Source organism: Mytilus edulis, chromosome 6 (assembly GCF_963676685.1).
Source record: "Mytilus edulis chromosome 6, xbMytEdul2.2, whole genome shotgun sequence".
Taxonomy (NCBI): Eukaryota; Metazoa; Mollusca; class Bivalvia; order Mytilida; family Mytilidae; genus Mytilus; species Mytilus edulis.
In genome coordinates this window covers 76,941,341-77,011,146 of record NC_092349.1, presented here as the reverse complement: position 1 = coordinate 77,011,146, position 69,806 = coordinate 76,941,341, and the positions used below count along the sequence as shown (strand labels likewise).

Here is a 69,806-nt window from a genome sequence, read left to right as displayed (position 1 = left end):
AAAAAATAAAAAACTGTCAATAATAACGAATCCGCAGTATTCACTTTTTGCTTGCAACATACTTGAAATCAAGTTTCATTATTAAGCCTCAAATGTTGTATATAAGCCTTTGACTTTTTATTACTTATATATGGACTTAGTTTTTCTCCTGTGAAACATTACATTCACTCTTGTTAAAGTTTTAAAATTTTTAATAACTTACTTAAATTCTCCTGGATTTGTACCAGGTTTGGACAAAAGCTTGTTTATGATCATAAGATAGTATCCAGAAGTAAATTTTGTAAAAATAAAATTCCATTTTTTCTGTTTTTCACTTATATATGGACTTAGTTTTTCTTCAAGTTAACATTACATACAGTCTGTGGTTTTTTAAACATTTATTAGATTCATAAACTATTCTGGATTTTTACCAAACTTGAACAGATGCTTCTTTCAATCAAATGATAAGAAAAAGACTAGGGATTTCTACAGTGAATCAATAAGATATATTTTGGTTCCTATGGGTCCTATATCAGGATTGAAACTAAAGGAGAGTACAGAATTCTGTAATGATAATTTGCATTTCACAATGACACCATCAGAATAAATTACAAATAGGGAGTGAAGGTAGATGTGAACTTTAACTGGATCAAGAATGTTAAATAAAATGTTTTTGTAAATTTGGACGACATTTGACTTGCAATTATGTACCATTTACGATGCTGGATGTAGTACAGACTTGCTTATCGTACTATTTCAACACTGGAAGAAGTATGTTTGTCTGAGCGAAGCCAATTGGAAGCACGTACCTCATGGTGAAGCTATTTGGGAGCACCTACCCTCTGTCTTGTTGCGAAGCTGATTGGAAGCAGTACATATATACCTCTGTCTGCTAAAGCTAATTAGAAGCAGTACCCCCGGCAGAGTGGTCCCAATTAGAGGCAGTAACTCTGAGCGAAGCCAATTGGAAGCATGTACCTCTGCAAAATTTGATTAAACACTATTCAACAAATTTTATTTGACATACTTTTTAAACTTGACTCCCATTATTACCTTCTTTTATTTTTTATCAATTATTTTTCCTCCTGTTCACATTGTGTTTTTGTGAAGTGCAAATTATCACTTTATTAAGTTACTCCAGCAATCCCTGAAGTATTGTTATAAGAATTATCATAAGTGAATCATTTATAGACAATTAATTCAAATAAAAAAAATACTATACATTTTGCTGATTATATATTTTACTGGGAATTTCACTTAATGTAACTGTAAATGTAAAATACCATTAATACTTTTTGTCCAAAAGTGAGACCTAGCCATCCTATATTCTGTCAGCGGCGGCGTCGTTGGCGATCACAAATATTCACTCTTTGCTTAAAGTTTTTGAAATTTTAATAACTTTCTACAACTATTCTGGATTTCTACCAAACTTCGACAGATAAAACAAATTAATTTTTCCATATTTTACTTATAAATGCCAGAATACAATACATTCACTCTGTGGTTAAAGTTTTAAAAATTTTAATAACTTCTTAAAATATTCTGAATTTGTAACAAACTTGGACAGAAGCTTGTTTACGATCAAAAGCTAGTATTAGAAAGAAAATTGTTTAATACTTTGTTCCTGTTTTTCTGTATTTTACTTATAAATGGACTTAGTTAACCTTAAATACAATCTGAAGTTAAAGCTTTTAAAACATTTATTAGATTCATAAACTATCCTGGATTTTTACCAAACTTGGACAGAAGCTTCTTACAATCAAAAGATAAGAAAAAGACTAGGGATTGCTACAGTGAATCTGAGACCCTGGGTTCTGGGGAACCCTTACAATTTTTTTGATGATCAATGCATTTGAATCGGAACATAAACTAGTTTGAACCCTGCCTTTTATCCTGGGTGGGAGCCCCTCTCTTTAGAAATGGCTTAAACCACCCCTGGGGGTTTAAATAATTGCTTTTTTATCATTTGAAGATGGAAAAAAACTATTTAGTTATTACATGGGATTTATTTCCTCTACAAATGGCCAAAAAGAGCTGTTTCCTGTCTGTGTATTGACTGGAGCTAGTTCTGACTGTTATCCTCCATTTAAGGAACCAGTCATTCCAAGAGTTACCTTGTGCTAGTCCATCTCTATTAATGTCAAGATATCAGTGATTTCCCTTTTTTATCAAACAGAGGTTTTTGGAGCAGTCTTATGAAAAACAAAATTTTGACATCACCTGCAATTAATATGATACATGTATCAAACTTGATTTGGGAACAAAAATGTTTCTTTTGAATTGTAAATTTTGGAACTTTTTTCTTCAGTTATTAAAGTTTAAAATTTAATGATTATTATCACATGCAATTTGAATTTGGACAATTGTTTTTTTATTCTGAAGAATCAGCATTTTTTTACCATTTCTTTAGTTCACGATTTTTCTTTCTAAATTTGGTCCTAACAAAAAGATTTTCTACTTCATACCACTATTTTGCATTTAATAAATTTGTATTTTATATTTTCAGTGTTTCTTGTACCATCAAAACTTCAATGAAAGATTGCACTCATGTTGAAGTTGTGTAATAAATTGTTTGAGGAATTTTCCCCACTTTTATTAAAATTTACAGACAGTACCAGTTTTGTGTAATTATAACTTAACTGCAGTTTGAAATGTTTATAATTTTTATAATTTTTCTTGAAGTGGGAGCTATTTATCTAAAATCTTTTTAAGAAGGGAACAATTTTTGTTTCGAACTCATATCTTTAGAACTCTCATGCAAAAGATTGATTGTCATCACCAATTTTTGACCTTTTAAAATTCCATATACCTTATTTAAATTTCAGTATTTAAAAGACCATTCTCCATTGTTAAAGGAAAATATGAATTTGCACAACTGAGCTACTTCAGGCTATGATCAATTTTTGGAGTATAATTTTCATGCTTATGATGTGCATGAAGATAAACTTAAAAGAAGGGATATTTTTATTAAACTATGCTCCAAAACATTAGAAAATGTTTGTGATTTATAGGTGTTAGCCAATTACTATTCTGTTCTTTTTTATTACCTCTTTGTTTAGGTCTTTACATATCAGATGTCTCCAAACTAATATTAAATAGCTATTATTTAGAGCTCTCTAAATAAAAGAAAATACAGGTTACCAATTTAAAAGCCCACCTGGTATTTTTACTGTATTTTATGTATGAATTAAAAATATTATTTGTATATTACATTGAGAATTACTTCAACTGCCATGAATGGAAAAAGAAAATATTGTGAGATGCTTTGGAACATTCTTGTGACAATTGTACACTTGATTAAATACAATGGAAAGGACATTTCGTTAAGTGCATAAATTGGATTCAGTGAACTGACCAGCACAAAGAATTATGTTGAAAAGCATGAAAAAGTAACCATGGTAGCAGCTCCAAGGAAGATGGTTAAATAAATCTTCAACCAAGTCTGAGGCTTTACCAAGAAAATAAGAAGGCAAGTTTAATTAAGTCAAACAAGTTCTATACATTCTATACATTATTTGATAAAAAGTGTTTATTTAGAGCATACAATGCAGTTACTGTGGAGAAAGTGATTTTAGTAACGTAAAATGTTATTTTTTGCCTTTCAATGGGAGATAACTCATTGTAAAATGTGCAGATGATTTACCTTTATGAACAATAAAGTATGTTTAAACCATTATTTTTGTGGAGTTGAAATTCAATAAGTTATAAGACTTTTTTTTTATTTTTCATCTTTTACATTGATTTTACAGTTATTGATGTTATACGTCTGTGTACACGTAGTCAGAAATCCAAACAATATTGGTAAATGTATGGGAGATGGAAATAGTAAAGTATATAAATTGTCAATTTTTATATTTTAGGTTCTTTCTGTGATATGTTTTCATGGTGTGGGAATAAGACTTGGTGGTCTAATACAGCTAATATAGAGGTAGGTACCAGTATACAGTTTCAAAAAGAAGAAAGAAAAAAAAGATAAATGTAGTACATGTAAAAAAATAATTAGATCCATTTTTAACTTTCCTTGCCTTGAAATAATCAAACACTAAATTTCTGTTATTTAATTCTACCCTCTCTTTTCCTTGCCTTGAAATGATCAAACACTAAATTTCTATTTTATATTTCTACCCTCTCTTTTGATATCAGTACAAATACAATGTATAGTGTAAATTGAAGGATCTAACATGATTATTTGGTTTGTTATGTTGTTGGATTGCTGTCTAGTCAATATGTTCTCAACATCTAGTACATGAATATAACCCATTTCTTTTTAATTTCAATACAGTAACAAGTGATCCTTTTAAACCATTTTATTAATAATATGACAACATTTTATATTTCAGATTAGCTTCACAGCTTGTCTGTAAGGATTGAAGTTGGGAATGGGCATTGGAGCTGGCTTTTATGGTAAGAACCAGTACATAAATTAATGAATTATTCAGCAAAGAGCATGTACAAACCTAGTTCTTCATTATGCTAAGAAGTATTATACTTTAATTATGCAGAGAAGTAGTATACTTTAATTTTTCTTAAAACTATAATCGTATATATAATCTGGAAGGAGGACATTAGGAGGTATGAAGATAAATAAAGGAAATAAAAAAATATACTGTTACTTAGAAAATCTAAAATTGTCCCCATATATAAAGTAAAGAAGATCATTGTCAATGAAATAACTCTCCCAGAGAGACCAAATGACATGGATGTAAGCAACTATTGGTCACTGTATGGCCTACAACAATGAGCAAAACATATACTTTACAATTAACTATGAAACAGAAAGTAGGCGACATGAAAAAATGTAAAACAATTCAAACAAGAAAACCAACAGCTAGATTTATGATGAAACAATGAAATAATAAATATGTTGGACAACAACCAACTACTTGTCATCCCTTGTTTGCTAAAGAAGACTGGTTGTTTGTAAATTCATGTCAACACATCACTTTAAAACAAAGTAAATCAATTTTCTATGCATCATCAATGCAATAACCAGTTACTGATTCCTTTGCATTGAATATAGTTCTGACAGATATTAGAATGCATATTTCTTTTTCAGGTGACTTCAACTGTGGCTGCAGGAAATTATTGTGCAATACAACTGAAACAAAAAAGAATGTAATTCAGACTATTTTTGTGTATGTTTGAAAAAATGTTTATAATTTTTATCACAAAAAAAATAATAAAATGTAAAGATTCTCTATTTTCAGCAAGACTGGAAGTTGTATGATAAATTGATACTTCAGAATTTTACAATATAACTTGTAGACCTACTTGAGACTATCTTAATAATGGTCCATGTGTATTCAAAACATTTCCAGTAGGTCAAGAATGGAGAATCTAAAAAAAAAAAAAAATAAAAATAAAAATAAAAATGTATTTTTTTATTTTTCTTATTTGTATGATATAAATATTTTTCCAATGTTTTGTTATTTTTAGCATTGTTTTTTAGCTCAAACAAATTATTTCAAAATAATCATAGTAAAGAAACATCCTTGTGAAAAAAGATTGATTGATTTTGAGTGTTACTCACCACTTCAGCAATATTGATTAAATCTGTTTTTAATGGTTGAGAAAGTCAGAGTAATGGGAGAGTACCACCAAGGTGCTAAATATTTTTTGTAAATGTTTGAATATTTTATATCAAATTATTTATTTTTAATTATAGCTCTACCATTTTGTATTTTTGTTAGATATAGCAATGGGTGATTTTTTTTGGCAATGGGAGGTAATAAATTCCTGTTTAACTCCTCATTTTTGAAATTTCCTCATGGTAGGGAATATATAACTATTTACTTGATTTTCACATTTGTTTTTGCTTTAATATCAGATGCATACTAGCTAATACAAAAAAATGTCTTGACTGTTATTCAGAGTTCTGTAAATAAAAAAAATGTAAACAGAGGTCTAGATAATAGTTTTTGAGTTTGGGAGAAATCATGGGTCATTACGGGTAGAATTTTGATGAAATTTTCAAGATATGTGATTGAGAGTGCATCTGATATTTTTTATTTATTTCTATAAATAATGGACCAACAACTGAAAGATTGCAATTAAGATAATGATGACAGGCAGCCAGGAGAGCAGCTTAAAGGAAGATGGTCAATAAAATCTTCAACCAAGTCTGAGGCTTAACCATGAAATTGAGAAGGCAAGTTTATTGAAGTCAAACAATTTCTATACATTTTCTAGAAATACATGTGTATAATTGTTAAAAAGTACATATATATTCATCTTTATTTTCTGCATGAAAAACATCTTTGAGGAATTTATTTACAAGTTTAATATTTTGAGATAGCAGGTACATTAACAAGAACTTCTATTACAATTACAAGAATAAATCCTGAGATAGGAATTAACAATCCTGAGATAGGAATTAACTTTCAAGGGGAGACTAGTTTAATTAACAGCAAGATTTGTTTATTTAATGGGAGACAACTCATTTTCATTATTCAAGTAGTTGAGTGCAGAATTCAAATCATAAACCTTTGACTATTTTTGTTTGTTTTTCAATCTTTTATATAAATATTACAAAATATGTGAATGTTAAACTATTGGTACATCAGAACAATTTGTAAAGTAATCTTCAGGTTGACATATAAATTAGTTTGTAAAATTAATAAATGTATTAATTTCTTTTTAGATACTTTCTGTAGCATGTTTTCATGGTGTGGGAATAAGACTTGGTGGTCAAATACAGCTAATATGAAGGTAGGTACCAGTAATATTAATCCTGTTTAAAAGAAAATAATTCTATAAATAATATTATTTGGAAATAAATACTGACTTTATGGTTAAAGGTTTATAAGAGTTTGGTCAACAGTATACTCTTTATTTTATCAGTACCATATATGACAATGTTCACTTGGCAAAATATGGCCTTCGTATAGATTTTAAATTTCAGCCTTTATCATAGAATATAAAAAAAAATGCCCCATCTGGTCCTTCAGTGGATATATTTCAAAAGACTTGAGGTGGTACCCAACACTACAGGGAGACAACTCTGTAAAATCAGCTAAATGTTTTAATTACGTTGCGTTGTTAAGGGAATTTTAAGCTAATCAATGATCAAAATTAGTGTTTGTCAAACTGCTATATAACCTGTGTGTAATTTTTCTGATAAATTGGTTGGTTCAAATTTTTTGAAATTTTTATATTTTTGTCAAAGGGTCAAAGTAAATACTGGCCAAATTTTTTAATAAAAATTAAACGAGCCAAAATTAATTTTAGTGAAGGTGTTGGGTACCACCTTAATGCAACATAAAATAAATCGCTTCTTTATAATGCATTGTAGACTATAATTAACTATATTGGGAGATATCATCAAAATGCGATGATTTTATGGATTTTCTGACCTAAAAGCTTTAAGAATACCTTTGGTCCAAAATGTTTAATAAACTAAAGGTGCTAAGGGTAATATTTAAATTACAAGACATAAACTATTTCTGGATGAGAAAAAGTGAATTATGCTAAAAAAAAGTTCTGAATTGTGAAAAATTGGGCCTTCATTGGCGCTTTTGCCAAAACAGCAGAATTGCATAATCAACAGGTCATAACTTAGTAGTTTATATTGTGAGGTGCCAAAAAGATGATGTGGTTATTTTGTATCAATAATGATACCACAACACTGTATATGTCAAATTTGTAGTTTTTGGGCCTGAATCAAAAAAGATTAAAATCTTACGGCCAACTTAAGCTTTTTTAAACCTACCCCTTTTAGGATTGAATTGGGTTGTTAGTTTGATGTCTATTATTATATATATTACCCATTATATACCTGTAACGTAGATAGAGTATTCCAGAAGTGATCCTTTAAAACAGTTTAGATTGACTAAGCGTTTTATATTTCAGGTTAGCACTACAGCTTGTCTGTAAGGATTGAAGCTGGGAAAGGGCCATTGGAGCTAAATTTTATGGTAAGAACTAAAAAATAGATTGAACTATTTATTCATCCAAGAGTATGTAAATGCACCATGGATTTTATTATGTACACATGTAGATCTAACATTTTTAAAATGTTTTCCAAATTAAAAGTTTTAATTATACCGGTACCGGTAATCTATAACCAAGGCCAGTACTATGTTCGTTCCTGACCTGGTTATTCATCTTGCTAGGTTGGGGGAACTAGCTGGTAGCTTTTGTATGAATACATGTCAACGTAACACAGATTCAAAGTTCAATATATAATGTTTATTAATCAGCATTCAATATAGTTATCAATCACAATAATCACAATAGTTCATGAGACATAATAAAACAGCATGTCTAACATAAATCCAAGTCTATAACACCGTGTCCAATACGTGACTATCAAGCAAGTCTCAGAATACAAGTCTAATACATGACTGTCCCTTACTACATGGTCAACTAATATATATTGTATATTTTATAATTCAATTTACATAACATTAATACTCATTTATCTAATTTACATAATAATGCTATTTTATCTATTTTCCCAAATATCAGGTCTTTGTGACATAACCTAAAATCTTAAAAAGTAAGAAATCCCTTTTGTATATATAGCACTTCTCTAATCCTTAATTCTCTATTGTTATTTAGGCCTCAGGGGATTACATAATAATTTGCTTTACACTTATCTAAAATTGTGAAGATTTATGTTAACTATTTATCAAGTAAATTATTTCTTAAGCTAGTGCTAAATATCTTAACTAATACTGAATTATAACAATTATTCAAATTCCACATTTTAACATTCTTGCATCTAAAATATACTGGTTATACCCTTCCCTTCGTCGCCAAGATTGCTCCTGCAATCTTCAATTAAAATACAAAATGCATAATAAAAAAAATACAATATTTTACACATATATTATATAGCAAGAATTGAATTACTGATTCCTGTCCATAAAGTAATTATCATATATAAAAAAACAAATATTGTTAAACAATTACACGACTGATTCCTGTAAATAAAATATAACTATATATACATGTTCTTGGTTTGGGGAATGGTCAAGTTTAGATTGTCCATATCAGGGAAGTTCTCTGAAGTTCACTAATATTGACAAGTCCAACTCTCACATAATTAACTACAATGAGCTCATTGCATACTTCATGAAGTATTTCTGGGTGCATAAGGGGGCATAAAAATAGCAATATATACAATACAGCTGAAATATAAGATTATCAATGTTTTATCCATATCGGTCATGAGTTAAAAATTACAAATATTAGTAATCATATCATAAATATTATTCTTAAAAATAAAATTACTCTATATGTTTTACCCATAAGTATGAAATATATCAAACAATTATCTAATTAATATAACTAAAACACAAAACATTAATTAATAACATCTCATAAGCAAACCATATCAATAATAACTGTTTTTGTATTAAATACATATTCAATACATATATATAAGCAATATTTTGTTCTCGGGTTCAATCGTCATTTTTCATGCAAACACAATTTGTTTTTTTTATATTGGGAAAACATATAATTGATAGTTTTTTTTTCGGCTTAATGTTCATATATTTCTGGTTCAAGTTTTAACTTTAACATCTTATTGTCTCTTCATCTTCATCACTATTCATGTACAGTTATAAAAATGTCACTATATATATATCACAAATCTCTGCTAATTTGTTCCTATAATATTAAATAAATTTTCACTAGATAAATATTATATGTCCATCATTGTTTGACTTCATTAACTTTTAAAAGCACAATATGGTCACTTCTATGGGTCCACCATTTCATCATATTGTGGGTCCACCATTTCATCATTTTGTGGGTCCACCAATTCATCATTTTGTGGGTCCACTATTTCATCATTTTGTGGGTCCACCATTTCATCATTTTGTGGGTCCACCATTTCATCATTTTGTGGGTCCACCATTTCATCATTGTGTGGGTCCACCATTTCATCATTGTGTGGGTCCACCATTTCTTTATCTGTGGGTCCACCATTGGTAGGTTACTTCATGAATGTAAGTGCAACCAATATCATAATCATACACGACACCAATTAACCCTTATCTCTTATTATAATTAATTCATTTGAATCGAGGGATTTTTTTTTTTTTAAATTTATTTATCTCTTATATTCACTAGAATACCACAATTTTAGGCCAGTAACTGAACTACCTATTTGTAAATATTACAATAAATAACAATCTACATGTAAGAATTTCTAATTCTCTTCCTTTTATATTTTATCTTAATTTCCTATATTTTCTCTTCTTATTTCTAATTTATATATTTAGCAACTGTATGCCAGTTTATTTTGTACTTCCTTATTAAGTACTCCTTAATTATTTTATCTCTTTAGCTAAAAATCTTTTAAGTCATAATAAAAAAAAACACAGCTCAAAAATAGTGATGCCTATATATACAATGTATGTATAGGGAACACTTGATAGTTCTATTTGTATCATTGATAAAGTACATTTTGTATTATCTGAAGTAAAATTGGTTTAAAAGTACATCAGTAGATGTGCCGTCTACCTGCAATATTTAAGGATCTAATAGTAAGAACTACTAATGTAAGGAATACATTTGTCCAGCAGGATTAAATTAACAGACACTATAACTAATCTGAATATTGTGTACTTTAACCAGAAATTCAGAACAAAAATAACATTTTTCAACGATACAAAAGAATAATGTCACAATGCATTTATGTATGCTCATAACATGTATAATACTACTTGAATATCTAGTTATAACATCTCAACCACTCATTTTCATATTTATTTTGGAAAAGTTTAAGAAGTCCTGGGGGACAAGTTTCAAACGGTACCCACTCTGGATCATAAATATGTTTTTCCTCATAGTGTATGAAACATTTTGGAACATTATTTTCTATTTTAAAATGTGTAATGTGAGAGCCTGTAACAAAACATCCTGGTCCCATATCTTTTGTTTGTGAATTGCATGTAAGGGTCAGCATAATGTTATAAAACTGGTCACCATAAAAATAATCAAGCAAGTTTGTAAAAGCATGCTGATCTTCTCCATTTACTCTGTGTAAGGGTTGATAATGTGATATCCTATTATTTCTCAATATGGTTTTGACGAAAAATCTGTTATTTTCCAGTTTTACAGCTTGCACTGGAAATTTATCCCAATTTATTTTTGGTCTTTGTTTATATTTAACATCATTGTTTTGGTCTATTGCAGTTACATTTTGTGGTTCATTTGAAGGTTCAAAAAATTTATGTTTGTTTCCTAGTAATGGTCTTTTTCTCTTTTTACCAGTATGTGTTCTGTTTTCATGAAATTCTCTTCTCATATTCTCTGGGATTTTATCTTGGTGTACCCATTCTGTTTTTGACATGTTTTTAATTTTTATTTTGTAGCATAGTTTCTTGTTTACCCATGCCGATGATATAATTTTTTCAACATCATCAGGTGTAATTTGTATTTCTGTTGTAGCTTGTTGAGCAGTTTTATTTGTATTTTGTTGGGTTTCTATAGAATTGTCAGGAGGCACTCCTTTATTTTGCTTTGAAAGTTTTGATTTACAATGATTGTTTTGATTATTCCTGGGTGTATTTTGGGGTTGAGAATTAGATATTGTGTCTTGATTTTCAGAGTCCTCATTCTGGACTTGCTGATTTTCACCTTCATCATCCTCATCTTCTTCAAATGGATCATCAGTGTCATCTAGGAGGTAGTCAGGGCGGTCTGTTTTACTGTTAAATGCTTTCAGACGACTTGCATTAACTAATTTCTTTGAGATTTTGTTATCGCTGTCCCTTCTTAGCTTAAAAGTATTACAGTCTGGGGGTCCAAGGTTTGTAATTGTAAATGGGCCGGTCCACTTAACTGTTAATTTTGGACTTTGACCTTTTTTAACCTTCTTACAAAATAACATTACTTTATGACAGAGTTAAAATGACTTTCAAATGTGTTTAGGTTTTTAATGTTAATGTTGAGACTCAAAGAATTTATCATTAATTATGTTTTATATTATATATTCTACTTGGACAATAAGTTAATATATATCTAATTGATAATGGACATTTTACAATCAAAGTGACAATAATGCCTCAGGGCTTAATCCTTTATCCTTCTTAAATTAGAGCCATTGCTAAAAGAGTTGTATTAATTATTTATCTTTCTTTATCTGGATAATAACTTGTTTATATTTGTCAACACATTATGTAATAATTGATCTTAGCTTATTGTTTAATTCTCATATATATATATTGTACTATATTGTAAAAGATATAAGTTTGGAAGTCACAGGCTTGGTGACAAGTTCCAGTCTTGGAAATAAATTATATACTAAGTGGAATTAATCTTCTGTGTATTACTGCTAGTTTATGGTGCATGGTTATTTAGGTTTAACATTTAGTTGTGACCGAATCCTCATATCAGTCTCCTAGTTATAGACTGTGGATTTCTTGGTTACACATGGTCGAGGACCGCCTTTTCCGGCAACCTCAGCAGCACAGCGAGTTACCCCCCAAGAAGAGAAACTTTGTTTAATGACAATATGAACTACTCATTCCAACCACAGTGGAGACAATGGAACTATTTTCCTTGCCAGCTACCAACAATGCCAACATGTGGAAGATGTGGAAATAAACATTTATATATATTATGTTATTCATTAGCTAGGAGTTGCTATAAGTGTAAGAAAATAGGACATTATGCAAGGATGTGCAAAACTAGTGATAAACCAAAATTGGAACTTAATGCATTGAATTCAAAGCAAAAAAGCAATAGGCAAATTCAAAGAGACAAGAAGAGAATGGACACATACATTCAGAACAAGAAAACATGTCGTGAACTACCATTTTCGAACTTAAAGGATGCAAATTTTGGAAAATATTTGGATGTAACATGTGTGATTAAAACAGAACTGAAAAATGTTAAGCAGAAATACAAGGATAATCAAATTGACCAGCAAAATCATGTGAATAAATTACAGTCTCAATTAGAAAAACTAGTAAATGAAATAATTCAAGCTCGGCAAATAATTACCAAATTCATTGACCAAACATCAGATTTAAAGCAGGAAAATGAAAAACTCTCAATAACTGTAAACCAAAACAAAGAGTCAGAAGCTGAAACAAATCAAATACTGGAAGAACTTATAAAAAAGAACAGTGAACTATCAGAGGAACTAGAGGAATATAAAGAGTTCGAAGAAGAAAATACAATGTTTGATTCTGACGGTGAGGAAACATATTTTATTACGAACAAAGATGTGGACAAAATGCTGGAAGAACAAAGTGACACTCATCTAAAATTAGTTTCAAAACTTGAGGATGAAAATAGGACTCTAAAAAGTAAAATGGAACATCTGACATCAGTTCAATGTGCAAATTCAACCATCGAGAAACAAGAAACTAGACTTAATACAGAGACACGTATGTCTCCAATGGATATTGTTGACAAATTGATTCAAAACCAAAATAAAAAACATTCAACCAAAAGAAGTTCAAAGAATTCAAAACGCAAATCTCGTGTTTCCAAAAATACATCTTAAGATTTAAGGTGTTATTCAAAAACATGTGGAAATGTTTTAGTCGGACAGGGAGAAATGTATGACAGAGTTAAAATGACTTTCAAATGTGTTTAGGTTTTTAATGTTAATGTTGAGACTCAAAGAATTTATCATTAATTATGTTTTATATTATATATTCTACTTGGACAATAAGTTAATATATATCTAATTGATAATGGACATTTTACAATCAAAGTGACAATAATGCCTCAGGGCTTAATCCTTTATCCTTCTTAAATTAGAGCCATTGCTAAAAGAGTTGTATTAATTATTTATCTTTCTTTATCTGGATAATAACTTGTTTATATTTGTCAACACATTATGTAATAATTGATCTTAGCTTATTGTTTAATTCTCATATATATATATTGTACTATATTGTAAAAGATATAAGTTTGGAAGTCACAGGCTTGGTGACAAGTTCCAGTCTTGGAAATAAATTATATACTAAGTGGAATTAATCTTCTGTGTATTACTGCTAGTTTATGGTGCATGGTTATTTAGGTTTAACATTTAGTTGTGACCGAATCCTCATATCAGTCTCCTAGTTATAGACTGTGGATTTCTTGGTTACAAATCATAAAGGTATATAAGAATAAAGAAAGGTTATAAGATTGCCAACTACACAACTTTCAATAAGTGAAGCAAATTACAGTCATCGTTAGACATTCAGCGACGAGCAAAATCGTTATGAATTTTAATAAAACAACTGGTTGAATATCACAATAGGTACTCATATTCATCATTCTAATCTCTGATGCATAACTTTGAAGGTAGATTTTTCTGAAATCGGTATAATTAATATTACATTTTTGTCCATTTATTAAAAAATCACAAGAATAGATGCTTGCATAATTTGTGAATTTACAGAACCAGTTTTAAAGTAAATGAATAAGAGGCCCTGAATATGACAAAATGTGAAACAATTTTAAACACGAAAACCAACGCAATGATTCATAAAAAAGAATAAAAGAAAATTAATCAAGACACACATTGATTACTTTTTCGTCCTTATTTACTAATAATTGTATCAGATGTTTAAATTTTTATATAAGTTTGATCATTTGTTTAAGGATGTTTATTTCTTTTACAGGAAACTCTGGCTGACGCATACATTGATTATGTGATATAACAGTGAAGAATATTATTCAGAAATTTTTTGTATATGTTTCAAAAAATGTAATTTTTTACACAAAAAAAAAATGTGTAAAGATTCTCCATTTTCAACTAGATTGGAAGCTTGTATTTAAAATTTCAAAATTACTCTTACTTTTCTTATCGTGCTTATGGAGACTGTTTCATAATTTAGATCTTCTTCGTTATTCCCCACCCCCTGTAACTGTATTTCATTTTTACCTTGAAAATGAAATGAAACGGACCAATTTTACTTGTAAACTTAATAATGGTCTGTCTAGTCCAAAGGCTTCCAGTCAGTTCAGAATGGAGAATCTAAAAAAAAAAAAAAAAAGAAAAACAAAATGTATTGTGTTTTTTGAGTTTCCTGAATTGTTAGATATTTTTACAACTTTTTGTTATTTTTTTGCAGTGCTTTTAGTTAAACAAATTACAATTATTTCACAAGAAGCAGAGTAAAGGAACATATTGGTGAAACAAGATTGATTGATTGAATTTTGGTGTATAATGCCACTTTCAGCCCAATTTGTAATATCTTGATGGCCATTTTTTATGGATTGAAAAAGTTAAAAGTAATAGTAGATACCCACCAACTTTTCTCCCAGGGAACTGTCAATTCTAGTCAATTAAGCTTTGAGTCAATACACCTACCACAGGTTGGGTTTGAATTCTCAACCTCATTTTGACATGCTAGAGATACAATAATACTTCTTAGACCACTGCCACTACGGCCCTTAGGTAAAAGTTAAAAGTACTGAATTAGTTTTTGAAATGTGTTGTAGTTTTTACATACTGTATTATTTTTTCATTTTAATTATACTATATTTTGTATTATTGTTAAACATGTTAAATATAGGAAGAATGTGGCGTCTTAACTGGGTCATATTTTCAAGGTAAGGGGAGGTAATTCCCTTGTTATATTCCTCATACTTTAAGTTCCCTAAGTGTTTATAGGGAATATAATTTTTTTTATTTAAATATTCACTTTTGTACACATTTTCTTTAATTATCAGATGTATACTAGCTAAAATGACTATTATTTAGAGCTCTGTAAATAAAAAAAAATATGTAAGCAGAGCTCTATAGATAATAGATTTGGAGGGTTTGAGAAACAGCGGGTAACTACAATTGATGAGGGGAAATTTTCAAAAAAACTGATTTTGTTAAGTGCATCTGATATATTTTTTTTTTATACATGTGTAATGTTATTTTTGAAAGCAAATGGACAATAAGATAATGAGGACATGGACCTCCTTGGCAGATTATGATAGAAGCTCTAAGGAAGATGGTCAACTATATCTTCAACCAAGTCTGAGGCTTTACCAGGAAAAATCTGTGGTGAGTTGAAATGTTCCACAAAATTTATAATAATATTATTATAGACTTTTAAAACTTTTTATTTATTAAGGGTTTTTGTGTGATATTGAAGATATCTGCATCATTTCATAACATTTTTTTATAACTTGTATTTAATGAAAATGTTTCCTACCTTATGTATCAGGTCAATATTTTGAAGATATTATATAACAAATTCATAAGAAATGATACAAGGCATAATTATGTTTCTCTTCTTAATTTTATCTTTTAAATATTTTTTTTTATTTCAGGTTGTTGAAATTACAATGTTTTCCTGGTGTTGGGAGTAAGACATGGATATCTGATATTGTTAACATGTTGGTAGGTATTAAAGCTTTTATTTTTAATAATTTTAATAGTATTTGATATCAATAAATTTTTTGAAGGCTTGAAATACTATACAATATAATGAAATACAAGTTTATTTTTTGCTAACTTAATAAAATTGAAAATGTAAATCGGGAACGTGTTGGAGAGATAAAAAAAAAACTTACAAAGGGCAAAAAACATAACCATTAGTTTGATTTTGAATACCAATTATTTTCTTGCAGAATTTTGTTTGTTATCTGAGAACTTTTAAAAAATTATTATGATGTACATGTTTTTTGAAAGTTGAGAATAACTGACCTTGAACTTTGTTTTACAGGTTAGCATTACAAGTTTCCTTGGGGTTACTTGCTTGGGGAGTTATTAGAGCTGTTTTAAGGTGAGAATTTATTAATCAACAAACAATTTAAATTTATTTATTATACATGTATCTAATTTTAAATGCCCCTAGATATCTATATATCTATCCTAAATATATGTCAATGTAAAATGTTGTACCTTTACTTTAGAAGTGTATCTAATGTTTACTGATTTGTCTCCCAGTGCCCTGAACAAGATTAGGCTGAGACTACAATTCCTCTATCAGTTCTTTATAACGTTTTGTAGCATTTAAAAAAAAATGGCCTATTCTTTTTGTCTAATTTTTGGTGTGTGCAAATTATGTACAGTTCAAGTCCAAAAATAGTTTACATCATACAAATTTGGCCAATACACATCCATACCCCTATAGGCAAGTCAAGAGATGTTCCGAAAAGTGTAAATACTACCTTTTTGTACCTGGCGGAATCACTCTTTCCTCATCAAAATCAGTGAAAATAAAACATCCAAAAGTTTATTTCAGCTCTCTTCTTTCATTTCCACCCCAGAAAATGTATGAGAAAGGGAAAGAAAAAAAATAAAGAAAAAATACACTATATTCATGGACAACGAAAAGTGGGGTCATTAATTGTGGTCTTGGGACAGATGTGAAGGGGAGATAATCTGATATCAAGTAAAACCTAGCTATCATAAAAAAAGATGATCATGTATGATAACTGCTTTACATTCAGTCATTCATATTTTCATTACAAATTTCAAAAGAATTTATTCCTACTTTTTTATCATGGAGAAAATTTTGTTTGGATCTTGATCAGTAAGGGTCAATAAAACAACAAATAACAAAATATTCATTAAATTTTACTTTTTATTAAGTGAACTTACCAGCAGCTTCTGCATTCACTGTGTTAAATATTTCCAATAATTGCTCAGGTATTTGATGTCAAGTCTCATAATTGTAAAGTTTGGAAAAATTATTTTTGTGTATAGACAAATTTCAGTAAAATGAAGTAGCAACAATAAGAAGAGTTTTCACATTCATTGATATGTTTTTTTTTTAAATTGAATTTTATTATATACCCTTAAGATTATTTTGATAAAATAATTGAAACTTAACTTTATTGCTTTTCAGTTGAAAGTGTAACAGTTGCTGCCTTGTATGGTAAAATCCTCAGACAATAATCCTGCAAACAATCGGATGAACTGTTAATATATCTATTGGAACAATCTGTAGACAGTATAGTCTTGTAAGCAGAATGAGGTTTTTTAACAAATTGTATTTTAATTGCTGTATTGAAATTCAAATTATAGAATTTTTTTTAATTTATATTACTTGCATTCAATTATTGTTTTGTGATTGATGAAAAATTAAACTGAAATTATTGTTATTTGGGGGGTCCCAAAGGTATGCCATATGGTTTCTCAAAGTACCCACAAGACGTACATAGGTTTACATATATATTTTAAGTTATGTAGCCTTACAAGTGCTTTGTGAAATGAATTTTGTCGGTTACAATTCAAAATAGTAGGATTTTGATGGCCAAACACTATGAAAAGAGAATATGAAACTAGTACCCTGTTAAATATTTTAACTACTAAGTTTTTGACCCCAAATAAAAATGTTTGGGTTTTGGGTTTGGTTTTACTCCACTGACTGCCTAAGAGGGGACCAGGCCAGCCCAAGTGATTCCCTTTATAATCAACAATTTTTTTCCCACAAAGGGGGGGGGGGATCCCTCTTAACCGCCTCTGCAATGGGAAGAGTTGAGTAATTCTCAAAAAATAATTTGTACATGCATGTTTTAATATTTTTATATTATAGCTTTTACCACAGTTTTACTTTGTATAAGAATTATATTGTTTTTGAATGTCATTTTTAAAAGTTGAGACAAACTGAGGATTCTTTTTTTATATGGAATTTTATTATTTATTTATAAGTTGAGGACTAGAAAGCCTTAAGTTTATATATTAAACAAAGAATAGTCACTAAATAATTACAAAATTTATTACATGTATCAAAAAATTTACATGATTTTTTTTTAATTCATAAACTTTTATACGTAATTATATAGACTAAAAAATTACATTAGGATTATTTCCCCCAATAATAAAAACAACCAGGAAAATAGATAGCATCCTCAGTACTGTCATTAATATTTTGCATTATTGTAATATTTTGCTACTGATACCAAACCCATGATGCAGATCCTTTTCCTCCTTTTTATTTAAAGATAATTTACAACCGTGATCAAAAGCATATCACAAGTAACTGTTTGTTTGATATTTACACACATCTTAAAATAAGCAGATTGTGTTTGGTTTCATTTGGTTATTTTGTATCATGCAGGATCATAATAATTGGTAATTAAAATTTATTTGGAAAATCATCTTATCTTAATTGTATCTGGATGACAAGTAAAGGGGGAAGAGGTTTCTGTGGTCGAGGGTATGACACATGCAGATGCTTTAATTATATTTATTTATATTTAATTATATTTATTTATATTTAATTATATTTATTAGGGTCCCACCTTTAGGCGGGTACCCTATAGTGATCAGTCTGTCCGTCCGTCCGTAACACTTTGAAATTCGTGTCCACTCCATATCTAGAGAACCATTATGATTTCATACTTTATACTTTACATGTTTATTAACCACCACCAGAATGCATGTCATGATGTATGTGCAACTTCCTATGTCAAAGGTCAAGGTAAAAAACTTTGGTTTCAGTTGACAACCCTGTGTCCTGTGGTGAAGATCGTGTCGGCTCTATATCTTGAGAACCGTTATGATTTCAAAGTTTATACTTGACATGTTTATGAACCAACACCAGAGGGTGTGTTATAATTTATGAACGACTGCCTAGGGCAAAGTTCAAGGTCAAAAACTTTGGTTTCAGTTGACAACCCCATGTCCTATGGTAAAGATTGTGTCCGCTCTATATCTTGAGAACCGTTATCATTTTGAAGTTTATACCCGAAATGTATATAAACCAATATCAGAGGGTATGTCATAATTTATGTACAACTTCCTAGGTCAAAGGTCAAGGTAAAAAACTTTGGTTTCAGTTGACAACCCCATGTCCTATGGGAAAGATCGTGTCCGCTCTATATCTTGAGAACCGTTATCATTTCAAAGTTTATACTTGACATGTTTATAAACCAACACCAAAGGGTGTGTCATAATTTATTTACAACTTCCTAGGTCAAAGGTCAAGGTCAAAAACTTTGATTTCAGTTGACAAACCCATGTCCTATGGTAAAGATACAATTTTTTAATGCACATTATTCACAGCGGGGCCCACAGAGATGGCTCCCATCTCAATGATATCTAGTTTATATTTAATTATATTTCCATCACTTGGCGTCTATCATCATCATTGGCTTGGCAGTGTATCATCAGCAGAACTTAGGGATATATATAACTTAACAGGGTTGTCTTTTTTAAAACTTTATTGTCCAAACTTTAAAGGTGCTGGATAGCTTCATACTTGTATGAAGATGGCAAATGGTCTTTTTATTTGAATAGTTATCCCATTTTTATGTGTGATATGGACAACTATATTTGGTACAAATAATTGACCACAATTGTCGTCCCTTGATTTTCTTATATTTGAATAGTTATCCCATTTTTATGTGTGATATGGACAACTATATTTGGTACAAATAATTGACCACAATTGTCGTCCCTTGATTTTCTTTTATTTGAATAGTTATCCCATTTTTATGTGTGATATGGACAACTATTTGGTACAAATAATTGACCACAATTGTCGTCCCTTGATTTTCTTTTATTTGAATAGTTATCCCAAATTTTATGTGTGATATGGACAACTATATTTGGTACAAATAATTGACCACAATTGTCGTCCCTTGATTTTCTTTTATTTGAATAGTTATCCCATTTTTATGTGTGATATGGACAACTATATTTGGTACAAATAATTGACCACAATTGTCGTCCCTTGATTTTCTTTTATTTGAATAGTTATCCCATTTTTATGTGTGATATGGACAACTATTTGGTACAAATAATTGACCACAATTGTCGTCCCTTGATTTTCTTTTATTTGAATAGTTATCCCATTTTTATGTGTGATATGGACAACTATATTTGGTACAAATAATTGACCACAATTGTCGTCCCTTGATTTTCTTTTATTTGAATAGTTATCCCATTTTTATGTGTGATATGGACAACTATATTTGGTACAAATAATTGACCACAATTGTCGTCCCTTGATTTTCTTTTATTTGAATAGTTATCCCATTTTTATGTGTGATATGGACAACTATTTGGTACAAATAATTGACCACAATTGTCGTCCCTTGATTTTCTTTTATTTGAATAGTTATCCCATTTTTATGTGTGATATGGACAACTATATTTGGTACAAATAATTGACCACAATTGTCGTCCCTTGATTTTCTTTTATTTGAATAGTTATCCCATTTTTATGTGTGATATGGACAACTATATTTGGTACAAATAATTGACCACAATTGTCGTCCCTTGATTTTCTTTTATTTGAATAGTTATCCCATTTTTATGTGTGATATGGACAACTATTTGGTACAAATAATTGACCACAATTGTCGTCCCTTGATTTTCTTTTATTTGAATAGTTATCCCATTTTTATGTGTGATATGGACAACTATATTTGGTACAAATAATTGACCACAATTGTTGTCCCTTGATTTTCTTTTATTTGAATAGTTATCCCATTTTTATGTGTGATATGGACAACTATATTTGGTACAAATAATTGACCACAATTGTCGTCCCTTGATTTTCTTTTATTTGAATAGTTATCCCATTTTTATGTGTGATATGGACAACTATATTTGGTACAAATAATTGACCACAATTGTCGTCCCTTGATTTTCTTTTATTTGAATAGTTATCCCATTTTTATGTGTGATATGGACAACTATTTGGTACAAATAATTGACCACAATTGTCGTCCCTTGATTTTCTTTTATTTGAATAGTTATCCCATTTTTATGTGTGATATGGACAACTATATTTGGTACAAATAATTGACCACAATTGTCGTCCCTTGATTTTCTTTTATTTGAATAGTTATCCCATTTTTATGTGTGATATGGACAACTATATTTGGTACAAATAATTGACCACAATTGTCGTCCCTTGATTTTCTTTTATTTGAATAGTTATCCCATTTTTATGTGTGATATGGACAACTATTTGGTACAAATAATTGACCACAATTGTCGTCCCTTGATTTTCTTTTATTTGAATAGTTATCCCATTTTTATGTGTGATATGGACAACTATTTGGTACAAATAATTGACCACAATTGTCGTCCCTTGATTTTCTTTTATTTGAATAGTTATCCCATTTTTATGTGTGATATGGACAACTATATTTGGTACAAATAATTGACCACAATTGTTGTCCCTTGATTTTCTTTTATTTGAATAGTTATCCCATTTTTATGTGTGATATGGACAACTATATTTGGTACAAATAATTGACCACAATTGTCGTCCCTTGATTTTTTTGTGTTCACGAATATAGTCCCTAGTGTTGACAGTGGCTTACTTGCCAATGTTTTTTATACCCCTTCCAAAGTTATTTCTCCATGTGTTATGCCTCAAATTGCCAGTAGGGGGGTGAAATTGCACTGTAAAAAAATTGGGTCCAGAATTTTAAAGGAAAGTAGTGATTTGGTCCAGCTGAAAAAGGTTAAAAATTAGCACTTCGGAAGCTGTAAAGATTTCAAGACGCCCTAGACATAAAATTGTCCATATTTTGAGTTAGAGCCGATAAAGTTTTCTATAATTTTGATATAATAGTACAAGACACTGTAAAAATTAAATTGAGAAAGCGCAGGTGGGATTTTTTTAATTTTCATTTATGTTCTAAAAGAAATGCACTACGAAATAATTGCATGTGGTCTCGGACCTGTATATGGATTTATTGCTAGGTATACATATAAAAAAAGAAGTGCGATGCCTAATGAGACAATTAAACCAAATGACAGACATTTACAACTAAGGAGTCTTATACAACATCAGTGGTCTTGTATTAATGTGTTCGCCTCAAATTGGAACTCTGGCATGTTAAATAAAACCTAAAGGACTCAAAAATTGGTATTTGCAGCTGCTCTTCTTGTGGATTGCACAAAGCAGGATTAAATATTCATGTACCTGTCCTGAATATGCATTTAATTGCCACAGGACTTTTAACAGCTGTCCATCATTACAATCATGAGAGATCGCCCAGCATTACAAAGTCATGGTTCAGTGATTAATGTTCAGTTTTGGGTTAAGGTCACATTTTGTTTCTCTCACATGAAACTATAAGTAATTCATTATGTTTATTCAATGAATAGAATAATTGTAAGGTTCATACGTCTGTCTAACAAGGTTCATTTGACCTTGACCTTATTTTCATGGATATTTTAGTCCATAGTTTTTTTTTGTCGAGCCTGCGACTTGTCACAGATAGCTCGACATAGGGATAGTGATCTGGTGGCGGCAGCGGTGTTAGCTAACTTCTTAAAAGCTTTATATTTTAGAAGGTTGAAGACCTGGATGCTTCATACTTTGTATATAGATGCCTCATGTTACGAAGTTTCTGTCAGTCACATGTCCAATGTCCTTGACCTCATTTTCATGGTTCAGTGACTACTTGAAAAAAAAGTTAAGATGTTTTGTAATGTTAAATTCTCACTTATTATTAGTAATAGGATAACTATATTTGGTATGTGCGTACCTTGCAAGGTCCACATGCCCGTCATACAGTTTTCACTTGACCTCGACCTCATTTCATGGATCAGTGAAAAAGGTTTAGTTTTGGTGGTCATGCAAGTCCATATCTTAGATACTATAAGCAATAGGTCTTGTACATTCGGTATATTGGAGGACTATAAGGTGTACATGTCCAACTGGCAGGTGTCATCTGACCTTGACCTCATTTTCATGGTTCAGTGGTTATAGTTAAGTTTTTGTGTTTTGGTCTGTTTTACTTATATTGTATGCAATAGGTCTACTATATTTGTCGTATGGAATGATTGTAAGGTGTACATGTCTAGCGTGCAGGTGTCATATGACCTTGACCTTATTTTCATGGTTCGGTGGTCAAAGTTAAGTTTTTGTGTTTTGGTCTTTTTTTCTAATACTATATGCAATAGGTCAACTATATTTGGTGTATGAAAATATTTTTTGATCTATACGTCAGTCACATAGGTTTTATTTGACCTTGACCTAATTTTCACAGTTCATTGCTCAGTGTTTAGTTTTTTGTGTTTTAATTGGTGTGTTTATAAGCAATAGGTCAACTTTATTTGTTGTATGTATGGAAGAATTCGTTAGCTGTACATGTCTGCCTGGCATGGTTCATTTAACCTTGACCTCAATTTCATGGTTCATTGGTCTGCAATGTTTAATTTTCTTGGTTAATGTTAAGTTTATATGACAGCTAGTTGTCACAATAAAGCTTTATATTTAGGACTATCAACATACTATCAATGATTGGTATTTAAAGAAGGCGAGACATTTCAACATGTGCACTCTTGTTTTTATTAGGATTATTTCTTAGAAGTAAAAAAGAGTTATAAAAGATATTCAAAAATAGGTTAACTGTATTTGGTATACAGAATGATTGAAAGGTTAGGCAGCAACCATTTGATTTTCTGGGGGGCTATGGGTTTTTTTTCTGGACAAATTTTTTTTTTCGCCTGTGGCGAAAAACAATCTATTTTTTTCGCGACAAGTTGAAAACAATTTTTTTCTTTCAATTTTAGCATTACATATAGTGGCAGCTGAGGGTGAAACAAACAATTTTTTTTTTCTCAGAATCAAAAACAAATTATTTTTTTCTCCAAAAACTGGAAACAAACTTTTTTTTCCAAATTCTGTAATTCAGTAGCTTACCTTTCGTCTCCATTATGATACTGAATAATCTGTACGATGCATACAAAATGTGTTATATATTCAGTAGACAAAAACCGTGATTAAAAAATTATTACACTGAGTGTATAACATCTGAGGAACACAAATCTAAGAAAAAAGAAGTATGCGGAGCGGGTTGATTTCAGGTTCATCCTTCTTCAATATGGCACAATGCTCTGGTAAGTAAAATGCTTGCCTAAAAAAGGATGAAAACTTTTGTCCTGCATTTTTTTAGCTGTCCTGCCTTTTTATTTTTCACTCTAATCGGTTCTGTCTTTTTTTTTTTTTTTAGTTTATCCTGACTTTTTTTAACCTAAATTGTCGTCCTGACTTTTTTTTTGCAAGTGTCACATCCTGCATTTTTTTTTCTCAAAACTCCTGTTCTGCCTATTTTTTTCCAAATTTCATCCTAGCCCCCCCATAAAAATCAAATGGTAGCTCCCTAAATAAAGCTTATTTATTATTATTTATTATATGATTTGCCCTATTAAAATATTATTTCTGCTTGCCAAACAAAACTTCAATTCTAAATAGCCGATATTTTCCCATAAAAACTAGTATTTCTATATTAAAATAAGTACATGTAGTTCGTCACACATTAATTTGGTTGTTAGATGAATTTTTAATTGGTTATTGGACAAGCCTTAAAAGAGTCACATGACTATAAAATGGATGCAGTGCGGCAGATTTTAAAAATATTAACAAATATTTACCTGATCAATAATCATTGATAATGGCTTCGCATGCTTAATAATTATATGGACAGGATTTCAAAATATTACTTTCTATCTGACATCGACACGAAAATTTCCAAATCATCAACCGAGGTAAACGGATTCTGTAAAAAATCACCCAGATAGATAATTAAATCAAGGATTTGTACTATACCTGAGACTACTATAACATATATGTGTTATAGTAGTCTCAGACTATACAAATCCTCGATAAGAACGAAAATCACAGACATTTGTTTCTATCCATAGAAAGATCCACTGTTTATAAACGTATATAAATAAACGTTTATTTTATATCTTCCTATGGATAGAAACAAGTGCCTGAAGATCCACTGTATATAAACGTATATAAATAAACGTTTATTTTATATCTTCCTATGGATAGAAACAAGTGCCTAGGACAAAATTCCAGGACTCAAAATATGTAAACAAGGGATATAAACCCCTGACCATGCTGGTTGTGTCTAGCAAAGATTAGAAGACATTGAACTATAAAAACATTTATTTATTCATTGGCATTATCATCATTGACCTCTCTGATATCATGGCTATGGGATTCAATAACAAAACCTGTTCAAACTTAAACATTTAAAGGAATCTACAACATAAACTCAATGTCATGATCAGATGAAATATATGAATGTCATTAATTTGCTTTCTTGGAGATGACCTTGGCCTTTAACCTTGTGACTGTTGTCAAGGTCATTAGTACCCAGTGTCATTGCTGAAGACCCCATTGGTCTAGGGGCTTTGTTATGTAGTAAAAGCTGATTTTGTCTTTTCAGAAACCTAAAACAGGGGTTAGGCCTCTTACATAAAGGTCAAATCTCTGAATGTAGCAAACGTAAGTTGTTTTTTTTTTTAAATAGCATAAGGTTTTATACATGTCCAAGTGTAATGATATTTATTCCCAGAAAACAATATGAAATGTTTATTGACCAATTGAAGTTAATTTAAAATGATTTTTTCCTAAAGGGACAATCTTGAATTCATCCAACCCGTCCAAATAAATTGTTGGTTATACAACCTACATGAATGATGTACATGACCTAAGTCTTACAGTTTCTTTAATTCTGAAGTTTCCTTGCACAAATGTCCAACAAACATGACAAATATGGATGGGACGAAATATATATTTAAGAAATAATTCTTTCATGCCATGCTCTATGCTCATTTTAACATGGGTAGGCATTATATTTGTTAATATCTTAATACTGAGCGTTAGCGGGGTATTAAATGATTACAAATATAATGCCTACCCATGTTAAAATGAGCATAGAGCATGGCATGATAGAATTATTTCGATTCTAATAGGAATATTTTGAACTTTTGTACTTCGAAGTGGACCTACAATGTATAGTAGACGCTCGAAATGTCGCCATTTTGATTTGATGAACAAAAACGTTATAGAAAAATCAACAGTTAATCAATAAAAAAAAGAACAGAAACATTTAAACTTACTTTTAGAATGTTTTTTTTAATTTCCTAGCTAGCAACACCAACAAAAATGTCAATTTTGATCGCTGGCGTTGTTCAAAATTCATCTGATGTTGTTATTTCAATTGTGACGTCAATTACGTGCAGCCCATGTTCTATTCGAATTAGTACATGGCTTTGTACCAAAAGCTAAAGAAGAACGTCATATTATAATTCATTATTATAAATAATTAAATGAATATTGTGGATTTGTAAACAATGAGTTTGATATTTTTGTATGATAATTAGTATAATATTTCTAGTTTTTTTTTTTACAGAAAATACAAAGATGGTGCAAGAAATTGAGAACTTTTATGGAGTTTATTTACTTTACAATGTAAATCCAAAGTTTAAAGGGCGTACATACATAGGATTTACAGTTAATCCAAATAGGAGAATTCAACAACACAATAAAGGTCGGCATGCAGGAGGGGCATGGAGAACACATGGAAGAGGTCCATGGTAAGTCATAACATGATCATGGACTACATACTTTTGATTCAGTAGGGTCATAGAGAACACACGACAGAGTTTCATGGTAATTCATAACACTTAGAAAGGGCAATGAAAACAAATAAAAGCGGTAAGTGATATATTTTGTACATGTATGTAATTACAATTTACAGGATAAGAACTGCATGCTGGGATGCCATGCAGAACAAGTGAAAGGGGTCCATGATATTAGTCATATCAGGATCAGGGACTACATGTAAGAAGGTCATGGAGAACACATTAAAGGGGTACATGGTAAGTCATAGCATGATCAGGCACTGCACATAGAAAGGGCATACAAAACACATGGAGGCATAGTGGTATACAATTGATGAACTAAATGTAAGGTCCATGGTAAGATTTAACTCAATAAAAGTCATAATACAGGCGGGATGTGGGTAGCTGCGGAAACATAGATTCTAGGTAATTATTTTATTCTTTTATTATTTCCAGAACGCAAATTATAAAAAAATATCATAAGGACCTTTACGCTACTGTTCTGTAGCTAGGGTGTGTGTAACCCAGAGAAATTGTAAGGTATGCACACTAACGAGACATACACTGTAACCCCACTTCACAACAACAAAATAAATCTGAAATGGTATATCATCACAAGAATCTTGAAATTTACATCTGAAAGGAAAATCATTGGATAGACTTACAACTTGAGGTATATCTGTGGATATGCACCTCATAATTATGGTTATTTGCTTTTAATTTTCGTTTTATTTTTAGGATCTTCTGTATTGGTGTTACATAATTTTTCCATTTTATATATATATTTAAAAGAACATTTTTTTAAATATCATTTACAGTAAAGAGGACACAGAAAGGATAATCATGTGTGCAAAACAAACTAGGTTGTAAGTTATATACTGGTATTGAAAATATAAAAAATATATGCATTCATTTATATCTACATTTATGATCAATCACTTATCACATAAAATTTGACATTCTATTTTGAATATAATTAAAGATCTTTTTCTCATTTTGTAGGGAAATGGTTTTGATTATCCATGGTTTTCCAAATGAAATATCTGCTCTAAGAGTAAGTACTTAAATGGATGAACTTTATATTTTTATGCCCCATTTATGATTTATGGGCATTATGTTTTCTGGTCTGTGCATCCGTTCCTTTGTCCATTTGTTTATTCGCCTGTCCCGCTTCAGGTTAAGGTTTTTGGTCAAGGTAATTTTGAATAAAATTGACGTCCAATCAACTTGAAACTTAGTACATGTGTTCCCTTTGATTAGATAGATAAGATACTTTTATTTCATTTAAAAGGCCCATGAAGAGCAAAGTAATTTATTACAATGATTTTGATAATTGACACAATAATGTTGATATAAATCATATATAAATATAAATATAATCATCTCAATTTTAAGATATGATCTTTCTCATTTTAATGCCAAATTGAGAGTTTTTAACCCATTTACATGGTCAACTGAACATAGAAAATGATAGTGCATATAGGGCATCCATGTACTATGGACACATTCTTGTTCCCATTTGATTCAAAATATGATAGTTGAGTGGCGGATCCAGGGGGGGGGGGGGGGGGTTCCGGGTGTGTGAACCTCCCTTTTTTTTTTAGGATAAATGCATTTGAATGGGGACATGTAGTTGGAACCCCCCTTTGTCCTGGGTTAGGAACCTCCTTTTTAAAATGGCTGGATCCGCCCCTGTAGTTATTATCCATTCTTTTCATGTGTTTGAGCTTTTGACTTTTCCATTTGATTAGGGTCTTTCCACTTTGAATTTCCTCAGAGTTCTGTATTTTTGTAGTTTTACTTTTTGTTACATATTTGTTTAATATCCTTAAGGATGAACATTATATCCTTGGGTAGTCTTTATGAGAAAACAAAGAGTGTGATTTCAAATGTTTCCTGTACATATTATTTATAGATTTGACAGTTATTTTGCCAAGAATTGGCACACACTTGCAAAGTGATAATTTAAGATTTTCTTTTCCAAGTTTGAATGGGCCTGGCAACATCCTGACAAATCAAGAAGACTCCGACATGTTCCTGGAAAAAAGAAAAAGGAAACCCCATTCCTTTTTCGGTTCCGAGTAGTATCAGAAATGTTAAGAAGTGGACCCTGGAATAGACTTGCACTAACAATCAGATGGTTAAAACAGGAATATGTTACAGATTTTACCCCTGACAGTAAACCACCAGTTCATATGCCAATAGCTTATGGTTTAGTGAAGGTCAAAAAGGTTGGATCTGATACAGGAAGGAGTAAGAAGGGAGACAAGTCAGAAAAAGAAGCAGTAGATGATGATTTAGTTAATCTTTCACAATGTGGTAACAAGTATCCAAGATGTAGTGTTTGTAATAAAAGAATTCAGGTATATGGAACACTTTTTTAGCAGATATGCATAATAAAATATTTCGGATAAGTTATAATCATGAGAAAGCAGCCCTACAACATGAAACAGCAGAAGACATTTAAAAAATTGTTTATATTCTAATAATTCAAGGTATAAGTTTGTTGTTTCCTCTACTAACTTCTATGGCTCAGTACATTGGCATGGTCATCATGGTCATATTTCAACCAGTAAATAAATTAACCAAATTAATAGTCCTTAAAATATAAATACATGTTGACATAGCTCTACAAGAATTCATGTGTTAAGAAATTTATCTGATCCTGCTGAATGGTCTACATCCAAACACAATGATTGCATTTTGGTGTAAAATACTTTCAGATGTCAAAATACATGGTTAAAAGATCTCAAGTAAGGATTCAAATCATCTATAGAAGATGAATGAATGCTTTCTATTTTTCAGGCAGAAGATCATACATTGAAATGTGTTCATCCAAAATGTCAGATGGTATCCCATACATTATGTTTAGCCAATAAGTTTCTGTCAGACAAAGGAACAATGACTGAAGTTTTACCAGTTGATGGTACCTGTCCCAAATGTAAGGGTGCTGTGTTGTGGGGTGATTTAGTGAGGCTCAAGACAGGATGTTATCAGAATTTGGAAGAGGTAAGAAATTAAGACTCAAATAACTAATTTAAGTCTCAAGGTAATGGATATTTTCTTTAAAGAATCCAGTTGAAAATGTATGTTTATTTATTAAAAATATTTATGATAATTAGTGTGTAGCCACAGGCACTTGTCTCAGACCCCCCTATATACATTAATATAACAGGTACATGTATATAGGGGAAAAAAATTCTGAAACAAGTGCCTGTGTGTGTGGGTTGCAATTTATAAATGATTTTTCACAAGCTAACATAGTGATCCTTAATTCTGCCATCATCATACTGTCAACATTAAGTTTCAGACAAAAAACAAAAAGTGTCATGCTGTAGTTAGAATCTATTGTTTTAGACATCAATGACATCAAAAACTTTGATAAACCTTCATGGAATGTATTTTAATGTGGACAGAACCTTCTTTCTGATCAAGCAATTACAGCAAAATTTTGAAATTGCCATGTAGTGAGACCAGCTCATACGAGCCTTTAATTTGCTTGTTGTAATTTACTTTTCATGTATTTATTGTATGTACAGTACACACATGGATATTCACTCAAAAATTAATGCTGGTTATGTTTGATGATTCACTTAGAAATTATCAACCCTATTAGCATATAGAAATAGGATTATCTATTGGGCTTCTTCTGGACAACAGTAAAACAATTGCTTAAATTGGGCATCTGTTTGAAAATTGGGATGTATAAATTAGAAGCCACTTCACATCAGAAAAGTGATGTCAAATTGATGTTTCCAGTTGACAGACTGCCATGCAGTTTAAAAGTTTAGAACCTTTGCAAAAACTCTCTGAGGGGTTAAAAGGTGGCCTGTTGCAAGACAACATTTCTGCCTAATCTGTTTTCATCCTGATCATACAAGAAATATTTGCCACTAGATGTAAAGCAAACATCAACCAATCAATCATCAAGATGTCTCTGTTAATTCCAGAGGTTTTACTGGAAAGGGTCATAAATCAGAATATTGTCTCATAGACAGAGTGATTCATTTCAAACCAACAAGAGATTTTTATCAGGGTAATCTGAACAAACGACATACTATGACAGGCAATGAAATCTAAAGAAATAAATTTGGCAAATGCTGTGTTGTCAATGTCTTGAAAGTCAAATGTAATACAAATGCATACATATAACAGGTCTTGTATGATTTCTAATTTTAGTTTCTTGTGTATAATTCGGGGTTCAGTATGACGTCCATTATCACTGTACTAGTATACATATTTTTAAGGGGCCAGCTGAAGGACACTTACTGGTGCGGGAGTTTCTCGCTACATTGAAAACCCATTGGTGGCCTTCAGTTGTTGTCTGCTCTATTGTCGGGTTGTTGTCGCTTTGACACATTCCCCATTTCCTTTCTCAATTTTATATAATCGAGTTGTCTCTTTGACACATTCTCCATTTCCATTCTTAATTTTATTTTGAACTAGCTAGTTAAGTAATTATGAGTGTAAGAATGATTAAGGACAATTTGTAATGGTGATGACAAATGACTTTTTTTTTAGTGTGGAAGCTCTGATGATGAAGAACATGAAGATCATTGGGCCAATGAACTACAAACTCAAGTCACATGACTGCCTTAAATTCATGCCACATGTTCCTAACAAGATTAAGATCATTGAAGTTTAATGGAATAAAGTCCTTAACAGTGCATTATAAGGTACTGTGATATATGTGAGTAAAGAAGTGAGGAATTATATATGGATTTTGCTTCAAGTTCGACATGAAAACATTTCAATGTTAGAATTAAAGAATTAAGGACATATAAGAATATATTTTACAAAGGATATTAGATAGATTTGAAACACCAACATATGCTGTGACAATATGGTTTAACCACATATTTGCAGTAACATGTTTTACATTATAAAATTAATAAAAATCCATTTAACAACAGTTAGTGTTCAAAAGTCTTATGGATATATATTAAGACTTGACAGACAAATGTTATATTTTAAGAACTCTAGATTATTCTTGATGTATTAAAAGTGAAGTAATATGATGTTCAGTCTTTCTTTATTTGGAGAATAAACATACATTATGTGACAGCTACAACAAGCCAGGTGACTGAATTTCAACTGGCTCAAATTATCTTTTTAATCAGTTATATTTATTTTTCAGTTTGTAAGAGATAATGTGGTGTATTAGAGCTTTACATATTGTATTGACACATGTCTAATATTGTCTCAGACTGTATGTTTCCTCTAGTTGTATTGACACATGTCTAATATTGTCCCAGACTGTATGTTTCCTCTAGTTGTAATGACACATGTCTAATATTGTCCCAGACTGTATGTTTCCTCTAGTTGTATTGACACATGTCTAATATTGTCCTAGACTGTATGTTTCCTCTAGTTGTATTGACACATGTCTAATATTGTCCCAGACTGTATGTTTCCTCTAGTTGTATTGACACATGTCTAATATTGTCTCAGACTGTATGTTTCCTCTAGTTGTAATGACACATGTCTAATATTGTCCCAGACTGTATGTTTCCTCTAGTTGTATTGACACATGACTAATATTGTCCCAGACTGTATGTTTCCTCTAGTTGTATTGACACATGTCTAATATTGTCCCAGACTGTATGTTTCCTCTAGTTGTATTGACACATGACTAATATTGTCCCAGACTGTATGTTTCCTCTAGTTGTATTGACACATGTCTAATATTGTCCCAGACTGTATGTTTCCTCTAGTTGTATTGGCACATGCCTAATATTGTCCCAGACTGTATGTTTCCTCTAGTTGTATTGACACATGTCTAATATTGTCCTTGACTGTATGTTTCCTCTAGTTGTAACGACACATGTCTAATATTGTCCCAGACTGTATGTTTCCTTTAGTTGTATTGACACATGTCTAATATTGTCCCAGACTGTATGTTTCCTCTAGTTGTAATGACACATGACTAATATTGTCCCAGACTGTATGTTTCCTCTAGTTGTATTGACACATGTCTAATATTGTCCCAGACTGTATGTTTCCTCTAGTTGTATTGACACATGTCTAATATTGTCCCAGACTGTATGTTTCCTCTAGTTGTAATGACACATGTCTAATATTGTCCCAGACTGTATGTTTCCTCTAGTTGTATTGACACATGACTAATATTGTCCCAGACTGTATGTTTCCTCTAGATGTATTGACACATGTCTAATATTGTCCCAGACTGTATGTTTCCTCTAGATGTATTGACACATGTCTAATATTGTCCCAGACTGTATGTTTCCTCTAGTTGTAATGACACATGTCTAATATTGTCCTAGACTGTATGTTTCCTCTAGTTGTATTGACACATGTCTAATATTGTCCCAGACTGTATGTTTCCTTTAGTTGTATTGACACATGTCTAATATTGTCCCAGACTGTATGTTTCCTCTAGATGTATTGACACATGTCTAATATTGTCCTAGACTGTATGTTTCCTCTAGTTGTATTGACACATGTCTAATATTGTCCTAGACTGTATGTTTCCTCTAGTTGTATTGACACATGTCTAATATTGTCCCAGACTGTATGTTTCCTTTAGTTGTATTGACACATGTCTAATATTGTCCCAGACTGTATGTTTCCTCTAGTTGTATTGACACATGTCTAATATTGTCCCAGACTGTATGTTTCCTCTAGTTGTATTGACACATGTCTAATATTGTCTCAGACTGTATGTTTCCTCTAGTTGTATTGACACATGTCTAATATTGTCCTAGACTGTATGTTTCCTCTAGTTGTATTGACACATGTCTAATATTGTCCCAGACTGTATGTTTCCTCTAGTTGTATTGACACATGTCTAATATTGTCTCAGACTGTATGTTTCCTCTAGTTGTATTGACACATGTCTAATATTGTCCTAGACTGTATGTTTCCTCTAGTTGTATTGACACATGACTAATATTGTCCTAGACTGTATGTTTCCTCTAGTTGTATTGACACATGTCTAATATTGTCCTATACTGTATGTTTCCTCTAGTTGTATTGACACATGTCTAATATTGTCCTAGACTGTATGTTTCCTCTAGTTGTATTGACACATGTCTAATATTGTCCCAGACTGTATGTTTCCTTTAGATGTATTGACACATGTCTAATATTGTCCCAGACTGTATGTTTCCTTTAGTTGTATTGACACATGTCTAATATTGTCCTTGACTGTATGTTTCCTGTAGTTGTAACGACACATGTCTAATATTGTCCCAGACTGTATGTTTCCTCTAGTTGTATTGACACATGTCTAATATTGTCCCAGACTGTATGTTTCCTCTAGTTGTATTGACACATGTCTAATATTGTCCTAGACTGTATGTTTCCTCTAGTTGTATTGACACATGTCTAATATTGTCCCAGACTGTATGTTTCCTCTAGTTGTATTGACACATGTCTAATATTGTCCTAGACTGTATGTTTCCTCTAGATGTATTGACACATGTCTAATATTGTCCCAGACTGTATGTTTCCTCTAGATGTATTGACACATGTCTAATATTGTCCCAGACTGTATGTTTCCTCTAGTTGTATTGGCACATGTCTAATATTGTCCCAGACTGTATGTTTCCTTTAGTTGTATTGACACATGTCTAATATTGTCCCAGACTGTATGTTTCCTCTAGATGTATTGACACATGTCTAATATTGTCCCAGACTGTATGTTTCCTCTAGTTGTATTGGCACATGTCTAATATTGTCCCAGACTGTATGTTTCCTTTAGTTGTATTGACACATGTCTAATATTGTCCCAGACTGTATGTTTCCTCTAGTTGTATTGACACATGTCTAATATTGTCCCAGACTGTATGTTTCTTCTAGTTGTATTGGCACATGTCTAATATTGTCCCAGACTGTATGTTTCCTTTAGTTGTATTGACACATGTCTAATATTGTCCCAGACTGTATGTTTCCTCTAGTTGTATTGACACATGTCTAATATTGTCCCAGACTGTATGTTTCTTCTAGTTGTATTGACACATGTCTAATATTGTCCCAGACTGTATGTTTCCTCTAGTTGTATTGACACATGTCTAATATTGTCCAAGACTGTATGTTTCTTCTAGTTGTATTGACACATGTCTAATATTGTCCCAGACTGTATGTTTCCTCTAGTTGTATTGACACATGTCTAATATTGTCCTAGACTGTATGTTTCCTTTAGTTGTATTGACACATGTCTAATATTGTCCCAGACTGTATGTTTCCTCTAGTTGTATTGACACATGTCTAATATTGTCCCAGACTGTATGTTTCCTCTAGTTGTATTGACACATGTCTAATATTGTCCCAGACTGTATGTTTCCTCTAGTTGTATTGACACATGTCTAATATTGTCCCAGACTGTATGTTTCCTCTAGTTGTAATGACACATGTCTAATATTGTCCTAGACTGTATGTTTCCTCTAGTTGTATTGACACATGTCTAATATTGTCCTAGACTGTATGTTTTCTCTAGTTGTATTGACACATGTCTAATATTGTCCCAGACTGTATGTTTCCTCTAGTTGTATTGACACATGTCTAATATTGTCCCAGACTGTATGTTTCCTCTAGTTGTAATGACACATGTCTAATATTGTCCCAGACTGTATGTTTCCTCTAGTTGTATTGACACATGTCTAATATTGTCCCAGACTGTATGTTTCCTTTAGTTGTATTGACACATGTCTAATATTGTCCTTGACTGTATGTTTCCTCTAGTTGTATTGACACATGTCTAATATTGTCTAAGACTGTATGTTTCCTCTAGTTGTATTGACACATGTCTAATATTGTCCTAGACTGTATATTTACTCTAGTTGTATTGACACATGGCTAATATTGTCCCAGACTGTATGTTTCCTTTAGTTGTATTGACACATGTCTAATATTGACCTAGACTGTATGTTTCCTCTAGTTGTATTGACACATGTCTAATATTGTCCCAGACTGTATGTTTCCTCTAGTTGTATTGACACATGTCTAATATTGACCCAGACTGTATGTTTCCTCTAGTTGTATTGACACATGTCTAATATTGTCTAAGACTGTATGTTTCCTCTAGTTGTATTGACACATGTCTAATATTGTCCCAGACTGTATGTTTCCTCTAGTTGTATTGACACATGTCTAATATTGTCCTAGACTGTATGTTTCCTCTAGTTGTATTGACACATGTCTAATATTGTCCCAGACTGTATGTTTCCTCTAGTTGTATTGACACGTGTCTAATATTGTCCCAGACTGTATGTTTCCTCTAGTTGTATTGACACATGTCTAATATTGTCCCAGACTGTATGTTTCCTCTAGTTGTATTGACACATGTCTAATATTGTCCCAGACTGTATGTTTCCTCTAGTTGTATTGACACATGTCTAATATTGTCCTAGACTGTATGTTTCCTCTAGTTGTATTGACACATGTCTAATATTGTCCCAGACTGTATGTTTCCTTTAGTTGTATTGACACATGTCTAATATTGTCCCAGACTGTATGTTTCCTCTAGTTGTATTGACACATGTCTAATATTGTCCCAGACTGTATGTTTCCTCTAGTTGTATTGACACATGTCTAATATTGTCCTAGACTGTATGTTTCCTCTAGTTGTATTGACACATGTCTAATATTGTCCCAGACTGTATGTTTCCTCTAGTTGTATTGACACATGTCTAATATTGTCCCAGACTGTATGTTTCCTCTCGTTGTATTGACACATGGCTAATATTGTCCCAGACTGTATGTTTCCTCTAGTTGTATTGACACATGTCTAATATTGTCTAAGACTGTATGTTTCCTCTAGTTGTATTGACACATGTCTAATATTGTCCCAGACTGTATGTTTCCTCTAGTTGTATTGACACATGTCTAATATTGTCCTAGACTGTATGTTTCCTCTAGTTGTATTGACACATGTCTAATATTGTCCCAGACTGTATGTTTCCTCTAGTTGTATTGACACATGACTAATATTGTCCTAGACTGTATGTTTCCTCTAGTTGTATTGACACATGTCTAATATTGTCCTAGACTGTATGTTTCCTCTAGTTGTATTGACACATGACTAATATTGTCCTAGACTGTATGTTTCCTCTAGTTGTATTGACACATGTCTAATATTGTCCTAGACTGTATGTTTACTCTAGTTGTATTGACACATGTCTAATATTGTCCCAGACTGTATGTTTCCTCTAGTTGTATTGACACATGTCTAATATTGTCCCAGACTGTATGTTTCCTCTAGTTGTATTGACACATGTCTTATATTGTCCCAGACTGTATGTTTCCTCTAGTTGTATTGACACATGTCTAATATTGTGCCAGACTGTATGTTTCCTCTAGTTGTGTTATTGTTATGTTTGTCCCAGACTGTATGTTTCCTCTAGTTGTGTTATTGTTATGTTTGTCCCAGACTGTATGTTTCCTCTAGTTGTGTTATTGTTATGTTTGTCCCAGACTGTATGTTTCCTCTAGTTGTGTTATTGTTATGTTTGTCCCAGACTGTATGTTTCCTCTTGTTGTGTTATTGTTTTGTTTGTCCCAGACTGTATGTTTCCTCTAGTTGTGTTATTGTTATGTTTGTCCCAGACTGTATGTTTCCTCTAGTTGTGTTATTGTTATGTTTGTCCCAGACTGTATGTTTCCTCTAGTTGTGTTATTGTTATGTTTGTTATTGGGTTGTTGTCTCATTGGGTTCCTCTGATCCCAAATAGAATCCTTCAAGCAAGGAACTCATTCAATACTCTTTAGTTAATTGACCTGTGGAAGTTAGTTCCTTAACACTGTTTTGAATTTGTTCAGTCAGAGTTTGTAGATCTTAGAATCAATGGCTTTAGGGGAAACAGGCTAGCCGTGTCCAACCCACCATTTGTTCTTAGAATGTCCCATACTAAGTCAGGAATATAGCAATTATCCAATACCGGTAGTTCGTTTCTATGTATGTTGTCGTTTGTTTTTGTTGCACTTCAGTGTTTCTGTTTTGCCTTTGTTTTCCTCTTTATATAGTTGATGTGTTTTCCTTGGTTTAGTTTGTAGCCCAGATTTTTTTTCTCTCAATCGATTTATGACTGTTGAACAGTGGTATACCACTGCCTTTATTTGGTATGGTAAACCTTATGAATTTTGAGTTAAGCATCCTACTCTTATATAACATGGTGACATAAAAAATAAATCATACTATTACCAGGTCCACTTCAAACGAAAATGATCAATGTTAACATAAAAAAGAAATCTTGTAGTTCATTAAAGACTGCATTTTCATAAAAATCAGTCAAACATGTTTTGAGGAAATTTGTTTGCTTAATGTGACAAATCCTAACCAGGTCATGGTCCAAACTATGAATAAACAAGGAGTGTAATACAATAGCCATAATTTGACAGACATGATGGTCAAATGAAAGAAGATTAAAAACACAAATAACTCGTTTTCTTCCTATGTCACACAGTAGATAAAGTAATAGTATATTATTTTATGATGGAGTATCTGAGTCACCTCCTCAAATTGTTTTTGGTTAGGAGTTTTTGTAATAAATCAAGTAACTATTCTAATGTTTAATCATATATGGAAAATCCTGGAATGGGAATATGTCCATATCCTCTTGGTTATACATGTAATACGATATCAACATCAAACATCTAAAGAAAAAGAAAGGAGGGTACCGTGTTTATCATTGAGGAATCTTGATCTTACGCACACAATTGTAATCCTGGTATCTATGATGAGTTTATTTAGTAGTTCAGATGTAAGTCAAACGATATGGAACTAGACAATCAATAAATCTATAGCTTTAAAACTCAAACCCGAAAGTCTATTATAAAATAGCATAATCAGAAGCTGAAAGACATCAAACGAATGGGTAACAACTGTTATATTCTTGTCTTGGTACAGACACTTCTAAACTTTTGAACATTTTGAGAATTTAGTTTTAGAATTAATGTGCAATTACACCAAAACAATATTAAGCGACTTGTTGATCTTACAACATACGTGTTTTCAATCATATTCAGAAACATGGGTATGTTTAAACACCAGTAGTCCACGCTGCGTAGAAATCCCTAGACGTATTATTATGTTTTTTTGATAATCTGCAATCTTTTTGTGAGATGTGTGGTATCAATGCTACAGTTGGCAAATAATTGTGGGTATAATGTATTTGTGGTCATATCCGATTCTACCTACCTGAAATCATTTTGTGATGAAATTCTTTTTTCAAACTTCACTATTTGTTATTTTTAGAAACTGTTAGGTTTTGTGTTTGGTGTTTGCCGTCGAAAAACCATACTCTCCACATATCTTTTAGTCATATGCATTATAATGCATTAAAAACAAAGAAAGACTTGCATTTCGTGTAGTTTTAAACCATGACTAATACTGATAAAAAGTATGACAAAAATACAGAACTCCAAAGTTAATTCAAAAAGAGGGAAATCCAAAAAAACGACAAAATCAAACTTTATAAACTAAATCAACGGAACTAATGGAAAACAACTGTCACATTCCTGACTTATCATAAGTCTTGGGCAGAAAATAAAGTAAAAAGAACTAAATAGTAAATATATATATCTCTAAATTACAAATAAATATTAAAATACAATTTTAAAGTCTTAACAAATACGAGACTACAATAAATTTACCTTTTTAAACTTTTAGCGCAAAAGAACACCGAATTATTCGAGATAAAGGAGATTTTGTGTACAATAATTTGTCTTTTAATCAATCTTTTTATCAGGATAATACATTATTTAAGTGAAAACAAACAATCCGGGATAATAAATTAAAACATATCAAAATAGAACAAAAAACAAATATACCTGAACAAATAATATTGAACTCCTTAATTATGTATGCATAAAATCATAATTATGCATGGAACAAAAATTCTTTTGCAAAGGCAGTTTATTGGTAAATATTGTTATTTATACAATTGTAAAAAAAAACTAGTTGGGGATAGTCAAGAATAAATAAAAAATAAACCTTGCAAACAGATTTGGCCTCAGGTGTTGAGAAATTTAAAAAAAAAAAAAAATTAGCTTCTTCATATGATATCAATATTTTGAACAATCTATTATGAATAACGAAACAATGATATAGATTTAAGTTTTTTTTTAAACTTATTGCAACTTAATTTATTTGATATTTGATGAATGCAGCTATATGCATCATATTCACATATACTTGCAGACTAGGTTGCCCTCAACTTTTCATTGAAAGGAATGAAGAGACATGTATTGTCGAAATGCGCATCTGGTGCAAGAAAATTGGTACCGTTAATTTTATTAATCCCATTCTCATTTGATTTTTTTTTATTTAACACTATCTATCACTCACTCTCTAATAAAAAAGAAGAAAAGGTTGAGTGTAATCTGGTGTACAAGTACCTACGACATTATGGCATATTTAAATATAGAATTTATTGCACAGAGCATACTTCCGAACGCGAACGTTTGATATTCTGTGTCATTGAGACACCAGTTGAAATTATTCTGTGAGATGGCGGTCTTCGATTTTCTTCTATAGCACTAGTCTGTAATCTCGCAGAAAGTCTCGCGTGATCTGGTGTTCGACACATCATGTGTCTTATGTCTTTCTTGATAAGTCTCATTGAATCCGGTTCTTTTTCTGGCTTAATCTGTCTGCTTGGGAACGATTGTATTATTTCCCTAACAGGATCACAGAGTTCTAGAATTATAGTGAGAATCATTACACGACCATCTTCACAACCAACAACAACTGTTCGATCGTCTGCGCCTACCGATACACACGTGGCACAGCCATGTACAAACATGTGACCTTTGACAATTCCATCACAAGTTCGCACGACAATTACTTCCCTAAAATTTGGAGTAAGGCCAACAATAAAACGACCATCTAAAACAAATCGTGGTGTACCAATGCCAAATTGCTTATCGATGGGTATAACAGACTTCGGGTTAACTACATTGAAAACAGATCGGTTTTGGTCCATTACGATCATGGAATTGCGAGATAAAGTTAAGTTGTTGATGTCTGACGATGGCGAAAGAAATTCCGGGATGTGTTTAAGGATTCCTTTGTTCTTGAAATCATACACAATAAGACCCTTTTGAATATACGATGGACGAACGAGGCCCTTCTCCATTTCAAAAACATATTGGTCCAACCCTTTTGCATACATAAGAACCAATTGGTTTTTCAAGTTCGTTTTGACATCTATGAATTGACAATCTTCTTCTGCTTCTTCTAAAACATTTTGAATCTTCAGAAAAGTTGTTTCCTCTTCCGTTCCAGATATGTCCTCCAACAAAAGCTGTACCTCATAATGTCTTGATCTTTCTTTCTTAGATTTTGGGTCGTGGGTTTTATTGCAGATTTGGACGATTGCTGTAAAATAATTTGTGCTTCCACATAGAACGATACACGGAGGTGAAACAAATTCTGTACATGGTGGGAAAGGTACAGTCCTAGTAATGCCATTTTCTGCCTGAACAACAGAAAGAGCATATGTATTGTCACTCCAATCATAACGTGAATAATTTACCAGTGAGATGAAGACTGCATATTCACTGTCCTTAGTGAAATTCACAAACCGATTGTTACCAGAATAATGTGTTCTTTTACTAGCCTCCAAATCCCAAACTACATCATCACGAAGTACTCGCCAAACTGTAGAACCTTCAGTCATATCTTCTGCTCTCTGACCACGAGTTACAGCAAATCGCCCATTAGGTGACAAGATGACTTGTCTGACTTTGTCGTCCGTATTATGACTATGCTGAAGGATGTCTGTTACTTGACCATTTCGTAAACTCAATACCTTTGCTTCTGGAACTCTTCCCTCAAATGCCACTATCTTCTGACTGACTGTTGACAGTTGTGCTCCAAACACGTTTCCGGGAAAGATGTTATTTGAATGCAGTATATTTGAATCTATATTTTCTAGATTCCAAACTTGAAATGAATTATCGGCCAGTAAAGATACTACTTTGTTGACAGCATTGGAAGTGTACACTCTTAGAATTGGTGATACAGAAGACTGAAGTACTCTCAAAGGATTACCCGTAACAGTATCCCAAACGGCCAGAAATGTATATCTTGATGCCACAATATATTTATCTTCCGGTGTAAACTCTGCTCCTGTGAAATTAGATGATTGCTCTACTATAACATCTTCCGGTAGTTTATCGAACTTTCGTAACAGTTTATTGTCATGCGTATACACCAAATGAAGACATTTTGCACTTCGACAAAGCAGATATTTTTGTGTGTTTGAAATAACACACTGTCGTAGTTCAAGGTCGCTGAATATGAATTTGCATGTGAATTTACGACTGACAACGTCAAACTCAATTGATTCGACGATTTTTGACTTGGTAAAAATGAAACATTTTGGTTTGTTGTTACTGAATATAATATCTTGCGGAACATCTGATGCTTGCGCCATACATTTTCGCTCCATCAATGGCATTTGATAAAGCAGAATATTCTTCTCGGAATTGAATGCTACATAGTTCTCGTCTGGACTAACCGCGACGGCATGCGCATGAAAGCTGAAACGATGCAGAACTGACTTAGCGTCTACATCTATTATGTATGGCCCAGTACCCTTTTCTACACAAAATGTGATATATTTATTTGAAACTTCTATATCTGAAACACGTCCATGTCCATATACGATTTCACCATGCAGTTCACCGCAATCTGATCGATATATTTTTATCATTTGGTCATTCTGAATTATATTGAGAAATCGTCCGTCACGAGTCGGGTGTATTTCTCCAAGAGGCATCATCATATCCGGCCTCGAATCGCCTCTTGATAATTCCCAAACCCTAACTCGAGAACTAAAATGAGGCTTTGCTGTTAATAAAATACCATCTGGGCTATTGAATACATCAATATCAATTGGACAGAACACGTTTCCACCTACATCACATTCGTACTGTAAAGGTCCACCAGGAGCACTGTATATTTGGCAGTTCGGAACAAGTGGACAATGCGCTTGTGCTGCTAAATCGCACTGGTATATAAGTTCTCTTATGAAATTGAAACGTCTAGAATGTGGAAGCAAACGACCGGTCAACTCGACTCCTAGTGAATCGACATCGGCTTGTAAGGCAGCTCCAGACATGCGTAAAGCATCGGCTACTAAGGTTGTCTCTCTGTCGTGAAACATATCGAAGTCGGCAAGTAAGTGTTCTAATGATGATGCTTTCAGGCGATAATAAATATAATGAAAGTTGCAAAATGTTTCTGACCGTAAATCTCCATGTCGACCACTAGACATTAGGCTAAATGGTAGTTCTGTCATTTTTCGTTTATTATATAATCCTCGCACCTCTGACTCGCCGTGAAAATTGTGCTGAACAGGAAGGAGCCGACACGCTTTATCATCTGAAGTCATCATCTTCTTTTTTGCCGTCAATCTTGATGGATATGTACAAGGTTTCCTAGTGAATCCTCCCCATTTTCCTAGGAAATAATCTGCAATGGTGGAATGCAGCTTCTCTTCGTCATTTCTAACGTATCGACCATGTGCTACGATCTTGAAGCAAGGGTATTTCCAACATAGAACACGAATACTGTCGCATTCTTTTTCCAGTAGGTAACGTTCAAAATACTGTCGAATAACACTTACGAGATAAGCCGGATAACGTCTTACCTTCGGATGCCAAGTACAGAACACGTGATTCAAATTGTCTTCATCGGATGATAAAATATCAACCAGTTCGGATTCTGATAAGCCGTCTCTTGAGGCTGTTAAATATCCGAGTACTCCGGATAAAATATGTTTCCCGAATTTTATTTCTGCTCTATGAAAAATATTATCAATAACGTCATTGACGCTGTTTCCAAGAACTTGAGTTTCCGAATCATCATACGAATGCCATAACGAAACTTCATCGAACACTATTTTAACAAATAATGGTAGTGTACAGTTTTGAAATGCATGTTGAACAAGCTTCCATTGGTCATAAGAGACACTCCGTCGTTCTTTGTTCATCATCACTTTCATAACATTTTCACAATCCGTGTTTGATAATGGTAAAATATCTACAATGTTGTCTGGACATTTGTGTACGAGTCTTGTCAAGCATTCCTTACATTCAGAATTTACCGAAACTACAATTTTAACATTTACTGCAACTCTTGATGGTAACCATTCTAACTTGTGTCCATTTTCAAATGTTGACAACAAGTCAAGAGAATCGATTAGAATTATAAGCATCCCGCCAAATTCTCCTCTTTGAACCATTTCAATGAAATAAAGTTTTAAAGCTTTGAAGTCTTTTGGGACATCATGACGATACTTGCCCATAACAAAAGCAAGTTGGTTACACAATGAGTAAAGCAGCTCCTGCGCAGTGACGGAATTTTGTGTTTGACCTACGAACCGGAAGACCAAAGCTGTTCTCATCGCCAGATCTTCATTCTTTATTGCTATATTTACATCTGATGCAATCTTTGCAATTATCGATGACTTTCCTGAACCGGATACACCTGTTATTACTAATGGCTGATCAGTTTCAGAGAGAAGATATTCTTTGACCTTGCTGAGAATGTTGTCTCTGCCTACGAAAGGCTGTGAGGAATTTATTGACGCATGCCAATGTTGAACAACTTCACGATATAAATTGTCACTGTGGAGGGTATTTTGATTTTTAACGGCATAATCTATTAATTTCTTGACTGAATTGTGTAAGTATCGACATACATTTTGGGTATATTCATCTACGTTTTTGTAGTGTATACCATTCGTACTAAAATCAACAAAATTTTCCCTGCTGTTATTTGAATCCAGATTTCCCAGAACTTCTTTTCTAAGTGAATTAGCAGCAATTTCGGCGTTTATATCCTGTTCATTGTTGCAAGGAAGAATATCTAAGAATTTCGGTCTTTTTGATGACGTCAGCAAATCGTCCATGTTTGATACAAGCCTACTAAAAAACAAGCATTTATCGTCTCTGTCTGATTGGTTCAGAATGCCTTGCTGGATTTCCTGATGAATTTCTGAAGATAAATGAATATTCATTTAATATAGTTGATTTTAAGTTAATATAAAGTTACATAGAACACGTACTTCTAAAAAAAATAGCGGATGCCTCTAGAGAAACATGATCTACTTAATATACCTCCGGAATACATGAGTCACGCTCAGTTTTGTTCAGTTTTGTTTTTCACAGTCTTTAGTTTTCTTTGACATATTTTGTGGACTTGTTTCGGTGCCAATGCATTCTCATGTTTCCAGTTTTTAATGCCCACTTGGTATCTCCCGCATATATTTCCATGATTCGAAATTTAAAATCTGCATTAACATACTATCATATACTAAGTTCAATCTTTACTTTCTACATTTTGAATCTTTATATCTGGTTAAATAACAAAATGGTGTGTGTTTGCCTACTTTAATGTTATTAAGGTCTTTCCTTTCTTAAATGGAAAGACCTTACTGTATTTCGTTTGTTTATTATTATTATTATTATTATTATTCTTTTTCTTCCGCCGTTTTTCAAAGTTAATCGGTGATAAAAGTACGCAAGATATCAAAATGATCTTTGGTATCAAGTATCGGGTTAATAAAAGCTATCTTGTAAAAGGGGCACCGAAGTGTACTATTTACTTTATAGGAGTTATCTCCCTAATTACAAAAAACACTGTTATCGCTATATCTCATAAACTATAAGACTTAGCGGCAAATGGTTTTTTTTTAAATGTTCCTTGCCAAATGATACAAGTTCAAATAATTTTAACCGAAGCGATCCGGTGACTTATTATAGGAGTTATTTCCCCTTGAATATTTAAATTTTCGATATGCATATAAATCTCATGAACCGTAAGTCATAAAGACTGCGGGTCTTCAGATTTGAGTTCATTGGACCAAAACTAGAAAATATAGGTCAAGGTCAAAGGTCAAGGTCATATTTTAGATTTTCAAAAGTTTTTCATTTCCCTATAACTATTGAACGGTTATAGATACAGAAAAATTAAGCAGTTGAAAATGATTGGTACTTCAAGGGGCAACTTTTTTACATTATGACTATACTGATTTTACCATCATGTAAGGGACATAACTCCCATTGATGGTTTTTAAAAAGCCATTTTTAGGCAAAACTCTTTAACAAAAGGTCCTTGACCCATACAATCTTTTGCAATGACCTTGTGGAGCAATGACCTTGACGAAGGTCACAAGGTCAAAGGTCAAGGTCATCAAATTATGTGTTTTTTGGCACTATTTAAACAGTTTTATGTGTGTTTGAATTCCAACCAACCAACCAATCAATCAATCAATCAATCAATCAATCAATCAATCAATTAATCAATCAATCAATCAATCAATCAAAGCAAGTTTCCGTTTCATGTGTTTAATACGGGATCCAAGGTCTCTTTTTTTCGCTTGTTTTAATTGACACTTTCCAACGTGTTTAACCAACGTGTTTAACCAACGTGTTTTACCAACATGTTTTACCAACGTGTTTAACCAACCAACCAACCAACCAACCAATCAATCAATGCATGTTTCTGTTTCATGTGTTTCATACGGGATCCAATGTTGTTTTTTTTCGCTTGTTTTAATTCAGCCTATCCAACCAACGTGTTTAACCAACGTGTTTAACCAACGTGTTTCACCAACGTGTTTAACCAACGTGTTTAACCAACGTGTTAAACCAACATGTTTAACCAACGTGTTTAACTAACCAACCAACGTGTTTAACTAACCAATCAATCAATGCATGTTTCCGTTTCATGTGTTTCATACGGGATCCAAGGTTTTTTTTCTCGCTTGTTTTAATTGAGCCTATTCAACCAACGTGTTTAACCAACGTGTTTAACCAACGTGTTTAACCAACGTGTTAAACCAACGTGTTTAACCAACGTGTTTAACTAACCAACCAACGTGTTTAACCAACCAACAAACCAATCAATCAATGCATGTTTCCGTTTCATGTGTTTCATACGGGATCCAAGTTTTTTTTTTCGCTTGTTTTAATTGAGCCTATCCAACCAACGTGTTTAACCAACGTGTTTAACCAACATGTTTAACCAAAGTGTTTAACTAACCAACCAACGTGTTTAACCAACCAACCAACCAATCAATCAATGCATGTCACGTTTCATGTGTTTCATACGGGATCCAAGGATTTTTTCCCGCTTGTTTTCATTGAGCCTATCCAACCAACGTGTTTAACCAACGTGTTTAACCGACTTGTTTAACCAACGTGTTTAACCAACGTGTTTAACTAACCAACCAACTTGTTTAACTAACCAACCAACGTGTTTAACCAATCAACCAATCAATCAATGCATGTCACGTTTCATGTGTTTCATACGGGATCCAAGGTTTTTTTTCGCTTGTTTTAATTGAGCCTATCCAACCAACGTGTTTAACCAACATGTTTAACCAACGTGTTTAACTAACCAACCAACGTGTTTAACCAACCCACCAATCAATCAATCAATGCATGTCACGTTTCATGTGTTTCATACGGGATCCAAGGTTTTTTTTTCGCTTGTTTTAATTGAGCCTATCCAACCAACGTGTTTAACCAACGTATTCAACCAACGTGTTTAACCAGCATGTTTAACCAACGTGTTTAACTAACCAACCAACGTGTTTAACACAACCAACCAAAAAATCAATCAATGCATGTCACGTTTCATGTGTTTCAAACGGGATCCAAGGTTTTTTTTCGCTTGTTTTAATTGAGCCTATCCAACCAACGTGTTTAACCAACATGTTTAACCAACGTGTTTAACCAACATGTTTAACAAACGTATTTAACTAACCAACCAACGTGTTTAACCAGCCAACCAATCAATCAATGCATGTTTCCGTTTCATGTGTTTAATACGGAATCCAAGGTCTCTTTTTTTTCGCTTGTTTCAAGAGACCCTATATCAAGTGTTTAATTAATAAACCAATCATCCAACCAACCAACCAACCAACTAATCAATAAATTAATCAATCGATATATATGATATATTTATTTATGACAGTATAATTAAAAGAAAATGGAAGGAAAGACCTATCAATTATTCAAGAAGAATTGAACTTTAATTGGTATTGTATTGCTTATTTCTGAACGTATTCGGTATCTCCATAAACCTTATGTTATAAATGTTTATGCTTATTTTCTGCAGCATTTGGAGTTGTCATTGACCACCTAAATTATTTGATCAAGCGTGAAATATTTATTTAAATGTGCATGATTTGAAACATTGTGCCTCTGAATGATATTCAATAGCTTCGCACGAGATACGGTAATTTGTGTCAAAGAATAAAATTTTGGTCAGCACTCAGTTCAAAAGATCCCATCGTTTTATCCAGGATCCTTAAGCTGGCTTGGAATTGGGTGCAGTCTTAAACTATTTGTTTACCAGAAACCAAAATATATACAATCAAAATGTATAATGTCAATGTTTTGGTGGGGTTCGGGTTGCTCAGAATTTAGATTACTTTGTTGCGATTTGTATATTGGTGCTTGTCTTATGGTCGCTTTCCGGTTTTTTCGGTTCTATTTTGTTTTTAACTTTGTTTCGCCTCTATCTTATCTAGGACAATGGTACAGAGCGGGAGTACATGTATTAAATATTTGACACATTCATGAGGGTGGTAAAGGGTTATTTTCGTGCAACGTGTTATGCCAATTTTATTTCACGTGCAACCGTGAAAAGGGTTCGTTATTCGCCGTGTTTCGTGAAATAGGTAAAACAATCAACGTGCAAGAAATTTTTAATTGTTCGTTCATCGGGAAATAGCAACTTTATTTCGCGTTCTTCCCTAAGAACCCCCCCCCCCCCCCCCTTTTGTATGCCCCTCATTCATGTACCAATATAAATGTACAACTGTAAATTAAAAGAGGGGAAAACAATAAGTTAATTGATCATTTGAAATACTTACCACTAGATGTATATTTCAGAAACTTTTCCTTGCTAATTTTGTTACTTTCCAAACACGTTCGGGCAGCGTCTTCCAATATTTCCTGAACAGTTTTCTGTGTATCTTTCCACATTTTTGACGATGGATCTAAAAAAAAATGGTACTTGTTTGCTTACTTTCTGTATTTTTTAGTACATGTGTCAGTATTTGCTGATTTATTACACTTGCTTTGTGTTTTCTTGAATATACTATGTTAGTGTTTAAACGTAAACCTTACTTAGGTGTGTATCCGTACATTTTTGTTGTTGTTTATTTGTGGACCATTGTCCTTTATCTCTTTGTGTGTCTGTTTGTTAACAAAAATATCTGTAGTCGATTTCACAAAAAAATTACGACTAAGATTGATCTTAAGTATACTAAATTGTTCATGACTTACGATCAATCTTAGTCATAAATATAAAAAAAGAAGATGCGGCATGATTGCCAATGAGACAACTGTCCACAAGACACCAAAATGACACAGACATTAACAACTATATGTCACCGTACGGCCTTCAACAATGAGCAAAGCCCATACCGCATAGTCAGCTATAAAAGTCCCCGATATGACAATGTAAAAAAATTTAAACGAGAAAACTAACGGCCTTATTTATATCAAAAAAAAGTTTTTGGTGAAATCGACTCCTGGCTTTTTATTCGTTTTTTCTTGTGGTCTCCACGTTCGTACTGACATCTGATTTTCTTTTCGTGTAAAATAGTTTCATAATCCTACTGGTCATAAAGTGAAAGTAAAAGTTTGATATAATTGACGATTACCTTTGTCGGTACTAGGCCGTTGAAGTCGGTACACTGCCGGGTTTATGTTTGTATCTTTTTCATATATCACGTCTAATAACGCGATGTTTTCCTCCTCCATCAACGACTCTTTCAGTAACTCGAATTCTTCTTCCTCTATCGTCTCTGGTGGTGTAAATCGTTTGTATTTCTGTCCTAAAATTGCCTTTTAAAAGAAAAAACACGTATGATTAATTTTGCTTATTTTGCATTTTTCATAAATTTCGATAATTTTCTATTGAATTTGGTAGGTATTCTTTTCATTTACCATTGCACAGTTGTCAAAAAAAATATATACTTGAAATCAAAACATTTTCAATTTTCTTAATTTTGATTTTATTTTTGTAAATAATTGGTCCACTGGGCTGGTTCCAGTCAGTTTCAATTTACTTTTTATGAAAATTTATTTTGGTAGGATAATCATTTTTTTATATAAATAAGGCCGTTAGTTTTCTCATTTGAATTGTTTTACATTGTCATTTCGCGGCCTTTTATAGCTGACTATGTGGTATAGGCTTTGCTCATTGCTGCAGGCCGTATTGTGACCTATAGTTGTTAATTTCTGTGTCATTTTTGTCTCTTGTGGTGAGTTGTCTCATTGGCAATCATACCAAATCTTCTTTTTTTTCTTTGTTTTTAATATATAACCAATTGTATACAAATACATTTGAAATGATTTAATCCAAATTGAAACATACCACAATACTTGGACCCAAAGAATGTGTTTGGCAGTGTTGGAGCTCTTTAAGGCATGTGTCTGTAGATGGCCATCCATTTTCTGAATAGTCTATACCCCATCTCATATCAATTGCCTGCAATAATAAAATAATTAAGATACTAAAAACTTTATCTTTATATTACGGTTTTTGACCCGTACACAATGTATAAATGATGAAATACCTACGTTAAATGTTAGAAAAATGAAAAAAGGTACAACTGAGGACTATCCGTATAGTACTGGTTTACGTGTGTTTCACAAAGACATCTGGAACCGGTCAAATTGAATACTAGTATAATTACATTGGATTTTTTTCATAGTTTTAAACTTTCGATATTTTACTTTGCCAGGCAGGATTTCATTAAAATTTACCATTTAATATGGCGAGTCAACGTTTGACAAAATACCACGAAGTTTTGTTTTAGTTGACAAGACAGAACAGGACAAAGCATCTATGAGTTCACCACATGACTCTAACAGTATACATACTTACATGGAAATCAAGTCCATGTGTCTCTTTACAGTAGTCTCGGAGAGCAGGGTAAACATCCTCAACAAAAGCATCTCTTTCAACCTCAGAATCTAAATAAGCAAGAGAAATATTACATGTAAAACTATACACAAATGGAGGCTGGTAAGTGCTTATGCGAACATGTCTTTATTAGGACTAAGTTAATAGTAAGAAGAACTGGGTTTGTAGATGTTATAATGAATCTAAATAGCTCAAACGCTTTATCATGACTTAGTCAACCGTTATGACGGCTCAATTTAGTGATCACGAGTTAGATATGTCGTTATAACGAGTAAATAAGTCGTGATAACGAATTAACTTAGTCCTGATACAAAGTTATATGAGTTATATAAAAACTACACATAACCGGCTTCCGTGGGCCTTAGCCCTATCATCTGTCATGTTTCATTTGAATGATAAACGATTCGCGTGTTATACCTTTGGGAAATCAGGCTTGTCAAGGCAGTACATATCGAAACGTTAACTGACCTATCTTTTAGTTTCATTTTTTTTTTAATTTTAAAACAAAAAAGATTTTAAATTCTACAGTCAGAGCTTACATATTTAAAGAACTAATATACTCTATATGTATACCTGTTCCCGCAGAGCAGATGTATATTTTAATCTCCTTAGACCTAATGTGGGGGATATCTTCTGCTAGAATGCCACCAAACAGTATCTGTTTTGTATGAGATCGTTCAGTATCCATTAGGTCTTTATACCGAAGAGGTACTTCCATCTCTCTTCGGACTTCATCGGTCTCATCCTGGTCGATGATATCATCTAAATGACGTAGTCTGAACGGATAAACTGGACCTGCAAAATACAAAAAAGTCCCTTTATAACAGGGTCACATTTGAAAGAATGTCTGTTTCCACTTCCCCTGTCTACCCGTTGTAAACAGACCAGGAAGGCAGGTTATTTTTTTAACTGGACGTTGTCCAGTGGAGGCCAGTTGTATGTGCTCAATTAGATTGCATTTATTTTAATAATCAATCTTTTCGCGTTCAATCACTGTTCAAAAATGGAAACAAATTAATTTCGGGTATACAAATAATTTCGAAATGTTTGTGTAAAATAATTTTTTGAACCGGTAGGGGAAGGGTAAACAAATATATTTTTTTTTATTTTGACCCAGCTTCATGGATCACGGTCTTATACAAATCTAATTCTACTGTTTTTTGTTACATTTGTATGTTTGTGGGCTTCCAATTATCAACTTGCTCAGTCTGAAGCTCTTTATGTTGTGTTTTTTACTGCTGTTTGTCTTTGCCTTTTTAGTTTTTTGCCATGATATTTTTTTGTTTTAATTTATGATTTTACATATCCCTTAAGCTTTGGTGTCGTTCGTCTCTCTTGAAAGTGTAAATTGTGTTGTGTTATGATTGTGATCGGATCTTAATTCCTCTCCATGAAGTATCACTTTATGTAGATAACTGATGCTTGGATGAATAGTCATATTCAAGCCTAGGAATGAAAATATTGCATATGCACCATGAACAACTTAAATAAATGTTCACTCAACTACTGCTGTGCATGGTCGACAAAAAGTCTTAACTGAATCCATGTCCAGTAATCGATATTACAAACATGTTTAGGGAGAAATCTGAAGTGTTGTTCGTTGTACTTTTTCCACACCAATACGACTTATGCACAATGAACCGTCTTTTCCAATACAATTCCTTCTTTGAAGTTTTTTTTCTACTGTTATGACGTGAAGGTATTATTAGTCAACGCATTCATATTTGTAAAAAAATGGACTGATTTATAGACAAGGTCCACAGTTAAAATAGCAATGTCAATAACCGTTTATTTTTTGTAATTCAAAATAAGGTTTTTTAAAGGAAAATATTAATGACAATCTCACCTTTTAATGTCATTGTCCACACTTTACCGCTTCATATTGTTGATGAATGGGAAAAATTAGTCCTGTCATTCCGACTTTTAATTTAAATTTAACTGCATTTACATGTTATTGCTAAGCATATTAATTGAACATAAAGATTAAACTTTTTGAGTTTCTTCCTTTGTTCACATAATATATTTTGGATTAAAATATTCATAAAATTTTAATCTTTACGTTATGGTTTAAAATGGACCAAAACATTATAAAATCTAAGTGTTGAAAGAATTTTATTGATTCATAATGAACGGATCGAAAAAGTCGAACTTGTGGATTTTATTTGACGAGCAAAGGGCTTATAAATCAAAACTCTAAGGCTGTAAAAGAATTTAATAAACTTCTGCATGAATGACAAATGATTTGTCGTTTTGTTTGTTGTGTCTGTGAATGTGTTTTTGTTTGTTTGCTGTCAGTGATATTGTTTGGTTTAAATTACTGGAGAATACAGGCTTTTTCCCCTGGAGAAAAATCCCAATTTGAAAAAAAATGGCTTAAAATTATTCCCAAAAAGACAACTTTTTCCCCAACCAGTGCAGTCTTAGTAGTAATTGTGCATAAATACAAACTAAAAAACACGCATTTAAATATTTTTCATGCCTGAAATGATTATATGTGCAGATTTGATGGTCTATTTATGTATATTCACTGACAACAAGGGGTCTTATTTCAAATAAGCGTTAACTTCTTGAAAGGGGGTCTGCAAATTGAAGTTCCAGTCAAATCCATGATATTATAGATTTCCCAATTTGATAAAAATGACGCATATTTTCCCAATAAAAAAGGGTAGAGGTAGTTTTGAAAAAAGCCAACAATATCATTGGCTGTATATAAAGATAAGTGTATTATTTCAAATTGAAAAGGATGACACATTGTAACAGTATTATAATTATCATTTTGACAATTACGCCACTTCCCCCCAAACCCTGGACCAAACCCTGGACCAGACCCTGGTAAAAGAACAAAGATTGTATTGTTTCCATCATAGGCGGATCAAGGGGGGCCTGGGGCCCCTTTCGTGCCGGGAAAAAAATGGTTGATTATATAGGGAATCACTAAAGCATGCATGACTGGAGCGGGGCCCCCTTAGGTTAGTCAGCGCCCCCCCCCCCCCCCCCCCAACCCCTTTTATGAAAAGTTCTGGATACGCCACTGTTCATGCGTGTAGATTCAATGGACCTTGAATATTCAGGTCATGTCTTGAAAAACAGGCAAAATCTGATATAGCTCCATCTCATTGAAGTTGCAATTATAAGTCTCGCTATTAAAATGGAACAAATGAAACTGAACGCATAGTATCTTGAACATTTATTCAACATAAATATGTATTGAAGTTTGAGGAAAACTAGCTTTGTCATTGAACTTGCAACACGATTTACCATAACTGAATTGTATTACTAAAATTTAAAGTAAATCTGAGTCAATATTTGAACTTATATCATTGATAGATAGATGTCTGTGTATTCGTTACAATATATGTAGAAAATATTTACACCTTGGTCCAAATAAAATATTCTGATTTATTGACACTTGATATAATGAGATTCTTTGTGAACTTTATGTCTCTGTTTTATTCTAATAGCTTAAATGTTTAACACTTGATATGGCTTCTTTTATCATGATAACTATACATTTTAAAAATTAACTTTACTCTTGTCTGTAATTAAATAGGATAGATCCATTCAGATTTCCAATCTGTAATATTTATATATTGGTTAATGTGTTTTTTTAACAATAGTTTTCATATACTTCAGACGTACGTACATTAGTACTGTGTCCGTCTGAAGTATGTAAAAAATAATATTAAAATTGAAATCCGATCTAAATAACGACGTTTCGTTTTTGAGTAATTAGCTGCAAATACTTTTCAAAGTGTAAAAGTGTTTTCTGGACCTATTCATCTTTTTCCGGTTTTTTTCTCTCGACTCGTGAGTTTTGAATGTCACTTTTGTATTTTCCGCCTTATTTTTCTTCATTCTGATACATCCGGTGTAGGCCAAAAAGAATTCAAGCAAAAATTGGTTGAGAAAATTGTCTGCATTGTATTGACCTCTACGTCTTTTTGTGTTTTGTTCCATTGCAACATGTACTACTTTATTCATATTTGTATTCATTTATCTTGTTAGATCTTGTCTAATATAAGAATTTTAACAACAACAGAATACATACTAGTAGATGAATACTCTTTCAAATTATATGTATAACATTTGACAGTGCATCATTGTATAATAAATGTTGCGTTGGGTTTATGGATGAGCCTTATTGTTTTGTTGTATTATGTCCTATAACAACGGTAAGATATATGGTATACAGTTTCAGTATATATAATTCATCATCAATCAATTCGCATGATTCTCAGATATTGACATCTGTGACACTTGATATATTTCTATAGTGAAATTCCAATGTTAAAGTTATCTGGTTCCATGAAGGCAAACTGTTTTACACAAGATGTGTAGGGAAAAAAAATTGGAGGAGGCGTTGTTACTATAAAGCTGAAAAACGTATGTCTAATTCGTTTGTCTTTTTTGAACAATACAATATGTTTCAACTAATTATGAATTGAAGTAGAGACTGGTAAATGAAAGAGCTGAGGGTTTCATTGTTAATTTTCATTGTCGGGTGTGGATCCTAGATTTTTAAAAAGAAGTCATATTTAAAAAAAAAACGAAAGTAGACTGTCGAGCGGAACGAGGCAAAGCCATTTGGGACAATGTCATGTCAAAAAACTATAATTTTACCGATTAAAAGGGGATACATGCCCTCTACAGCAACCACTTGAATCCGCCACTGTCTTGTATTGATTTCTCTTGGTCAAACTGGCTTGTGAGCTGAAACTCTTCAAATCTCAAATCTGGGAAATTTTCACAAAGTCCGAAAAAAAGTGGAGTGAAAAAATAATACACTACTCCATTTTCAATAAGTAATTGACTAATCTAATTTATTTCATATGCATTTACAAGTTGAATGATTCTTCACACAAGTTTCCAACAGAAAAGATTCAAGCAAGTAGCGTAATAGTAGACTGGATTGGCCAAACTTCTAAAAAATCTATAGTCTTCTTTGGTTTCCTTTCAATACACTATATTTACCAGTACATACATGTATATATAATTTATACATATGATTTGAGTTGTTATTGAAGTTTGTACGTATCAAAACATTTATTTAGCTTTTAAAAATTCAGTTTTCAATGAAAATTGTCATGAAATATGAATGACACTTGTGTCACAAGGTTTAATCCAGTATCAATAAGGTGTAAAGTCATTCAGTCAATAGTAAGCGAGGTCATTCGGGTTACTACTGGTGCTTTCAAAGGTCACCTGAAAATGGACAATTTTGTGTAATAGCTTTCTTTTTTAGATGAGCAGTTCATGACCACAGGGATGTTTCAGTATACGGATATAGATAGTAAACTGCACATTTCTAAAAAAAAAAATGGGGAAGCCAACGTAAAAACAGGTTTATGATTTACAGGAAATACGAAAAATAGATTCGAAAATCGAAAATCGTTGCTAACAAAATTTTATTCTTCTGACCAAGTCCCTGTGTTCATGCCAACAATAAATCCGTCACCTGCCTAGAAGGTCATACTAAGCATATGTATTTAGCATGTTTAAGTGGTGCAGTTAAGAAAATAGGAGGTAGTTGGTTATATCGTTTATAAACCACATACAGCAGATTAAACATGGAATCGAATTTTAAGCTTCTTGGCTCCTTTTCTGGTAACTCTAGAAACATGTTATTTATTGTATATGTAAACAATAGCATTAGGTATTTGTATAAATAAGGAATTACAATTTGTTGAATTGCTTTTCCATTAGGGACAAAGTTTATCTGAATTGTATACGTTTCTATTCTTTATAAGGTATAAATATACTCAAGTACAATAAATACTGATAAAATACTGATTATATATACCCTACTTTTGACACTTTATCTACTCCTAACTGGTGTTGTATTTGTATACAAGTCGTAAATTAGCCTTAGAACATAGATAAAATGTAGACATTAAATCTTTCTTATACATACGACAAATGTAACATATATTCTGATACGTTTTAAGATTCTTTTAAGAACTTTTAAATGCAAAGGACTAGTTGTGTCGTTAAGCTTCCGACGACCAATAAAACAGCATTAAAATACTATGGGTCGAAATAAAGGTATTCAAACTTTTTATCTAAGATTCTTAAACCCCTTTGCCACCAATCCCGCCTGTAACCGTGATGGCGACCACATTTTTTTGATGGGCAGTATGACCCTTCAAACTTTATTAAGACTGCCCCAGCCGAACTGTCTTGACAGCAAGGACTTCAACCATGCAATTCGTGATCTATAAACTCTTCTCAGATGTGTATTTATGAAATTATGGCAAATTGAACGGACATGCCATTTTAGAGTTCAAAATCGGAAAACGTGAAAAGTAGCCAAAATCAGGTGGGTGAGAGTCTTTTGATGGCCACTATACGATACCGGTATGGGCTGTAGGTATTAACTATTATCATAAGTACATGCATACATGTAGGTGGTACAGAAGCATAGGAAATAGGCTTACGGATAAGCAGAACCACCTAAAGGTCATCTCAAGGATGATATATAGGAGTATATTCGTGACGTTGTTATTATATATATACTTATTATATATATACAAAACTCATCCTATATACCATGATTGAAATTTCGTTTTTACGCCAGACGCGCGTTTTGTCTACAAAAGACTCATCAATTCATTGACGCTCGAATAAAAAAAGTTAAAAAGGTCAAATAAGGTACGAAGTTGAAAAGCATTGAGGACCTTACATTCCTAAAAGTTTTGGCAAATACAGATAAGGTAATCTATTCCTGAGGTTATATTTGCATTCACATGATTCAGTAATTTTGAAGTCTTGGAGCAAAACTCTTTCGTTTTGAGATAAAAAAAAAAATGTTTTGGGCTCCCTCATAATAGAACGACTACATCCAAAGTAACATGGAAATATGCTGTGTTATTTGTCTATCTATATCACGATTATAAATTCCTTCATGAGAAATAAATAATAAAATCATTCAACTTAATCTTTTATAATGTGAAGAAAAACGTTAAATTTCTCTTAGATATGTATGATCATGGATTATATACTAAAAGGTATGCACACTTTTGATGAGATGCGGACATGCTGTTTTTAAGGTTTTCAAATTAAGTAAATATTTATGCATTAAACAAATTAAATGTAGAACACGGATACGTCTTAAACCAAAAAAATACTTTAAAAGGCAGTTAAAGCTACTTAAACTTAATGTAAATTTTGTATTTAGTGGTAAAATTAAATACAGCTAAAACGGGCCTTTGAAACATTCAAAGTATTATTCACATTATTTGTTTATTGACTTGAAAATACAGGTATCAATATATATATATATCATTTAATGATAAAAGTTAAACTTTTATAATTTATGTCTTTTACTTACAAATGATTTCTGAAGGTCATATCTTTTAATTTCTTTTAAACATAGTATTATGAATTTCATGCAATCCTATTTCAATAATAACCTTCAATTTTCTATAATAAATATTAGTAAAAAGGGATGTGGTGTATATATGATATACATAAATAAGACATCAACCCCATGACACAAAAAAAATAAACCACAAAGATATATATTCATGATATTCTGAAGGTCAGCATACATTTGATTTGATAAAAAGTCCGTATCAAATACCCTCCAAAAACTCCTATAGTCAATTAAATCAATGAAAGCATTTAAAAGAATACGATACGTACTGTGCATCGTTAATGACCTATGCAGACAAATCAATCTTGTGTCTTTTATTTATTTATTTTATTCTTACTCAAGTTATCCCAATTTACCTTTTAAATCAATTTACTAGCTCATAACTATGACATAGAGAATAAAAGGTGGGTTCCAACCCAGATGAAAAGGGGGTTTTAAAAGGTGGGTTCCAACCCAGATGAAAGTGTTTGTGTGTGTATGGTGGTAGTGGTGGTGGTGGTGGTGGTGGTGGGTGGGTGGGGGGGGGAGCAAATACATATCCCCATTCAAATGTGTTGATCGTCGATAAAGGGGGACGGGTCAAACTTTCGGACCCATTTTTTTGTGTATTCTTTTATTTATATAAAAGTCATACTATCTTAGGTCTAAATTATACAGTTTGTTTCAATTCATTCATTACAGCTCGTAACAATTATACATGTATATAAATCTTTAATTCAGGTGGTCTCGTATACATTTTATCATTACAGTTGTCTGAAAAAAGATTTTTGACAAATACAATGGAATCTACGAAAACTTATATAGAATTAACAACTATTGAAAACATATCTGACTACTTGACCCCAAAGCAAATATTGATCCGGATTTTCTACCAGTATATCCGGATTCTAAACTAGCAAAGACTGGTTACTAATAGTTGACAAAGCCTCAGCGAAAATTTTAGGATCGTTCGTCACTCCTAATCGCAACCTTCAGAAATAAAGCTTGTTTATAAAGGTCGTAGTCACATACATATTTTAATGAACAATTATTTGATCAGATTAAGACTTTGTTATACGTTATTTATGGTCATTGCCATCATACTAGTTAGAATTTAATAAACAACAGAATTATTATTTATTTCGTGGTCGTAGCTGATCTGCTGATCTGATTGAATATTTTCTCGTGAGAATCAGATATTCGTAAATAATCATCTAAACAGATTTGATCAAATCAATGGTCATATTTAAATGCTTATTAAGAATGCATACTATATTGTGTATAACTTGAATGGCTTTATGTGTGAATGCACAAAGGTATTGCAGTACTGTTACAATGTCTAGGTCGTTCTTTGCCAGACAATTGGTGACTCAAACGGTGTTGTTCAATGATGGCGAAGAGAACGTTTTTTATTTAAAAATATAAAGACTTTTCTACAGGTCAAATGCATACTCCGACATCATCTGATGTCGATCACTTTACTTTCAAGGTGAAAATAAAAGAAGAATATTTCTGAGGAAAAGAATAGCCAACTCAAGCTTTGCAATTTTCTAAGTAAAAAGGGGCATAACTCTAGAACTGTAAATGAATCGCACCCACATTCGAACTCTGTCTGCTTGTTTGGTTGTTGTTAGCATTTGGTACGAGTTTCATAAAATTTGCATGAGGCACACTTAAGTGAGCGCGAATACACGAAAATGGGACGGACGGTATGACGGACAAAGATAATGGACTACATCTGATCAGAAGACAAGCCCCATCGTCTTAAACCATGCGTTTAATTCTCATCCCTGTTTTCCCTCTTTACATGCAGGGTAACGCAGTTCTGCACTTTGGTCAGATTAACATGGTACTTTCATTACGTCTAGGCAAATCCATTTTACAACCTGTCATCTTTGTTGGTGAATGACTTAAGAGATCGAAACTGACCACTGTTTTTATTTTGGATACCCACTGGATCAACACCCGCTATCTACCAATACCCAAACGCAAAATTGCGTTTTTTTAAAACTACAATGACCGCATTTATGTTTGACAAACACATAGAAACTGTAAACGGTAGAACATGGGCATATATATGTCTATTTTACTTATTCTGGAGAACAGAAGGGTCTTGTTAATATCCTTTTCAAATACTAACAAGATTGGTGACGAGGATCTGAGCGTGGTGTTAAAAGACTTTAATATCAAAAGTCAATAGCCGCTTAAATTACACCTTGTGTATTCCGACAGCATTAGACAGTAATCATTTTGTCAAATGTTCCTATGTTATACTTTATTAAAGGGCCGACAGCTAATTTCCAATGTTGAAAAAGTAAACATTTAGTTAACACAAAACGGTCTTATCAGTTTTATATGTTATGAATTTGATCAATATTAAGTATTTTTCGATTGAAATGATCGATTTGGAAGAAAAGTAAATACTATTTCGTTGGTAATTACAATAGTTAAACATTACCAATCCATAACTAATGGTTGGTTGTTAATATAAACTGATAGTTTAATGTTTAGTCAAGTAATTACTTAATTGTCATTGGTAATTATAACATTACGATTTGTTTCCCTCCCTCGAACACGCCATCAATAAAGGGTGTTTCATTTTGAGAACAATTCTTTCAGTAATACTGTATCTAAAAAAAAATATGTTGATTTTTCCCCATTTGAACAGAAAATTATCCAATACTCAAACTAAATGGTTTCAGAACAATGCTTTTATTTCATGAAAACCATTTACTCTCTTGAATTAAGGTAACATACGTTCTAACCTCAGTTGAAAATGGCTATTTTATGAAACCAAGTGCTAATTGGCCTTGCGGAGTTAGTTGATATGTTCTTACGGGTTCACACAAATGATTTCAGCTTCGTATGTTGTCTTGTATTCAGAATAGTCACTTGCTTGAAGCGTTGAATCTGTTTTGCAGGTCCGGACCATTTATTAACTTAACTGATAATCTGATTTGGTAATGTTATCCGATGCATGAAACTATGAAATATTTCTGTTCAATGATAATGTTTCAAGCAGTTGCTGTCGTAACCAAGCTTGTATATACATGTAATTTCTTCCAGTAGCCCTTAAAGGCTTAATTTTATATTTGCTTTTTCAAATACATGTAATTACGCCCAGTAGCCCTTTTATGCTTGATATTACCTTTGCTTTTCCAAAACAAGCAGGTTTACTTTAAAATTTATAAATTATGAATTGGATGGAGAGTTGTCTCATTGACACTCTAATCACATCTTTTTATATCTATATAATATTCTATATTCTATTAATCCCATTAAGAATGCAGATGTTTTCGGGTTATTTGTTTTAATTTTTCGAAAAAGAGTAAAAAGAATAAAAATATTGATTGTCAGAACATCATTTTGGTTGATTAGCACCAACATCGTTTATAAAATTGCAAAGTTTCGATATCCTTGATGCATTAAACATTAAAACGAACACAAATTCAATGTTTTCAATTTTCCTCAGAGGATTTTGAACATTAAACGGTCGTTAACGTAAAAGGGTTATTTCAAATAATTATAGTATATCAATATAAACCAAAATAGAAGTTTGTTTACGCCAACAGCAAGCCAAAAAAGCTATCAACTACAGAAAAAGAATAATGTCAAATAGCTAAGTGCCTATACCATATACCTAGCAAATGTTTTTTCTTCATCACATTTGCGTTAAGAATTAGTTAAACCGATCACAAGGCAAGAACCTCGCCAGTGGATCTTAATGAGTTTGATATTTTTGAATTTGCTGTCGAATTTATTTCGGTATAAATTGTTTTTACCCGGAGCGATTTCTATAACCACCTCGGTCTTATGTTGAGAGAGACAAGGGATTCAGTTGCGGATCCAAAACTTTTTGTAAGGCGGCTCAAGTAACGCTACAGTGATTCCCTATATAATCAGCCAAATTTTTCTTACGAAAAAGGGGGGGGGGGCCCAACCAGACACCGCCTATGGGATTGTATGATACTAATTAATGTCACAAAATGTCTACACGCACAATTTGACAAAACCCAAAGAAAAGGAACAACACTTTATTGTTATTATTCATCTCAAAAATATTTTAAAGACTGCATTTTGACCTCTTGATGACTTTTGGTCATTTGAGTTGTTGGGTGTTGGGTTGCTGTCTCATTGACTTATAGTTTTACCCAAACCTCCCTTTATTCATCTTTCATAGCATAATCTGATCACAAATTTCTAATTTTTTGTTTGTTTGTTTTCCTACGACATTACAAACAGATAAAATACTTGTTACTATTTGCTCGTTTGAAATTAGATATAATTGCCTTATTGACCACCAACGCATTGTATTGTATTAGGAGAAATAGCTATTTAAAATGACATTCAAAATATTACATCATAGACTACATGATTCAATAAATCCGTTTAAGACCTTACCGTCTTCTATGGCTAATCCATTCATTTCTGAACTAATCCTAATTCGATTCCATTGTTCATATATTGCATAAATATAGTTTTTTTTGTATTTTTCTTCTGGTTATAGTATTAACTCGAAGATTAATCAAGTTCCGAATAACTGTTGTACTTGTGAAGTTCGATCACAATACCCGGTAGCTTCGCCACTAGTTCTTTTTAAATTAAATCCAATGGCAAAACAATGAATTTTAAAACCTTAGCTACGTCTAATAGATTTGTACAAATTTGCTTATTTAAATCCCCTTGGAACACTATCAGTCAGGAAAATAAAGATATATACCCATCGAAGTTTGATCTTTTTGTAACGATCTATAAAGTTAAAGGCTACATAGAAAGATTCGTTAGAGTCAGTTGGTTCACCAGTTTTATGGCTTCTAATATGGAGAAATGATATAATACACAACAAACGCGCTATACTTAACATATATAATTCAATTTAATTCTTCTTTTAAATATTTGTTGAATAGAAGGAATAAATATTGATAACTTATTTGGTATAAACGTTTTTTGCTAATGAAATTCGTATTCAACTGTACTGAGCAGAAAAATTATTCAAACGTTTTCCAGTTTGTTTGTTAAATTTCAATTTGAAATTTAAACGTAGTTATATATACTTATTTGACTAATGTGTTTGTTCTGTGTCATAGGACACCATTTATTAAATATCAGGAATCGTATAATGTATCAGTAGTAATGAGAATCTCAAATCAGTATTCCAAGATCATTTCAACGGAGAAATGACGAAAGATACATTATATTTTATCCTTTTTAGTACACTTATAAGGCTTTTCGAAGATACTGCAATGCAATTGCAAGAGGCGGATGTAGTGGGATGGCCGAGTGGATTTTTTTTTTTTGGGGGGGGGGGGGGGGGGGACTGTGTGTGGTTGGTTGGGGCAGTCTTTTTATGGACTGAAAAATTCTCTGAAGCATGAATGGAGCGTGTCCCCTCTTAGGCAGTCAGTGGGCCACCTCTTATGTTTTGGGGATCCGCCACTGATAGTAAAATATATTGTTTCTCCTAAATCTTTGATAAGTTAACTTATGTCTTTAAAATAACAAAATGAATCTTGTTAAAAATGATATGAAACATGCTTGTCTCTCCGAGCTTCCAACACCTTTAATTATGTCTTATATAGGAACCATTACCGGGTGCAAAGTATAAAGTGGTCTAAGCGTGAATTATGCCTAAAATATTTAAAAAACCATACCATGCATGCTTCCTTTATGCCCGCGTCACACTGTCCCGATTTTGATATACGATGGACACCCGAATGCGAAAATTGTAAGTTCGTACGAAGTTGGTCCCGATCTCGTTAAAATACCAAAAAGTGACCGAAGCAAGTACGATGAATAACGAAATCTATACGATGGTGCCGAAATTATATACGATAGCAAAAGATGGACATACGAAGGTTAACCGAAGACGGGTATTTAAGCATCATATCTCAGCCGAAGCCTACACGATGGATCACGAAGGCTACACGATGGATAACAAAGGCTACACGATGGATTACGATGATGGTGCGATGGCCATACGATGTCTAAAAGATACGAATAGAATTTCGACAACATATCGTTTCTGTACAAGTCTGCCATGCATGGCGGGAAATCGATCTTTTTGTCTAATTCTTATAAAACTTAGTTTATTATCCCTTCGCCTACTACATGAAAGTTGCGTGTAGATAAAATTGTTATGGACACTCTAGAACCAAAATGCTCAAAACTTGGTATGGTGTTACTCGTTAAGAATATCTTAAGCGCTATTGACTTAAAAGTTCAAAGGTCAAGGTCACAGTGGCAGTTGTAATACAAGGCAATATCACCCTTGTGGACACTCTAAAACCAATATGCTTCAAAAGATGTTAACCACATCTGGTATATTGTTCCTCCTTGTAATGATCTAACATTTTTACGTTCAAGGCCAAAGGTCAAGGTCATGCAGATGGACTTGTTTTTTTCTCCTTGAAATAAAAAAAAATGTAGCATAATACACAGGAAATCGGTTGCTCATTTTTTTACCTGCTGATTCTAAAGACAATATTAAAGGTATTTCCAGTTACTGAATGTTTTGATTGATTTCTAAAAAAATAGTTTATGTATCAAATATGCATATTCAAATTACCATTTTCTGCATGTGTCATATACAAATATAGTGTCCATGTTACATACGAGGGGATGCCACGCTCGGCATTGCCTTGTATGAACTGTAAAATGTGTGCACTAGTCTGAATAATCACCCATAATTGTGCCCATGTTTACTGATCTATCTTAAAGGTAAGGTAATGGGTTCGTTGATCCCTTTTATTCAAAAAGAGCTCTTTCCAGGAGAATATCATAATAATATAGACAAAAGGAAGGATGTGGGGAAAGCAACAAATGCGGCAAAATATGACATATAGAAAACAAAATGGTTATGGATTAAACATTCGTGTGACAACAACTCAGACGATGCATAAAAAATCAGAATAATGAAGAAAAAGTTGGTTTCCCTATATACGTGTACATGCAGTGTTGGTGTACGAGGCGCGTTTATGATTTTCATTATGTAACTTGATATGAAAAATTGACAAAAAATAATATTTTACTTGTAAAAGTAAATCCTGAGCCTGTAATAGCTGCTCTTCTTGTTCCATTTGAATTAATAGAAACAACGCTGTCGCCTTCCTTGTTGTCATAGAATCATATGATGAGCTCCATGTTTTGTGAACGTCTTTCTTAACTGTCGTATTAGACTGAACAGTGCATATCGCGCATGGCACTTTAAATGTATTTTAGCGCGAAAATTGACCTACATTTAGCTGGATTTATTGCCGTCGTAGTTCCATCTTGTCGCCTTCGTACTTTTATTCGATGGCAACACGACGGGATTACGAGGTCTTCACGAAGTCGTGTTGCCATCGTAAGACCTTCGGGTATCTTCGTGATTCATTCGTGTAGACATCGCAATTTCAAAACTGCCCGATGGAAACGATGGAAACACGAATGCAATACGATATGCAAAGATGCATTCCCGGTGACATTACGATGGTGAGGATGGTGATACGAACTCAATACGATCCCTCAACATCGGACGCACCTTTGGGAATTTTTTAACATGTTAAAAAATTTAGAACCCTTCCCGAAGTTGTCCCCGAAGGCTAGAAAAAGTGGCCGATGGTTCTACGATGGTTAAAGATGGCACTACGAATAGCCCGATCTGGATACGATCAGTCCCGATTTTGAAAATTTCCATTATCGTGTTGCCATCGGCGTAAAAATCGGGACAGTGTGACGCGGGCATTAGTAAAGTAACTATAATTTCATGAGATTTTTAAGTTGTCGTGTCAATATCCCTTCTCCCAAAATACTTTACGGGTACTTATAGAAGTCAAACATACGCCCTTATACACGGTGTTTACAAACAACCAACATGCAAAATGACGACATTGTGTTAATTAAAGTTTAGATATACATGTATAGGGCCACAGGATGTGAACAATTACAGGTCACCGTACGGATTACACCTATATATGGTGGCCGGTTATGGCCATTTTGCATTTCGCCCTTTATATTCTAGAGGGTGAAACACGAAATCGCGCAATCAACTAGAAAAAAATATTTCATGTTTTCGCGTTTTCACCCTTTATAATATGAAGGGCGAAAACGCCAAATGGCCTTAACCGGTTAGGAAGCAACCATTTGATTTTCGGGGGGGGGGGGGGGGGGGGGGGTTATGTTTTTTTTTTCTGGACAATTTTTTTTTTTCGCCTGCGGCCAAAACAATCTTTTTCTTTCAATTTTAGCATTACATATAGTGGCAGCTGAGGGTGAAACAAACAATTTTTTTTTTTTTCTCAGAATCAAAAACAAATTATTTTTTTCTCCAAAAACTAAAAACAAACTTTTTTTTCCAAAAAAAAACCATAGCCCCCCACAGAAAATCAAATGGTTGCTGCCTTACCATACATATGAGCCAAATTCGTATTGTACGGTAAGCAATGAAAGGCCCGGGATAACAAGATGTAAACTTGAACAACTCGAAATTTATATGTGACTACTAGATTCAAGTTTATAAAGAAGTTTTGACCTAATGCAATTACACATGTCATTATATACATATAGTTTTGCTTTATATATAAAATGCAAATAATATGTAACCATGGTAACTATATTTGGTGTATGGAATAACAGTAACGTCTTACCTCGACCTAATTTTCATAGTTAATTTGTTAACACTTAGCCTGTTTCACATGTACTATCGGTAAATTGCATGCGGTGTATGGAATGATTGTAACGTTTACATGTACTTGTGTGATAGGGTTGGTTTGACCTTGATATAATTTGCATGGATAATTGATGCTGAATTTTGGGATACTTATTCATCTTAAATTTTCCAAATGAATTCTATTATGACCAATAAATCAAGAGAGCCATGATTTCAGAATGTAATGTAGTGTATTTCCTTTCCAAAATAGTGGCCATCATGTTGATACCTTCACTGTGCACGTTTGTTTATTGTGTGTTTTAGTTTAACAACATATGGGCTGCATGACCAACTCCAGTCATGCTTGCGTTATTCCTTATATAATCAAACAAATTATCCCCATAAAAGGGGGTCCCGGTCCCCTGGAAAACCCTTTAAATCTGCCTCTGCTACCTAGTACAGTTATGCTGTGCCTTTATCAAGTCTGCTACCTGTAGAAGACTGTACAAGAGAAGTTTGATGAACTTGGGTTTCATCCCTTTTGCATATCTATACCCCCACGCAATTTTCGCGTCAAGAATAATGTTTTTGACCCGTCTGTCTGCCTGTCCATCAGTCCTGTTCTCTTCATTGCAACTCCTCTGAAACCAGCATAACAGAATCTCATGAATCTTTATAGAAAAGTCCACGCTATGAAGATGTGAATTTCGATAGGAAATTAATAATCATTTTTTTCTAGCAGTAATTGGCCTCAATATACTACTGCAACAGTTTGTTATCGTAACTCCTCTGAAACCACACAACAGAATTTCATGCAACTTTGTATAATAAGGACATACTAAGTAGACATGAATATAACAGGGAATTATGATTTTTTTTGGTCGCAGAAAGCTCGACATAGGGATAGTGATCCGGCGTTAGCTAAATTCTTAAAGGCTTTATATTTTAGAAGGTGGAAGACCTGGATGCTTCATTTTTTGTATATGGATGCCTCATTTTACGAAGTTTCCGTCAGTCACATGTCCAAGACCTCATTTTGATGGTTCAGTGACTACTTGAAAAAAAGTGAATATCTTTTGTAATGTGAAATTCTCTCTTATTACAAGTAATATAAAGATAACTATATTTGGTATGTGCCGTAACTTTCTAGGTCCTCATGTCTGTCATAGTTTTCAATTAACTTCGACCTCATTTCACAAGGTTAAGTTTTGGTGGTCAAGTCCATGTCTCAGAATACTATAAGCAATAGGTCTAGTATATTCGGTGTATGGAAGGACTGTAAGGTGTACATGTCCAACTGGCAGGTGTCATCTGACCTTGACCTCATTTTCATGGATCAGTGTTTATAGTTTAGTTTTTGTGTTTTGGTCTATTTTTCTTATACTGTTTGCAATATGTCTAATATATTTAGTGTATGGGCTGATTGTAAGGTGTACATGTCTAGCTGGCAGGTGTCGTCTGACCTTGACCTCATTTTCATGGTTCAGTTAAGATTTTGATTTTTTTGTATTTTTTTCTATACTAAATGCAATAGATCAACTATATTTGCTGTATGGAAATATTTTATGATCTATATGTCGGTCACACAGGTTTTATTTGACCTTGACCTCATTTTCACAGTTCATTGATGCGTTAACTTTTAGTGTTTTGGTCTGTTTTTCTTAAACGTTTAGCAATGGGTCAACTATATTTGATGTCTGGAAGAATTGTTAGCTGTGCATGTCTGCCTGGCATGGTTCATCTGACCATGACCTCCTTATCATGGTTTATTGGTCAATGTTTAATTTTCTTGGTTAATGTTAAGTTTATGTGACAGTTGTAATAAAGCTTTTATTTAGGACAATCAACATAAGATCAATGATTACTAAAGAAGGCGAGACATTTCAGTTTGTGCACTCTTGTTTTTTTATAGGAGTAATGACCCTTCACTTTGAACTTTTTGCCATAATATACTTAACAGTAGTTTGTCATCTCTGTTCCTCTGAAAACACATAATCAGGATATTGAGACTTTCAAATGTGTGTTGTTTAGCAGATCATGATTTTTTTAGTATATATGGTGAGGAAATCCCAGTAAAATGAAGAGAACGTGATAATCAAATTGGAAATGGTTTTGATATGTGAAGATAAGCATTTGATAGTGTTCATTTTACTTGGAATCTTGGCTCTGTTTATGCAAGATCAAGAACGCTGATGATGGACAAAGTTGATGTCAATTACACACACTGGCCTTTTTAATAGAAATAAAATAAAATGTGAATGACAATTGATCCTAAATATAAATTAAAATAAGACAAGAGGCTTAAGAGTGACAGCAACCTGGATTTTCCTGTAGAGGTTGAACCCTGAACAGTTGAGGATGCAAGGACACAAGATTTAAACAGCTCTGAATTTGGATTGTGATTAAAAAGTTGGCACATCATAGGTTTGCACCATGAAAATATGTGGTCAAAGAACTGAAAAATTTGAAATAAGACATTTACCTTATTTTATCCAATATCAAAAATGCATTGTTAGAATCAGCATATCAAAGTAACCAAAGAATTAACTTTTTGGTGAAATACATATATATTAAATAACATTTCTGTTCAAAAGAAAATAACATAAAATAAACTAAAAACCAAAATGAGATAAAAAGGGAAATAACTCAAATGCATATAACAAAAAACAAAATAATTTGCTACTGTAAAGTTACA

At 32.5% G+C, this 69,806-nt stretch overlaps 2 protein-coding genes and 1 long non-coding RNA gene across 5 annotated transcripts; 2 read left to right on the top strand and 1 right to left on the bottom strand.

Moving 5' to 3' along the window:
• The first annotated feature begins 3,837 nt into the window (after positions 1-3,837).
• Positions 3,838-5,307, top strand: LOC139528467 (uncharacterized). The gene is made up of 3 exons (XR_011665595.1): positions 3,838-3,907; positions 4,320-4,383; positions 5,036-5,307. It is a non-coding gene; the product is annotated as an uncharacterized lncRNA (long non-coding RNA).
• Positions 5,308-14,932: 9,625 nt separating this feature from the next.
• On the top strand, positions 14,933-32,235 carry LOC139528466 (structure-specific endonuclease subunit slx1-like). 3 transcript variants are annotated; one of them, XM_071324450.1, is made up of 9 exons: positions 14,933-15,937; positions 16,207-16,276; positions 16,602-16,661; positions 17,730-17,844; positions 27,007-27,190; positions 28,220-28,271; positions 29,203-29,580; positions 30,023-30,226; positions 31,739-32,235. In XM_071324450.1, exons 5-9 carry the CDS (start codon positions 27,018-27,020, stop codon positions 31,805-31,807), a joined length of 876 nt encoding a protein of 291 aa, XP_071180551.1. In that variant the 5' UTR covers positions 14,933-15,937; positions 16,207-16,276; positions 16,602-16,661; positions 17,730-17,844; positions 27,007-27,017; the 3' UTR covers positions 31,808-32,235. The 3 variants fall into 3 exon arrangements, with proteins under 3 accessions (XP_071180551.1, XP_071180552.1, XP_071180554.1); XM_071324451.1 differs by lacking the exons at positions 14,933-15,937; positions 16,207-16,276; positions 16,602-16,661; positions 17,730-17,844 and adding an exon at positions 25,163-25,345; XM_071324453.1 differs by lacking the exons at positions 14,933-15,937; positions 16,207-16,276; positions 16,602-16,661; positions 17,730-17,844 and adding an exon at positions 26,078-26,096.
• A 7,503-nt stretch (positions 32,236-39,738) lies between these two features.
• On the bottom strand, positions 39,739-63,236 carry LOC139528465 (NACHT and WD repeat domain-containing protein 2-like). Its single transcript, XM_071324449.1, has 7 exons — positions 62,887-63,236; positions 51,708-51,929; positions 51,096-51,184; positions 50,583-50,696; positions 49,867-50,050; positions 49,072-49,197; positions 39,739-45,182 (listed from the first exon to the last, which is right to left on the bottom strand). Exons 1-7 carry the CDS (start codon positions 62,909-62,911, stop codon positions 40,606-40,608), a joined length of 5,337 nt encoding a protein of 1,778 aa, XP_071180550.1. The 5' UTR covers positions 62,912-63,236; the 3' UTR covers positions 39,739-40,605.
• Between the last annotated feature and the right edge of the window lie 6,570 nt (positions 63,237-69,806).

Coding starts and splice junctions, on each gene's coding strand:
- LOC139528465 (XM_071324449.1), bottom strand. CDS start 62,911: ATGAATGGATTAGCCATAGAAGACG. Junction 50,051..50,582: donor CTTTGGGTCCAAGTATTGTG/GTATGTTTCAAT, acceptor TTCTTTTAAAAG/GCAATTTTAGGACAGAAATA. Junction 49,198..49,866: donor ACGGCCTAGTACCGACAAAG/GTAATCGTCAAT, acceptor ATTTTTTTTTAG/ATCCATCGTCAAAAATGTGG.
- LOC139528466 (XM_071324450.1), top strand. CDS start 27,018: ATGGTGCAAGAAATTGAGAACTTTTATGGAGTTTATTTACTTTACAAT. Junction 29,581..30,022: donor TTTGTAATAAAAGAATTCAG/GTATATGGAACA, acceptor TCTATTTTTCAG/GCAGAAGATCATACATTGAA. Junction 30,227..31,738: donor GTTATCAGAATTTGGAAGAG/GTAAGAAATTAA, acceptor CTTTTTTTTTAG/TGTGGAAGCTCTGATGATGA.